This window comes from Opisthocomus hoazin, chromosome 25 (assembly GCF_030867145.1).
Source record: "Opisthocomus hoazin isolate bOpiHoa1 chromosome 25, bOpiHoa1.hap1, whole genome shotgun sequence".
NCBI classification, from domain to species: Eukaryota; Metazoa; Chordata; class Aves; order Opisthocomiformes; family Opisthocomidae; genus Opisthocomus; species Opisthocomus hoazin.
In genome coordinates this window covers 8,602,731-8,671,131 of record NC_134438.1, presented here as the reverse complement: position 1 = coordinate 8,671,131, position 68,401 = coordinate 8,602,731, and the positions used below count along the sequence as shown (strand labels likewise).

The 68,401-nt window shown below is 51.2% G+C and overlaps 4 protein-coding genes and 1 long non-coding RNA gene across 11 annotated transcripts in view; 3 read left to right on the top strand and 2 right to left on the bottom strand.

Moving 5' to 3' along the window:
* Window positions 1-21,579, bottom strand: part of TMCC2 (transmembrane and coiled-coil domain family 2) — a 29,044-nt gene extending 7,465 nt beyond the window's left edge. Inside the window, exons 1-2 of one of the 4 annotated variants that reach the window (XM_075443120.1) lie at window positions 21,370-21,579; window positions 11,608-12,114 (exon numbers count right to left, since the gene is read on the bottom strand). In XM_075443120.1, coding sequence (XP_075299235.1) covers window positions 11,608-12,114; window positions 21,370-21,531 — 669 coding nt within the window. In that variant the 5' untranslated portion in view covers window positions 21,532-21,579. Of the gene's footprint in view, window positions 1-4,313; window positions 4,534-6,652; window positions 6,815-8,063; window positions 8,213-11,607; window positions 12,115-21,369 lie in introns of those variants that run through there. The other 3 variants (XM_075443122.1, XM_075443124.1, XM_075443121.1) reach the window with 3 other exon arrangements.
* A 788-nt stretch (window positions 21,580-22,367) lies between these two features.
* DSTYK (dual serine/threonine and tyrosine protein kinase) lies at window positions 22,368-48,547 on the top strand. The gene is made up of 13 exons (XM_075443032.1): window positions 22,368-22,725; window positions 29,702-30,087; window positions 36,251-36,914; window positions 39,308-39,582; window positions 39,970-40,053; window positions 41,358-41,534; window positions 41,821-41,950; window positions 42,198-42,354; window positions 43,092-43,224; window positions 43,409-43,522; window positions 44,011-44,125; window positions 45,239-45,373; window positions 46,395-48,547. Exons 1-13 carry the CDS (start codon window positions 22,491-22,493, stop codon window positions 46,580-46,582), a joined length of 2,793 nt encoding a protein of 930 aa, XP_075299147.1. The 5' UTR covers window positions 22,368-22,490; the 3' UTR covers window positions 46,583-48,547.
* Window positions 47,773-50,042, bottom strand: LOC142364147 (uncharacterized). Its single transcript, XR_012766200.1, has 4 exons — window positions 49,934-50,042; window positions 49,031-49,197; window positions 48,216-48,504; window positions 47,773-47,860 (listed from the first exon to the last, which is right to left on the bottom strand). It is a non-coding gene; the product is annotated as an uncharacterized LOC142364147 (long non-coding RNA).
* A 240-nt stretch (window positions 50,043-50,282) lies between these two features.
* Window positions 50,283-60,912, top strand: RBBP5 (RB binding protein 5, histone lysine methyltransferase complex subunit). 4 transcript variants are annotated; one of them, XM_075442950.1, is made up of 14 exons: window positions 50,283-50,367; window positions 50,480-50,505; window positions 50,626-50,798; window positions 51,159-51,299; window positions 51,781-51,943; window positions 52,407-52,516; window positions 52,677-52,796; window positions 53,080-53,233; window positions 53,345-53,416; window positions 53,994-54,111; window positions 54,875-54,944; window positions 55,058-55,287; window positions 55,583-55,660; window positions 59,075-60,912. In XM_075442950.1, the coding sequence occupies exons 1-14, from the start codon at window positions 50,349-50,351 to the stop codon at window positions 59,098-59,100; spliced, it is 1,500 nt and encodes a 499-aa protein (XP_075299065.1). In that variant the 5' UTR covers window positions 50,283-50,348; the 3' UTR covers window positions 59,101-60,912. The 4 variants fall into 4 exon arrangements, with proteins under 4 accessions (XP_075299065.1, XP_075299064.1, XP_075299063.1 ...); XM_075442949.1 differs by having other exon boundaries at window positions 59,072-60,912; XM_075442948.1 differs by having other exon boundaries at window positions 55,583-55,777; window positions 59,075-60,911.
* A 1,617-nt stretch (window positions 60,913-62,529) lies between these two features.
* TMEM81 (transmembrane protein 81) lies at window positions 62,530-63,587 on the top strand. Its single transcript, XM_009945025.2, has one exon. It carries the CDS (start codon window positions 62,530-62,532, stop codon window positions 63,319-63,321), a length of 792 nt encoding a protein of 263 aa, XP_009943327.2. The 3' UTR covers window positions 63,322-63,587.
* Window positions 63,588-68,401: the final 4,814 nt, after the last annotated feature.

Here is a 68,401-nt window from a genome sequence, read left to right as displayed (position 1 = left end):
GACTGATGCACGGGAAAAATACGGTGCTCGAGCAAGGAGCTGGGCAGCCCAAGGGAGCTAAAAGCTGCTTATGTCGGGACCAGGTGGTGTCTTGGCCATGCAGTGGGATGGACCCGGGGCCGGCCGGCCGGCGGAGCGCTGCCAACCTGCTCACGCCACAGCGAGCGACGGGGAAGGTTGCACCGGCCCGATTCTGCCACGGGAGAACACGCAGTGCACGGAAAACACATCCAGCCAGCTGACCAGAAACAAGCCTTTGATATTCCACATGCAATTCAGAAGATATTAAATGGGGCATCCGGAAACCAAGCAGGGACGAGAGCAGGCTCTGGTTCTGCAGAAGCCGGTGGCAGCCTGGAGTCACCCCCCAGGAGCTGCATCGATGCCGGGGCCAGCGGAGCTGGTGGGGGGCAAAGCGAGAGTCCTGGGCGAGACAGGAGACCCAGAGCTTGTGCGTTTGGCTCAGCCCAAACCCGCGGGGTTGCACAGAGCAGGGTGGATGCGGCCAGCGCTGCAGGATCAGACCTGGATGAGAGCAATCGAGGGAAGCAGAACTCCAGCCCACAGCCTTCCGCTGTGCCAGCCCAAAGCCCTCAGCGTGCCCTGCTGATGCTGGGGCTGTTTGAAACCTCAAACCAGCTGTGGCCGCAGCCCAGAGCATCTGTGCAGCCACAGACAATGGGCTGAATGAGAAAGGTTCGTTTGCAGCTCTCTGGTTTAGCTATTTCTCAAAATAAAGCAACAAGACAACAACTTCGGGAGTGTTTTCAGCCACACATTGAATCGCACAGGCCGGACCGATGAGCTGCTCGTGACCCAGATGCATGTTTAATGGGGCAGACCGTGCTGCTCCCACAGCTGAGGCAGGGCAAGCACCACTCCCCATCGCCTCTCGGGCTGTCCCTACGTCCGTCTGTCCCCTGGAAGCGTAACCTGCCACGTTGGAGAAGCTCTGGCTGCAACGCTGCACCTCTGAGCTGCCCCGCGGAGCACAGCCAGCACGGCCCGTGATGGAGCTGGCCCTGCCCGGGTTCAGCAGCACAAAAATCAACCTGACCAGGCAGGGATGGATTTGAAAGGTTTTTGTTCGACGGCTCTGCAAAAGGACCATCGCCAGGTCTCAGTCCCTCCGCACCCTGCAAACGTGAGCTCCCCTAAACCTCGCCCTCGCAATGTCGGCGAAGCATCGCTGCAGGAGCATTTCCCTTCCAGGAGGCATCGGTGCTGAGCAGCTCTGGGGCAGGAGCTGCTGGGCTGCGGGAACATGTGTGGCTGCAGATAAGCTGGCCAGTGTGACAGGAGGAAACGGGCTCAGAAGCAGCAACCTCCGCTTGGGCTGCTCTGAGCCGGGAAGACGTTTCCTTGGACCACCCTCAGTCCTCAGCCTGCTGGACCCAACAGACCCTCCTGCACCCGTGCCGCTGCCTGCGCTGGCGGCTCTCCGGGCATCACTGGGTGCTGGGAGTCAGGAGGAGGCAGAGCCAGAGCAGCCCGGCAGGACCGATCCGCGACGCGAAGCTGCCACAGCACAGTTTGACACCAAGAACTACAACGCTTGGCTCCCTCCAACCCAGATTCTCGCTGCTGTGGCACTGGCACCGTGCATGGCACCTTGCCCCGGGGCATCCAGTTCTGGGCTCCCCAGTTCAAGAAAGATGAGGAGCTACTGGAGAGAGTCCAGCGGAGGGCTACGAGGATGAGGAGGGGACTGGAGCATCTCTCCTACGAGGAGAGGCTGAGGGAGCTGGGCTTGTTCAGCCTGGAGAAGAGAAGGCTGAGAGGGGACCTAATACTTACAAATATCTGCAGGGTGGGGGTCAGGAGGATGGGGCCAAGCTCTGTTCAGTGGTGCCCAGCGACAGGACAAGGGGCAACGGGCACAGACTGAAGCAGAGGAAGCTCCATCTGAATGTGAGGAAGAACTTCTTCCCTCTGAGGGTGACGGAGCCCTGGCCCAGGCTGCCCAGGGAGGCTGTGGAGTCTCCTTCTCTGGAGATATTCAAGACCCTCCTGGACAAGGTCCTCTACAGCCTGCTGTGGGTGACCCTGCTTGGGCAGGGGGTTGGGCTGGGTGACCCACAGAGGTCCCTTCCAACCCCTACCATTCTGTGATTCTGTGATCCCCAGCCGTGCCACCGTGCTGGCACCAGACGGTGCTTGGGAGCAAGGGACGGGCTGAATCAACCAGGCAGTAGCACAGCTCACCAGTGTTGTCTTCCAAACCTGGTCTTGGCTGCTGGCCCCGCGGTGGGGAAGCCATGCTGGAGGGACCCGACTGGTCCCTGCACCCCAGCCTGGGGATGGCACAGCCCTGTGCTGACCTGAGCATCCCCGCAGGCCATGTAACCCCTCAGGGAGCTGCTTCTACACACGGAGCTGTCGGCAGCCTCCGTGTTTCTGGGTCTGTCCTCTCGGAAGGACAGGATCTCACAGAAAAAAGCCTCCCCTCCACATCTGGCTGTGAGTTTGCATGAGCAATCTCTGTGCACGCCAGCGCTGAGCCCCTTCCCTGCACGCCCACCCACTGTTCGCAGGCACTGGCAGAGGGCTGTGGTGCCATCTGCAGCGAAGGGCACAAAGAAGAGCAGATTCCCCGGTAAGTGAAACCCCCCAGGAGCAGAAACCAGCTGTGCCTACCGTACTGTGCGCAGCCGCGCCGGGGAAGGGCGAGGAAGGAGCAGGTTCCTCCTGGTGCTGCCCCGATGCTCCAGAGACGCGGGGTAGGGCCAGACCGTGCGGGCAACGCCGCAATGCTGCCCGCGGGGCCGGTGCTGGCAGCACGCACGGCTCCTTGCCCGCGTGGGTAGGAGCAGCGTGGCTCCCGTGGGCAGATGCTGCTCCTCGTCCATCCCTCCAATCCCACCGAGCTGCCCTGGCGAGGGTGGATGCTGCAGCCTGGCCAAGCCCCGGGCTGTGGATGCCTCCGGGCATGACGCGGGGCGGATTACCGAGGTTTAACATCTCTCGTAGCATCGCTTCTCATTTTAGCTCGGCAGCCAGAGGTCACTTCCCACCACTCTTCCGTCGCCTCAGCGGGGCAGGAAAAGTCCCCAGCTCCACGTGGTCCCCTGGAAAGCACCCTCCCTGGTCCGAGCTCTGCTTTCCATTTCCCAGGTTTAAAGCTCTGGGGCCGGCCCCGAAGCCCATCTGCTCCCGGCCGTGCTGCAGGCAGCGGAGGGAAGCGCTTTTTGGGGCTGCCAGGCACAGCCCCGCTTCCGTGCTGCGACTCGGTCTTCCCAGCCTGTGGTTAACTGTAACGGCCCCCGCCGAGCCCCCCACACCTCCTGCCAGCTCACACCCCCGGCGCAAACCCTGCCAGGCTGTCCCTGCCCTCAGGGAAGGATGGAGGAGCACAGATTTCCCCAGAGGAGGCTCAAGAAGTGAAGACTTGATCAATGCCGGGATGCTCAGGGTAAGACTTTGCCAGCAGCCTGCCGCAAGGAGACTTGGAGAGCATTATTTTTATTTATTGGGGACCTCAGGCAGCTTGGTTCATGGGGAACCGCCTGTTCTCAGCTCTCCAGCACAAGGGGAAGGGTTAGCAAATAATTGCAGAAGCAAGAACATCACATATTAATACCCGAAAGGTTGGGTGGACTCCCCTTCATCCTTAGCACCAGCTCTGCTTTGGGAGACTGAGCCCGCTGCTTAGAAAGTGGCAGCTATGTTTTTCAGCCTGCCTGTAAGAGGCAAATTTAAAAATAAATAAACCCCAGCTGCAATGCAAAGGAAATCCCTGGATAGACACGAAATCACAGCGCATTCAGGGCGTGCTGGTGCTGAGTGGTGCAGAATCTGGCCCTGAACGCCTACAAAGTCCCAGTCCGAGCATCTCAGCCAAGAGACAGGTCAGCTACGACGCAGCACACACACACGGCAAATTCTGGACTCGGGCTCTGCTTTCACCGGCACCAGCTGGGGCTGGGCTGAGCGGGGACACACAGGGCCTGAGCTCAGCGTGGAGAACCTGGTACTAAAAAAAGGAGGAAGCCCAGTCAAGCTGCACTAGAGTGTCCTCGACTGGGCTGGGAAAGCTGCGCACGGATCATCGGGAGCCAGGATGCTGATACAGGTGAAGATCTGCAAAGCCCACCACTCCTTAGCCTCACGTCCCCCCATGCATTTGCATCCAAAGCAAGGGGCTTCTTGGCCAAGACCTCCACCCTCGCAAGCGGCAGCCGTACAGAGCCCAGCAGCAGCCTGACCTTTGCCTGCAGGTGCCACCTTGCCCCTCACCCCTTACGCCTGGACATCCCCAGTCCTTGCCTTGCCTTGCCTAGGAGCAGGAAGGGGAGCAGAGGGGGGGTACTTACAAAGACACCCAGCAGAGAATTTAAGAGCAATATCCTTTTCCCGGGACAGGCTTCGGGAGGATGCGGTTCCGGCATGAGGATGCCCAGGTCGCTCCTGCAAAGCGCCGGGCCGGTGCTCCGCGAGGCGGCCGGATCCTCTCCCTCTGTCATGGCTGCGGTTAAGGAGTGGAAGGGGCAGAGGATCCTGCGACGTGCTTTTGCAGAGGAGGGACTGCCAGGCTCTGAGGCAGCCAAGAACAAGCAGCACAGGCTGGCGAGCAGGGAGGGAGCCTGGGGGAGCGGGAACAGGCTGGGTGCCGCGGGGGCCAGTCCTGCTCCTCCAACTGTGCTGGGAGAACCAGCAGCACCAGCAAGCGCTGCCGGGCCAGGCTGCCTTCCGCACGACGCAGGGAACAAACAAATGAGCCGCCGAGGGTCCCCGGTCCCTGGTCTGAGCTGGGATGGTGCCACCATCCCACGGGGTTCTCAGCGGCAGCAGGTGGGGAATGTGCTCCTGCACAGAGCCCTGCGTGGAAGGCGGCTGCGTGGGTGCAGACGGGCACAACCCCGGGGTGCTGGGGATCCGTCCCCGCTGCCTGCCCTGGGCTTGCGACATCCCTGTGCCCATCCACACCATGCAGACCCCAGCGTTTCCTAATTCGACATCACACCCTCCGGCTCGGGGACTGTACCTCGTGCCCTGGGCTTGCAGGACACTGGCAGGGACACCTCCGTGGAGGTGATTCAGTGACCATCCCTCACAGGTAAAGCTATTCAGGGCCCTTCCTACGCTTGGAGAATCTTTGGAAAAATTCCTGCTGTTGTTTTTATTGGAGGGAATAACCCCGGGAGCTCCAGCGATGGTGCTGCTATTTCGCTTGCTGGGTGACACAGCATTAAAACCGCCAGCAGCAGCCCCCAGCCCAAGCTGCAGCTGGGTTTCAACGCCTCTGACAGGGTGCTTGTGCAGCTGGGGGGGACTTTTGGCAGCTTATGTGGGAAGGGTTTGAGGGGGAAGGCAGGGAGAGGCAGAGCCGCAGGGCAAAGAGCCCAGCACTCTCAGAGTCGCAAGGCAGGACCCCGCTTTGCTCATCCTGACTCAGGAGCCAAATCCTGCTCTCAGCTGCAACCCAGCCACATGCCCACGGCAGCAGGACGGACTCCTGCGGGACGGACAGGAATCCTCGCTCCCCCAGTCCTGCCCTCTCCACCCCGGGCATCCACCGAAATCGGCCGGGGCAGGCAGCAAGCCGGCGTCCGCAGCGCCCGCCTGCCGGGGAGCGGGAGCTGCTGGTGGGCTGGAAACAACAGCCATATGTCAGCGAGGGCTGAGGAACACGATGTGTTTTGCTAGGGGGTGAATCAGTACAAGAGTCTGATATTCTTCTTCTCCTGAATTAATTAAGCAGCAATCATCTCGGGTATCTTTGTCTTCGCAGCTATTATCTGCTTTTCCCAAAGCGCTCCTCAAAGCACCATCCCGATGGGAGTGAGGGAAGGAGTTCCCACCACCCCCCTGCACCCACAGGCTCCAGCTCCCCGTAACACGCAAGGAGATGGAGGCAGAGAGGCGGGAGCCGACCTGGACACGAGGACTTTTGCCCCTCCAGTTTTGTGATGCCCGGCGGGGGCTCCGTTTGCAGCCAAGGTCAGCAGCTCCCACCCAAAACCCTTGGTACTTGCAGGGTGTCAGCATGGCGATGCTCCCCGGCTCCCCCCCTCGGGACCCTGCCTGGATGCCCGGCCATGGGGCTGTGGGGCTGCAGGGAGGGCAGCTTTCTACCACCATTCCCTCTATTCGCTTTTGCAGTCATCCCTGGCTTATTCTAGCTCCTTCCTCTGGGATTTTAACACCAGAACTCACCTGGAGTCTGGGTGGGAGGGGAGAACGTGCTTTGACTCCATCAGCAAATCCTCTGAAAGAGATGCGAGAGCCTTCACCAAACGCACGGCAGTGCTGGCTCTGGTTCCCAGCTGGGGAAACTGAGGCAGGGAGCGAGGGCAAACCCCTGCCTGGGAATCTCCTGCCTGGGTTACATGCGGGAAGAGCAACCACAAACAGTGAGACTCAAAGGTCTCATGTCCCCTTAGCTCACACCAGCTCCTCCGGGACTCTTGGGTGCTCAGCACCTCCAGAAAGCAGGCTGCCTGCTCAGGAGCTCAGCCTCAGGATCAGGTCTCAGGATCACCTCTGGTCTCAGGACCACCGGCCCCAGCTCTGCAAGCACTCAAACCCCCACTGAAAATGAGTTTTAGCAAAGCGTCACCAGCGTCCCACCACCACCCAAGCCACCCCAGCGCTCCCGGCCGACCTCCCTTGCCCCTATCACATCCCCACCCGCCGCGGGGAGAAAGGATACTCAGGAAGTGAGTGGAGCAAACCCCTTTTCCTACCAGCAAGCCCCCGGCCCCGGGGCATCTCCCCTCCGAGCTGGAGCCGGGCTGGGGCTGCTCAGCGCCCTGACCAGCCACGCCGGCCCCGGGGGGCACGGCCGGGTTGTGCGGAGTCCCCTGTCCCTGTCCCTGTCCCAGCTGTCAACCGAGACCAGTTCTGGGTAACCGGAGCTGTAGGAGGTGAGAAGCCACGTCCCCACCCTGAAACCGAAGGCGGTCGGGTGCTGGCAGGGCTGGAGGGAGCCAGGGCTGAGCTGGACACGGCGCAGCCAGAAAGCCGATGCCTGAGCAGGGGAGATGAACTTTGCCTGATGGCCCCGAGCTGCTGGGACGAATCACAGAATCACAGAATGGTGGGGGTTGGAAGGGACCTCTGTGGGTCACCCAGTCCAACCCCCTGCCCAAGCAGGGTCACCCAGAGCAGGCTGTAGAGGACCTTGTCCAGGCGGGTCTGGAATATCTCCAGAGAAGGAGACTCCACAGCCTCCCTGGGCAGCCTGGGCCAGGGCTCCGTCACCCTCAGAGGGAAGAAGTTCTTCCTCATCTTCAGCTGGAGCTTCCTCTGCTTCAGTTTGTGCCCGTTGCCCCTTGTCCTGGAGCCATCCAGCAACCTCCTGGCCACTGCTCGCCCAAAGCCCTCCATGCCCGTGGGCCACAGCCGCCCCTGGGGTGGATGCTCAGAAGCCACCGGTTGCTCCCTGCGGACCGTAATCCACCTCACCCCGATATAGCCACTGACCCAGTGAGCATCTAAATTTAGCGGGATGAATCCTGCCCTGTGTTGGGAGGGCTGGTGCCCTCGTGGCAGCAGGACGGTGGGGCTGGGGCTGCCAGGACAGGTTGCCCCCCAAGGCAGAGCCCCCCGGACCGCAGACCACCTCCTGCAGAGACTGGGCAGGCAGCAGGGGAGCGGAGGGAGGAGACGGGAGTGGGGAAATGGCACACTCGGGCTACGAGCCCATAAATCAGCGCGGCCATCGCTGCTCAGCAGCTGGCCTGGCCCGCGAGCCCAAAGCTGAGCCGTGGCACGAAGCCCCCCTGCTCCCCCCATCCCTCCCCTGTGTCTCATGGGAGAAGCATCCGCGCCAGGGCCAAGGCGGCTGCGGGAGGGGCCCGGGGGCCGTGGTGGCAGCTGGTGCTGTCACTTGCCGAGGGACGCCGAGGGTAGCGGGGTAGGAGCCCTGAGCCCCGCTGAGCACTCACACTCGTGACACTTGTGAGCGGGTCCCTCCGCGGTGCCGGGGAGAAACCGGCTGCGGTGGGCATGGACAGACCTCTAATGGCCACCGGCCCCGCAGCCAGCCCGCTCGCCCCCCGCCGCTGCTCCGGGTGGGCTGCGGGGGCTCGGGAGGGCCCCGGCGCATCGAGGGGGCTCACCTGGACATGGACCATCCCGCAGTCCCCGCAGGCATCCACGCAGCTCCCCGGCAGCACCAGGCACAAAACCCCGCGGCCGCCCCGCTCCAGCTCCGGCCACCCCGACGGGGACGGGGGTCCCCCCGGGATGCTCTGCCCCGCCAGCACCGGCGCTCAGCTGAGCTCACTGCCGCGGGGGTTCGGGGTCTGTGGGGAGACCCCACAGCCACCGCTGCCGGTGTCGGGGCCTCAGTAATGCCATCTGCCCGCCTCTCCCAAGGGACGCTGGCGGGTCACCAGGAGGAGATTAGTGAGATAAGGAGAAGTCTGTCCAGCACGCTCCCATCGCCACGCGCAGTCCCAGCCCGCAGCTGCCCCCTGCCCTCACGGTGCCGCTGCCACCACCGCCGTCACACATGCCACCGCGTCCGCAAGCCGGCACGTCCTCGTGTGAAACGCCGACACCAGCCACGTGCTCCCTCGGACACACCGACACCGAGGTATGGATACACCGGAGACCCCACCTCGCTTTGGCCAAGCAAGCGAGCCACGCGCGAAGGGACGTGCAGGACAGCGGCTGCTTGAAACCCAGCGATGCTCCTGCCCACCGGTACCCGCAGCCCCGGAGGAGCGGCTGCCCCAGCCCACCCGACGGGCTCGCCGGCGAGCGGAGACCCACGTTGGGGCAAACCAGAGAGCCCACACTCCCTGGGCATGCACGGATCGGCTGCGATCCTCAGAGCAGAGTCAGTGGGAGGCAGGGGACGTCCGGGCCACCGCATCGTCATCCCACCCGCACCGGGAGCTGCTCTGCACGCACAAGGTGGGCAGAGCGTGGCGGGGAGGGCTGGGGCAGGGGGAGAAGCCACGAACACATGTGCTCCGGGTGGGCATCACCCCATAAAGCAAAGCCTTGTCCCCAGCTCGGTCCCCAACGTGCGGCGTGGGTGACAGACCCCCAGCCCTGGTTGGTGGTCACCGCTCGGTGATGCTCCCCACGATGGGAGCAGGGGCACACGAGATGTTTCTCCAATTACACCGTGAGCCCCAGCCAGAACCAGCGCCTGGCATCGAATGCCCAAACTCTGCCATAGTCCTGCTCGCCTCCTCCTGTCACCCCGTCTGCTCCCCACGGCCGCAGCACCCCAGCAGCTGCCTCTTGGGGGGACTTAGGGGGTGCAGGGGATGGAACCGTGTGTGCCTGGTCCCAGAAGGGCAGAGGGTGGCCCAGCACTGGTGGGGACTGCAGGCAAGGAACTGGTACAGGTGAAGGTAGGGAAGGGAAAACTGCAGGAACTGAATGAATGAAAAAAAAAGGAAAAAAAAGATCAATAGATGTTCAAAAAGCACTTGCTGAGGCTGAGCGATCCCACGAACTTCTTCCCTCTGAGGGTGACGGAGCCCTGGCCCAGGCTGCCCAGGGAGGCTGTGGAGTCTCCTTCTCTGGAGATATTCCAGACCCGCCTGGACAAGGTCCTCTACAGCCTGCTGTAGGTGACCCTGCTTGGGCAGGAGGGTTGGACTGGGTGACCCACAGAGGTCCCTGCCAACCCCGACCATTCTGTGATATTATCACCCTATCTTACAATATCTTACAACCCAGTGTGCGCCCAGGCCCTTACGCAACGGATGGAAAATTCAGCGTGAAATTTCTGGGGGTGAAAAGGCTCTTTCACGGGGGCCCCGGGCACCCCCCGGGCGGGGGCTCCCAAACTGAGGGAGAAACGGGGAGGAGGTGTCCGACCCCGGCAGGACAAGGCAGAGGGGATGCGAAGCGGCTGCTGGCCCAAGGCCCCGGTGCAAACCCGCCTGCCGGGCTCCGGCAAAGCCGTGCCGGGCGTGCTGGAGCCCGGGGCATGGCAGCACCAGCCGTCCCTGCGGGAGAGGAGCCGGTTTGCCATGGGCAGGAGGCCGGGTTTCCTGCAGGCTACGGAAAAATAATACGGCATGAGAATATCACATAGCTCTTGTTTCTCTAAATAGGTTATTTTTCCACTGCCTCACAAAGGCCCCAGTATCGCCTCTCTCCTTATTACTCTTTGTGTCATATGCAGTTAATTATTCATCCCCTTTCTGCGCTCTTCGTGCCGCCCGGGGAGCGGACACGGACCCGCTCCGCTCTCGCCTCCCTCCGCGTGCTCCTGCCCCGGCGCGAACCGCTTTGGGGCGAAGCTTCGGCCGTAGCCCCAGCGGGCTCAGCGGGACCGGGCTCCTGGCGAGGCCAATGCCACGGGACGGATGGAAGAAATTCTGGGTGCAGATGCTCGAAGTAACAACCTGACCGGCTCCCGGCCCCGCTCGGGCACTTGGTCTGGGTGCAGCGTGCCGGCGGGGAGGAGCGGGGACTGCCAGGGAAGGGTCGGGGTGCCCCGATTTCCACACTGTGAAGGGAGGAGAGGAGGACCTGGGCAGCGTTTCTGGCAAACACAACGACAGTGTCTATCCTCTGGGAGCAGATTCCCACGTCCCGGCGGTGGCCCTGTCCCCGCACGGCTGCGGCAGGGGAGCAGCGCTGGCACCCGCTGCACGCCGCGAGCTGAAACAGCCGAGCGAAAACAGAGAGAAAAAGTATCTGGCTGATCCTCTTTCCACGAGATCAGAGGGCAACAGGAGTCTCCAGGTCAGATTTCCCTCTCGGAGGCTGGGTGCCAAGCATGAAGGGATGCGTGGGGAGCATCGCCCCCAGCCCCTGCGCCCGCTGGGTCCCGCTGCTCGGGGGGAGCGCAGGGACCCGACACCCCCGCTGCTGTCCCACTCCGGCAGCTCTGCCCAGGCACTGCCACCCTGCTACACATCTGTTCCCGTAAAAGCCACCCACCCAGGAGCCCTCATGGGGTGCAGCAGCCTGCCTGGCCACTCCTCACCCCAAGCCCTACTGCTTTCCACTCACTGCTGGCATTTTCAGGTAAATTAAAAAACTAAAAAAAGGCAAAAAGAGGATGCTTCTAGCCCTCAGGGCTGCAGAGAGTAGTTTTAAATCATGACAACCCCCCAAGCTCCAAAGCCCAAGGACAGAAGCCGACACGGCGAATCCCACCAGCAGCCGGAGCACCTCTCACCGCCCGCCCCTTGTCCTCAGCGTGCCGTGCCGCTGCGCTAATCTCAGCTCTTTCATAATTAACAGGGCTAAACGCTAGATGGAAATACCATCCTCTCTGTTAGCTCTGCACAGAGCCGTTTAAAAATCGCTTTGGCCACAACCAGCTTGCAGCCGCCCGGCCGAGCCCTTGTAGATGCCCAGCGCTGGGCTGCCCGGGATCCCCTCCGACCCCGCGCTGGGGGTCCCACCCCACCGGCACAGAGCTCTTGCCAGGTCCCTTTCTCCCTCCCTCAAATCCCGCTCTGGCAATCGGACCGGGACATGTCCCTGCCTTCACCTCCCCGCGAGAGAAGCATCAACCCCGGCAGCCTCCGGACCCGATTTGCTCCCGGGCAGGGGCTGCCGTCTGCCATCCCGCACACCCAGTGCCACCAGAGACTGTCCCTCCTCCCAACAGCATCTTGGGGTGCTCTGCGCCCAGTCCTGCCCCGGCTCCCCAGGGATGTCCCCACGGCACAGCCCTACCTTATCGGCCAGGCACTCGGTGTCCTCGGTGAGCAGGTAGACGGCCCCGCTCTCGGCCAGGAGGATGGCAGTGTCGGTGGTGGAGGAGGACCTGGGGCGGCCCTGGTGCTGGTGGAGGATGGCGGTGAGGCTGCTGTCCTGGGGGGCCTTGCGGACAAGGTGGGGGCTCCCCTTCTGGGGCTCCAGCGAGCCGCTCTTGGCTCGCCGGCTGCCGCTGTGCAGGCTGGTGCCGCGCTTGATGGAGGGGCGAGAGCGGATCTGCTGCAGCACCCGGTTGAAGGCGGTGGGACGCGCCGGGAGGTCGTGCAGGGACATGGCGTAGGAGACGCGGTGCATCTCCGGGGACCGCTCCTTCTCGTCGGGGGAGTCGTGGTCGGACGCGCCGTAGTGCGGCGGCAGCGAGTCCTGCGAGTTCTGGTGCTCCCGCTCCCGCGACCGCCGGCGGCTGTGGAAAAGGTGCTTCAGGCCATGGCCGAACATGGACCCTTCGGACAGCTGCTGGATTTTCTGCAGGAGGGGAGAGAAAACAACCTCTGTCACTGCCAGAAAGGGTCGGCATCTCCCCACTTCGGCACACACAGCTATGGCGGATGGTGCCCACGTCAACACCGAACCAAAACGCAAAGCTCAAGGGATTAAAGAGCTTCTGGAGGGCTGTGGGGACACCACACCAGCCCAGAGGGATCGGTGGAAGGGAACAAGCCCTGTTGCCAGCACTGCACTTTACACCTTGAAAAGTATTAACACCAGCAGCCATCGGATGGCCCGCAGGGCTGAGCGTGGTGCTTGGGACGGCTCAGGTGTGCAGTTCCAACAGCGTTCCCCACGCCAGGGGAAGGTCTCCAACGAGCGCTGGCTACCCCTAGAAGTAGCAGGAGAAGCAGAAAGACCCTGCAGAGCAGCGGAGGGAGGAGGGTGCCTGCTGCAGCCACCACCACGCGCTGCGCGGAGACCCCGACCCTGCGGGCAGCAGGGATGGAGCAGCCCCTTCCTCAGCTAGAAAAGCCATGGGTACTCCCAGCCTTGGAGCCTCGGCCACCGGCGCTGCCAGGAGCCACCTGCTCTCCGAAGCGTGCTCCAGGAAGGATCGGGCAGGGCTTCTGCCCAGGGGATTTTCCACAACCTCCGAGCACAGCACTGGCAAGCTGGCCTCGCTTATGGGGGTGAAACCACAGCTGACGGCACAATGCCACCAAAGCCAGTTCCCACTGGGTGGCAACTGGTTTCCAGCAGAAGACGGGGGCACGTCACTCCCCTGGGTACCCCTAGGTCTTCCTCTCCCAGGGGTCTGAGGCTCAGTTCCCACAGAGCACACGGCTTTTCCTGTGCCAGCTCCTGGGAATCGGAGTGGACGCCGACCGCGGCCGCAGTGAAGTCATGCAATATGGATGGTGGAACAGATCGTGCTCCTGATTGCAGCCGGGTTAGCCCAGAGCAGTTTCCCCGCAGTCACTGGAACGCCCAGATTTGCATCCACGGGATATTTTGGCTGGGTGCCCTCCACAATCCCCTGAGTGCGGTCGAGCGGTGGGCAGCGGCGTGGGCAGCAATGTCCAGCATCTGCACAGGGGCTCGGCGGGTCCCAGATCCCTGGTCCATGGTGGCTGCCAGGCAGCACGATCCGGGGACATCGAAAGATCCTCTCAGCTCCCGAAGCAGCCTCAGCTGCCAGGAACCCAGCAGATCACAAGGCACGGGTCTGCCCTGCTGCTCCCTGTCTCCGGTTTGGAGTGGAGCCGAGCACCCTACCTTTGAGGACGCCAGTCCTGACCCTGCTGACGTCCAGGGGCATTTCAGCGCTGATTTACGGTGGCTGGGCCTCTCCCCAGGGATGCTGGTTCCCATAACTGCAGTGCTGCCATTTACTCATGCTTGAAAACCAGCGTGAGGCAGACACGGAACTGGGAGCTACTGATAGCTCCGGTGGACACTTGGCAAAAGCCCCGGCCTCTAGAAAAGCAGCGATGTTCGAGACACGACCTCCAGGAGCTGCAGACTGTGGAGGACTTGATGGCCATGCAGAAAGGGCTCCATCTCCTAAAAACCGCAGACATTAAAGCCGCAAGGTCCAAAGCCATAAGGGGCTAACTCTCATCACAGCTGTAATATCGACAAGGGATGAGCAATTAGCTCCTGTGTCACTGAACGTTACAGGCAAACCCTTCCGTTATCCATTCATAACGAAAATTTCTACCCTTTTGGTTTTTCCTGGGAAATATAGAACAAATCTATGGTGCTGAATTGCTACTTCAGGAAATTGTGATTTAAATTTTATTCTATTTATAGAGTTTCTATGGAAACAGAGACAGCATTAGATAGGTAATAACTATAACCCCACAGATTTCTAGCATCAAGGGTACGGCACCCCCATCAAGGGATGCACAGCTAGACCTTCAGAAGGTCCAGGCGACAAGAAACAACCAACTCCCTTCCGTGAGGGCAATGAAAACAAAATAAAAGCGAAGCCAGCAATAAAGGAGAGGACGTTTGTCCAGCACCGGCGTGGAGGTGAAGCCAGCTGCCCTCAGGGGCCTCTTGGCCCAACAGCTCGATCTGGCAGAAATTCACCTTTTAAAAGCAACTCTCCTCAGGCCCTTTCCAAGTTTTCCTGAAAGAACCTTTCCTGGGCTCTGCAGGTAAGGCTCCCGGCGGGACGGTAAGGGATCGGCGTGGGAAAAAGGGGGGGGGAAGCAGAAGGCGGAATCCCAGCCCTGCTGCGCTGGGCTCGAGCCCCCAGCGGAGCGATGGCTTCTCAAGCTGCAGGCGTCTCTGTGCCACAGGGTTGTTGGGAGCGGTCACCACGAACGAGCCGTTCTGCGACAGTTGCTGCAGAGAACCTGCTGCTGTAAAAACTCTGTTTTCTGATGTTACTCTGGGATATTATTGCACTTCCAAAGCAGAGGCACTTTGCTGGCACGAAACTGCTCGTGGCTCAGAACAGAGCGTCTGCACAGGCTATTTTGGAGCAGCCGCTGCTTTATAACTGAAGCAATGGATACAGAGATTAATTGCTCAGTGTAGACAGCTGTAAAACACTAAGATTAATCCAAAAATATCTTTACTTCTTTTGTCTTTTTCACCAATGCAGCCAGGCTCTCCCACTTGGCAGCCGGGACTTGCTTCTGTGGACTTCAAATGAGCGGCTCCTGCCTCTCGTCGCCCGCCGGCTGCGGTGGAGTCAAGCCCGAGGCACACGGTTCGGCTGAGCACAGCTCTGGGCTGACCACGGTCGCACTCTGTGCCTCCTGCTTCTGTCCTTACCCACTGATGGAGAGCAATCGCTAAAACGGGAGAAGCCAGGAGGGGGCTGTATGAACCCCCCTTGTACCCATCCCACCACCCTGCCTGCACCAAAGGCAGAGTCCTGGCCCCGTGGGGACACTGTGGGGACGAGCCATGCCTGGCCAAGAGCCAGAAAACCCCTTTTTAACCCAAACCATCTTGCAAGGAGACAGCAACTTGGATGACTGGTTTCTCTGGGATGCTGCTCTTTGGCAACGTCCCCTTGCCCACCATGGCAGGGATGCCCATCCCTCCCTGCCCCTCGGGCCGTGCCGGGCTCTCCAGGGCCGGTGTTCCTCCCGCTGCCAAGCGGCCATGCGGCCTGAAACCTCCCAGTTTCTCACTAAATGGCCTTTCAGCTCTGCCCCGACATCCAAACCTCTTACTCGGCTTTCAGGCACGCACGGAAGGGATCTTGTTGCCATGACCTTATAGCACAGCCACATGCTGTGAAGTCCTGCTCAATTATTATTACTATTAATTATTTATATCCCTGGTCCACCGGAAGGTCCCAGCCAAAGCTCTGCAGCCCTTTGGAGGCATTGCACAGACACAGTGGAAGATTATCTCGTCCCGTCCTGTCCCGCACCATCCCATCCCATCCCATCCCATCCCATCCCATCCCATCCCATCCCATCCCATCCCATCCCATCCCATCCTGTCCCGCACCATCCCATCCCATCCCATCCCATCCCATCCCATCCCATCTCATCTCATCTCATCTCATCCTATCTCTTCCCATCCCATCCCATCCCATCCCATCCCATCCCATCCCATCCCATCCCATCCCATCCCATCCCACTCCATATTTCAAGGCGTGGGGGGAGCCATTCCCCAGTGGGCAGAGACAGGGAAGGCCACGCCACTGAGCAGCTCACAGCCCTGCAAACAGCAGCAGGACCCCAGGAGGTCCTGCTTGCCCCTGCACGGAGTTTCTTGTCCTTCCTGCTGCTTTCTCTGGCTGATCCTCCTATGGGTCCCCAGCAAGGGGGTCCTACCACCATCCTGCACCCCACTGCTACCAGCCAGGCTGGAGGCTGGGGGCAGAGCTGTCCCCATGGGGTGCCAGCCAGCCCAGCTGCCCCTCACATCCCTATCTCACATCAGCATCCCGAGCCCCCGTCCTGCCGCTCCTCCCGCTGCCACAAACGCCAAGGAAAACGTATAGATGTTCTAAAATGGAAAATAAAGCACTCCCCCACGCACGCTTCTCCTCCCGGGCACAGGATGAGAGAACAAACATGTGACAAATGTTAGTCATGCTGTTTAAGGCACTACTAAAAGGCTGTAGTGACACACGGCTCCTCAAACGCTCTCCAGAACATCTGCGGGGCCGGCTCCACGGCCCAGGTGTGGCTCCGGCCGGGGGGGCTGCGGACCCCCGCGAGCTCCCGGCCTTGGCTGGCATTTGCAGGGCAAGATCTCTGCTGCCGGAGGCGAGAGGAGCCAGATGTGTTCCTGGGGGAATAACGCAGCGAGCGGCAGCCCACCACCGCTTCTCCCACGGCTGTCACCCCTGGGTCTCCTCAACTGACCGCGGCGATGCCAAGCGCTGAAATTCAGTGGGAAGCGAGGATGGGGACCCTGGGGGGCCAGGTCTGGGGGGGCTGGGACCAGGGCACGGGGCGCTTGGCCCCAGCCGAGTGGCCCACACCAACACGAGCATGTGTCTGCTGGGGTGGTCTCCCGGGAGGGCAGTGCACCCCGGCCTCGGCTCTCACAGAATCACAGAATCACAGAATGGTCGGGGTTGGCAGGGACCTCTGTGGGTCACCCAGCCCAACCCCCTGCCCAAGCAGGGTCACCCACAGCAGGCTGCACAGGACCTTGTCCAGGCGGGTCTTGAATATCTCCAGAGAAGGAGACTCCACAGCCTCCCTGGGCAGCCCGGGCCAGGGCTCCGTCACCCTCAGAGGGAAGAAGTTCTTCCTCATGTTCAGACAGAACTTCCTCTGCTTCAGTTTGTAAAACTCTCGCCCCTCTGCTGTGCCAGGCACAGATCCCGGGGAAAACACGCCATCCTCTTGGCTGCACCCTGCCTGGGAGGACTCGCTCCTCTCCCTGCGGGGCCGGGGGGTCCCGGCGTGCAGCTCCGCAGCCGTGACAGCGGGGACCCACTGGGGACCCTGCCAACAGCCTGGGAGCTCTTGATGAGCAACGCCCCGGGGAGATGATGGATGCGGCTGCTCCGGGGACCACGCTGCTCCTGCTCAAGCTGCTTGACAACAGCTCCATCCCACCAACCGCAGGGGAGCCGGCTCACCTTGGCGGTGTCCTTTCAAGACCAAAATATGCCTGGGAAATTGTTCGTGCGAGGGATTAAATATAAATGTACCTGAGGGTTTAGAACAGGGGCTGGTGACCTTTACGGAGAGGAGTAGTCCTCTGGATGCTCCCCGCAGTGAGCAGCCCGCACAGGCACCGCCATGGGGGGGGTCTCTGAACCACACCAGGGGGTCTCCACCCCCAAACCCATCCCCTCGTAGCAAGGGACCTTTGAAAAAATTAAACTAGCTCAGAGGGTTTGACCTGCTGTAAGTAAACAGGAGGTTAACGCTTCACCCCGTCCCCTCCAGCCACCCCTGTCCCAACCCCACTGCTCAGGGCAGGACCTGCACTGGGGACTGCACGTCCCATGGTGGGACCTCCCCTTGTCCTGCACTTCCCTCCTCCCCAGGAGATGTTCCCCAGCTCCAGGAGAGATTTCCCAGCTCCAGGAAAGGTTCCCCAGTGCCAGTAAGCCCAGGGGAAGTTTCTGTCGTTGGATGTGGGGTTTGGATCAGGCCCTGGGAAGAGAGAAGGGCTCAGGTCAGTGCTGTTCTTGGCTTTCAGGTTCAAAGGAGTGAAAGGCGGGGGCCATGAAGACCAAGATCACGAAACTGGAGATGGAAATGACGTCAGGCTTCAACCTTCAGCCCTTGGCCAGATCGGCCCACTTGGGAAAACAGAGAGAGAGAGAGACCCGGGGAAAACACTCGGCTCTGAGGTGCTCGGGGAAAGCGGGACGAAGCGGCGAGCACCTCGGTGGTGGGACGCCCCGGCTGCGAGAGGCCGGGTGTCTCCTTCCGCAGCGTTTTGTATGGATCCAGTAACTCTGCTGCAGAGCGCAGAAATCCCTGCCACCCAACACCTTTTTGAGCAGAACTATGTGTCACGCATCTGCTTTGCTCCTTGCCAGAACTTTTCTGGTTTTTTTTTTTTTGCCCTAATGGAGCCCTCCCTCTCGGCGAAGGAGCTGGAGTCGGGGCTGGGGAACGGAGCGCTGCGGTGGGGCTGCCGGCTTTAGGGGATGGAGATGGCACAAGGCAGCCTGCTGCTTCCAGGCTGCCAGTTCAGAATCACAGAATCACAGAATGGTCGGGGTTGGAAGGGACCTCTGTGGGTCACCCAGTCCAACCCCCTGCCCAAGCAGGGTCACCCAGAGCAGGCTGCACAGCACTGCGGCCAGGCGGGGCTGGAATATCTCCAGAGAAGGAGACTCCACAGCCTCCCTGGGCAGCCTGGGCCAGGGCTCCGTCACCCTCAGAGGGAAGAAGTTCTTCCTCATCTTCAGCTGGAGCTTCCTCTGCTTCAGTTTGTGCCCGTTGCCCCTTGTCCTGTTGCTGGGCACCACTGGAAAGAGCTTGGCCCCATAAATCCATCTTCGGCTGGCAGCAAACGAAAGTTTACATCTGGCACTTGTTCACCATCCCCGGGGAGATGGAGCTGTGGGTCTTGGTGTGTGGCACCACGCCAGCCTGGGGACCGCAGAGGGGCCAAGGACCAGCTCGTTTGAACCCAACGCACCGGGGCGCAGGCAGCGGTTTGGGGCAGGAAACCTTTCAGATTATATTAATGATGCCACTAATTGTAGGAACGGGAGGCGAAGTGGCTGAGTCGGTGGTGCCTGTGGCGGGGCCAGGAAGCGGTGGGCAGCGCCGAGACGCAATTTTTCATGCGTTCTGCCTGGCGAAGCAAGTTTGAGGATTTGCTCCACGCAGGCAATTAATTGCCGTGCTACAAATGCGTTAAAAGGGAGCATCGCGAAGCAGACTTGCATTAGGGTATGGTGCTCGCACCGATAAAATCAATGGGCGCCTGGCCACTGCTGCTGCTGCTGCTGGACCAGGGCGCAGAGCGGGCTGAGCTCCAGCCCGGAGCTGGACGCGCCGGCCGAGGACCGCGTGGCCTGGTGGCCGTCCCCATCGCGAGTCGTGGCTCCGTTTGCCCCACGCTCCCACCCCTTTCGGACTCACTGTGCAGGTGAGAAGGGCCCTGGGTGGGATGGAGAGCGGCTGGGGGATGATGTGGATGGGAAGCACCACCTTGGCCAGGCCAATGGAGCCTCCCCGAGGTAAGGGTGTCCCATCCCACCAAGCCTCGCGTGGCCTCGAGCACCACATCCCCACGGACGCGCCTTCCCCTGGCACGGGGCTCTCCCCTGCAGCTGCTTTTAGGGCAGCTGTGCATCCCATCAGCAAAGCCAAAACGGTCTCAGGAGCAGGAGCTGCTGCTTGGACATCGAGGAAAAGGCACCGCGCGTCGCAGCAAGCAGCGTCCTGCAGCCACAGGGCTTCTTCAGCTTAAAGCAGCCGAGTTCTCCTACGGGAACGGGGGCTTTTATTTCCTGGCTGCCCTTCGGGAAGGGATGCCTGCAGGCACAGCAGCAGCCTGGCGGCCCTGGCTGTGCTTCCCAGCGCCCGCGTGACCTTGACCGTGCCGGGAAGACCCCCCAGGCCAGGCGGCAGGCTGGGGTGCTCCACAGCAAGGGTCTCCGTCCTGGATGCCAGGCTGCCCCTGGGTGACCAGGGACATTTCTCACTTTTGTCCAGGTCTTTTTGAAACCACAGAGTGGAAGCAGCACCTCCGTACTGCACGTCGCCTTGGACAACGCTGCCACGAGCACGCTCTGCCCGCGGCCGCAACGTGCCGCAGCACCTGCAAACACCCAAGTTACAAGCAGGGGATTCATCTCCGCAACGTAAAACCCCACCGCGTCCACGCCGCTGGGACCCCGCTGAACGACCGGGGCTCAGAGCTGCTCCGCTCCCAACCCCACGGGAAATTTCTGCCCGGTTTCACCCGGGCCCGCCCCGTCCTGCCGCCCGCATCCCTGCCCGGGGACCGGCTCCCTTCCCTCCCGCAGCGCTGCAGTGCCGCACAACTTGTTTTCCTCACGCACCGGACACAGCGCGAAGGCACCGGAGGAGCAGCCTCGGGGCCAGCTCTGCACCGGCGCAGCGTGAAGCCCATCAGCGGTGGTCGCCCGAGCAGCTCCCCGGACCCGGGGTGACTCCGGAGGTTATTTACTGGGGTCTGCTCAGCCCCTCTGCAGGAGGACAGCACTGTTACCCCCCCAAAAAATCCTGCTGGGGTGACGGCAGCCTGCTCCGGAGCTGCCCCCCGGGGTGCGGCCCTCCCACCTGGAGCCCCCTCGCCAAGGGTGGGTGCTGTCACCAGGGTCCTCCCGCCTCTCCCACCGCTGCTCTTGGTGGCCAAGCTGCAGCAGGGCCATGGCCACGGCGGTGCCCAGACCCATGCGCACTTGTGCAAGCTTACCACGAGGCACCTCGACCCTGGGAGGTGGCCCACCGTGGGGACACCCACACCCCAGAGGTACACCCACCCCTCGGAGGGTCCCCAGTGCAGGAGCATCCCCAATCTGGGAGCATCCCAACCTGGGACCTCTTCATCCCAAGAGCATCCTCACTGCAGGAGCATCCTCACTGCAGGAGCATCCCCCTCCTGGGACCATCCCCATCCCAGGAGCATCCTCATCCTGGGACCATCCCCATCCCGGGAGCATCCTCATCCCAGGAGCAACCTCATCCTAGGACCATCCCCATCCCAGGAGCATCCTCATCCCAGGAACATCCTCATCCTGGGACCATCCCCATCCTGGGAGCATCCTCATCCTGGGACCATCCCCATCCCGGGAGCATCCTCATTCCGGGACCATTCCCTTCCCAGGACCATCCCCATCCCAGGATCATCCTCATCCTGTGACCATCTCCATCCTGGGAGCATCCTCATCCAGGAGCATCCTCATCCTGGGAGCAACCTCATCCTGAGGCCATCCTCATCCTGGGAGCATCTCCATCCTGGGAGCATCCTCATCCCAGGAGCATCCCCATCCCGGGGGCAACCGCATCCTGAGACCATCCTCATCCTGGGAGCATCTCCATCCTGGGAGCATCCTCATCCTGGGACCATTCTCTTCCTGGGACCACCACATCCCGGGACCATCCCCATCCAGGAGCGTCCCCACCCCACGTCCTCCAAGGTCACACCCATCGCAGAGTGGGGAGCAGGGTCTGGAGAAGGTGGTACCCCGCCAAGGTGTGCACCCCACCCGTAACCCCAACGGTAACGTCACAGGGTGCACGGTTGGTAGCCCCGCTGCTGACCCCAAGGGACCCTCGCCCCTCCGGTGACCCCACCGGGACGCTCGCCCCGTTGCCAACCCACCGGTACCCGCCGGCCGGTGCCACCGCCGCTCACCTTCAGGTCGGGGGGCTTGGTGCGCGGCGGCGGGACAGCGCCCGCCTCGGGGGCCGCCGCCTCCCCGGGCTTGGCCTCCATGGCGGCGGGGCCGGGCGGTTCCCCCGCGGCGCCGGGGTCCTCCTCGGGCTGCCGCAGCTCGTCCGACCGGCACCGCTTCATACCGGTGCGCCGTGCCCCCGGGAGGCGGGGGACCCTACGGCCCCGGCCGCGGCGGGGGGGGCCCGGGGGGCCGCTGCGGGGCCCGCGGGCTGCGCGCCCCCGCCCCTCCCGCGCCCGCCCCGCCGTGCCCGGGCCGGGCGGCGGCTCCGCGCCGCGGCGGCTCCGCGCCCGCCGGCATCGGCATCCCCGCCGCCGCCTTCGGCGGGGACCTGAGCGGCGGCGGCGCCGGCCAATGGCGGCGGGCGGAGGGCGGGGCCGGCGGCGGCGATTGGCGGAGGCGGCCGGCGCGGAGCTGTCGCGGAGAGCGGTGCTGCCGGGCCCGCCGCCGCCCCCGGCCGAGCCGCTCCGCGCAGCGCGGAGAACCAAGCGGCCCCGGCGCGCTGCTGCCCCGCCCGCCGGCCCTGCTCCGCCTTCGGTTTCCCCCTTTTAAATTTATAATTTTTATTCTGATTCATCTTTTTATTTTTTCCTCGCTGAAGCCCGCCGATCCCCGCCCCTCGCCTTCCTGCCGGCCCCCGAGGCTGACCGGAGGCCCAGGGGACGGGGCTGCAGCCGCGGGAGGGCGAACCGGAGCGCTGGGCCCTCCACCGGGAGCCCCGCCGGCCTTACGGGACTACAGTTCCCAGGAGGCCCTGCGGCGCAGCTGGACTACAGCTCCCGGCATGCCTCGCTTCCGGGGTCCTCGCGGCCTCCTCCCCCTTTGCCCCGCGGCGCGCCGATAAAGGTTCCGCGCCGCACACAGCGCGGCTTGCTGAGGCGCTGCCCCGGAGGAGGAAGGCGGCGGGGGTCGGGGAGGCGGGAGGCGGGAGGGGTGGGGGGGAGGGGGGGAGCCGAGGAAGGCCCGGCTGCCGGGGACGCGCCGTTCCCTCCGAGAGGGCGGAGAGCCCTGGAGCGGCATCCTGGCAGGGGCCGAGTGTCCCCCGCCGTGGGGAGGGGATAGCGGAACGGACCCGGAGGACATGGAGGGCGAAGGGGCCCCTTCGTGGCGGGGACCCGGCGGGCTGATCCGCGAACTCTGCCGCTCCTTCGGCCACTACAACCGGCACCTGGCCCGGCTGCAGCACAACCTACGCGAGACCAAGAAGTTCTTCCGCGACGTCAAGTTCTCCCAGGGGCAGCCCTTCGTTTCGGCGGCGGCTGGCGAGGGCCTCCCCCCTGGGGACGGGGCTCCCCGGGATGGCCCCGATCCCGGCGGTGAGAGAGGGACGGGAGGAGTCGGGCAGGGCCCTGCGTTGGTGGGGGGGGGGGGAGGCCTGCGTTGGGGGTTTGTGGGAGGGAAATGGAGGCGGGCTGTGAGGATAAAGGGGGGGTTCAGTGGGTGGGGTGGGGGTGAGGGGTTGGGGTGGGCGAGGGGGGAGCTGCTGGGGGGCTGTAGGGTCTGTAACGGGCTGTGGGGTGAGGGTGTATGTGGAGAGTTGGGGTGCTTTGGGGGTGTATGAGGCTTCGTGGGGTGAAGTGAGTGGGTGATGGAGGCTGCTGGGGAGATGGACCCCTCTGCCCGTCTTCCTAACCCCCCACCCCCGCAGCTCCCAGCCCCCCAAGGGGGTGGGGGGTTGGGAAGATGCGGGACCTGCAAGTGGGTGGCTCGTGGGGTTGGTGTGCCTCGGAGTATTTCTCACGGAACTCTTCGAGAATATCGCCAGGCTTCGCTCATCGGCTTTATCCTCAGCTGTCGCTGTTGACCAAGCGTTGCTGCTGGTGGGAGCCCTCCTGCCGTGTGCAGAACTTCGTCTTTCCTTAAGACCGTCTTGTGAGAAGAGTTTAGCATGACATTAAATATATATAAAGATCTTTATTCATTTCCAAATAGCTGATGAGTCATCTCTGTTGGCTACTTGTCCAATCTGCTTGCCCGTGCTTGTCTTATGCTTACAATTCTGATTTGAAAATTGGTGTTGAGCTCTTCCGTCAGTCTGAGTTGAATTGCTTCATAAAAATGTGGTCTCTCTGTTTGTTTACATCTTTTTGTGACTTCCAAGAAGTAGGAACTAGTTGGTTTCAGTCGTTTTCTGTGGGTCTGGATGCTGTTTGAATGGTAGCACTCCACTGGAGTTGCTCTTCTGTTTGGTTGCTTCTTGTAAAACATTGCTAGTCAAAGACAGTTGCATCTGTGAAAGTCTGCTTATAGGGCTTTGTAGATGTGGATGCATCATTAATTAAATATTCCTGACATAGGATACAGATTTCACCAAATAGCCTCCTGCTGTTTCTAACAGAGAGAGCTTAAAACCTGCTTTTTTTTTTTTACCAAAGACCTACCTTGACCCAGTTTGACTTTGCTGCTGAATGTGTTACCAACTGGCCCTTAAGTATCAGGGCTTCAAGGAAAGGTGGACTGCCTTAGAGCTTGTTCATGCAAACAGTGATAACAGTGTAGGCTCTTGGTTCAGGATTTCAGGCTGCAGAGGCTATATAACATTCACTATTCTTAAAACTAAAGCTGAAAGCAGTAGTTTTCAAGCTGATGAAGTGGTGACCTGTTCCAGGTGGGGCACAGAACAAGTTAATAAACCTCTTCTGTGTTAGAAGGTGGGAAGTCATGGTGGCAGTCTGGAGGGGAGTGTGGAAGGAGGATGGGAGAGGATGAAGAGCAGGACTTGGTAAAACAATGGAGGCTAGCAGTTTGCTTAAATGAGTCAACTGCAAAATAACTGTAAACCAATGGTTATTATTTTTTAGGATATAGGAAGACACAAGCCTTTGCCTAAAACCCAGAGCATTGGTATTGCTTATTACCTTGGTGCCTGAATAATCCCCTTTGGACAGAGCTGCTTGTTTCTGTAAAACTTGAGTTAAACTGTACATTTCCACTACTCTCTGTGGCTTTTTTTCCCCGTCTAACTTGGGGAGATTATTTTAAGTGTCAGAGGGTTCAAGGAGCACGATTCTCACTGACAGCAAAACCACTTTTTGCTAGAATCTGCCTTACAGGTGGTGTCACAGTGAGAGGAGTTTTGGCTGAACAGTTCTGCAGATTTTGCAGTGCTCTGCAGTGTGGTCAGACATAAATGCTAACGTTTTGTGAAACACAAAGGCCCTGGGAAGTGACATGGACAGGACACTTACTTACTGCCTACAAGTGAGGTGGAAAAATAAACTGTGAAAGTAAATTTAGATGTCTTGGAAACAAAACAAACAAACGTGAAGGAGTGTGCTTTGGAGACACCTGTGAGGTTGGTGTGACAACATAGAAGGGTAACTGCCCTGCGAAGTGACACAAGTCAAGCAACCGAAAGCACAGCCTGGGCTACTCTGTCCAAACCCAGGCCTAAGTATCTGCTAAGCTGAGTAGCTCGGTAGCCACTGAGCTTTCAGGTAAGCTGGGTCAGTCAGGGTTGGGTGCGTGAAGGAGCAAATGTGTACTTGCTGTTACATCCCACCCTTCTCTGGTTAGGAGGATGACAGGCAATATTTGTCGATAAAGGATCATCATTGACCAAAAGTTCCCTCTGTGGCCTTAGTACCAGGACTTACTCCTCATAGTAAGAGAAGCAGAACAACTTCAAGGGGAAAAAATAATTGCCTTCCAGCTACTGTTTATGAGGAGAGGGAGAAAGTCTTGTTTGCACTGTCTGCATTTCTGAAGCATCCAACAAAATGTTGTCTGTTCTCTAGGTCTGCTTTGTCCTGAATAGGCCTTTAAGAATGATCTGTTAAAATATGATGACAGTCCTGTAGCTTTAGACTGCACAGGTCTGACTGCTTTTTATTCTTGGTGCTGTTAGCTAGTCTGTTTTTTACTGACTTTCTGTAAAAAGAAAATCTTAATTAGAGACTCAGTAGCAGATTTTACTAAAATATGTAAAGAAACTAAGAAAAAAAAAGCCCAGCAACCCTACTTTCTACTAATTGTAGCTGTTTTCTTCCTTCTGTGCTTGAAATAATTTGAACTCTGACTTAGGAACCTGAAATTTTTTGATATTTCTTTTGCCATATTTTGGAAGTTCCTGTAAACTGAGCTGTACTGCTTGTGCAGATATCCACAGCATCTCCGGAGTTTTGGTCAGTGGCTGTGGTGTTATCTCAGTGAGCGTGTGCTGGGGGGAAAGCCCTAGGCTTGGTAGCCAGATGACTCGGTACAGAAATGTATTTCGCAGCGGGTGGCTGTATTAACCAGAGGGTTTGGAAGAGTTTTCATCCTGATGCTGTATTGACTGGGGTATATATCCTGGTTAAAATGTGACTGCTCTGCCTCTGTTGCTGTGATCCTCCAAAGGTTAGGACTCCTGTTGTGCTGTTAGGTGTGTCAACATACGAAGGTGGGTTTTAAGACTAGATAATGTGTGGGGAGATGGTCCTCACAAGAGGGTACTTGTGAAATAACCCCTCAGATGGGGGGAGGCACTTGCTACAAGCTTCAGGTTAAGCAGAAGACGAGGCTTGGTTCTGCAGATGGTGGGGGCTACTGATGTTGTGATGGCTGCTCCTGTAGGAACTGCTTGTGCTCATGTGTTGATGAGCTGCGTGTCTTCTCCTGGAATTAACACCACTGTACTGATAGATGTGTGGTGGGATGGGACTAGAGCTTGGTTCCTGTAACCGAGTGTGTTAATCGTAAGTTTTGCAGTGGTCAAAGCATGCCGCAAGTCATCGCCAGCGCCGCGGAGGTGTGAGGGTTTCTGAGAGGTATTGGTATCTGCAATGAGAATTATGAGGGTCTAGCCTTCTTTAGGCATTGTTGGCCACATGTATTACTGAGAATAGATTAAGATGACAAGTGAGACCAGCAGTGTAGTTGGCCTTCCTTGAAAAGGGGGTGAATAAATGCTTAGGGCTTCTATAGATTCCATAAATACGGGCTTCTAGAGATTCCATAAATACGAACTAAGGTTCTTCTGCCAAGTGTTTGACTGAATTTTGAAATAAGTCTTGGTGAGAGATGTCCTTGTTCTTGGACAGGCCTCCTTTCATCAAAAGGAGCTCAATAGGATGCACGCGCTTAAGGACTCCCCTGCAGCCATTTTTTTTGAAGTGTTTGTCACATGTCTCCAGATGATACAGTGGATGGATACAGGATGTAACACCAGCTAAAATCCGTGGCAAAAGTCCTGCCACAAACAGGAGCTGCTCACATAGAGATGGGAGTATCACTACATCTATTCAGTAAGCGAGTTCTAAATCTACTTTTTGTTGGGTACCGCAGGAGGTCATATTCCTCCCAACTCGAATTCTTCATGTTCAGAGCAGTGGCATCGCCTGCTAAGCACTGTGTGAGTGTTTTTACTCTGTGTATTATTCTGATGTGCAGGAACAGCCATATACTTTCTGCAGTGCAAAATCTGAGCAATAGCCCCATTGCTGTGCAACTCACTTCAGGTTTTTGAGACCTGGAGATCGCTGTAAGACGTCAAGTGACGGACTGAAACCACTGCCTTGACCTGGGTGTCTTGGTGGTGCACTGGGTTAGTCGTGATATGGCTGAATCTTGCTTTTGGCACTGGTTCCAGGTTTCTACTCTACATACTTGGAATATCGCAGGGTGACATCCATAATGTTAAATGGAATGGCTTCGTTACTGATGCTGCTTGTCGTAAACTTGTTGAATAAATACTGATCACAGGGAGGCTGTGTGCATGAAAAGATGAAAGGTGTAGTAAAGATGTAGGATTTATATATCCATTCCGTGCTTCAATAATTTCAGCTAAGCTGCTGTATTTCAATCGTTTGGTGCTGGCATTAAGTACCTGTAAATACAGAGGCTGCCTGGAATGAGGAGACAGCGCAATCTGTCTCGTCTTTGCTTTTCAAAAGCCTGCGCAGAGGAGGTTCTGTGGTCTGTACCGTGCCTGCTGAATTGCTTTTTTCATGGTTGGGAGCTGAAGAGCGAGCCTGAATTCCGGCTGAAGTTTCAGTAGCTGTAAGCAGATCAAAGAAATTCTTTATCTTGTAGATGAAGGCTTAAATGTGCTATTTGTGGAATTTTGCAGATTTTTATCTTTTGTGAGCTGCTAGCCAGATTCTGCCCTTCAGTCACTTGATGTGGCCGCTCTGCTGGGGTTGTGGGTCTTGAAAGGCTTATTTAAGAAACCGTTATGGAGAATCACACTTCACAAAGTGATGTCTGCCATAGCCTTTTCCAGGCTGTTGGTTTATGGGGGTCAGCGTCCTGGGCTGCGTGGGGCGGAGGTGCAGGAGCGGGGCTTGCGAAGGCACAGATGGGGCTTCCCCTTAGCGTTGTGTGGGGTGGAAGGACTCCTCTGATGGAGAGAACTCCTCCAGCAGTCCCACTTCCAGACTTTGGATTTGAAAGAAACGTAAATCTTGGGCAAGATGTTAAAGAAGCCTTAAACTGGGTCTAAGACAACGAACTACACATGGTGTTGCTTCCGATTTGAGTGATTTTAGTTAAAATAGAAGAATAGAATGCTATCAAATGAGGACTAGAATAGCTATTGTGTGTTATCTTTAATTTAGTTAGTAGTGTTGAGTAGTATCTTGGTGTATGAGAGTGTGTTGTTTTCTTGGGGCTTGAGATGCTGAAAGAATTTTGGATGCCAGAACATGACTCACTAAAAGAATTTTAATAGCCCTGGTGAAACAGGCCCTTCCCCTACAAAATCCCTGCTGGTGCTTCTCCTCTGTATTGTATCTGAATCTGTCTTCAGACTGTTGCTCTTGTCAGGTTGCCTGGTATCAGGGCAATCGTACTGGTTTATAGCGCTCAGGTTTGGCAGTTCTTTTTGGGGACTGGCATCTCCATTTGCCATTCCATTTTTGGGTGCCATCTGCCTTCAGATCTGGGAACATGGGCTAGCTCTCTGGCTGTGGTGGATCAGTAGCTGTTTTGTGCTTGCGGGGTTTGTTCTGAAGTGCAGCAGATGGAGAATTTGTTTGTATCCAGTTTTTTTCTACTACCAGAATTATTCTGTTGCTATGCATAAGGTAACTCAAAGCTTCTTAGTCTTCAGCTTAGATGACTGAGCGTGGGAAAAGCTGTATTTAGGACTTGTAAAAGAATACAGAAGCTAAATTCAGTACTGAGACTGAATTAAAGTGGTAAGGCAAATACAAAGAGTTGCAGCATCATGGACTGAGAATTCAAAGGGCCTGGTTAGTGGGATGGTACAACTGATGCCTCAGATGGAAGATGGATAGGGAGAGTGATTACAGGGAGTCCTGCTACTCTGAAGACGATACAGATGTTGAGTCATTTCCTTTTGCAGCTCAAATGTTCTTAAAATTAGTAAGAATATCTGGCAAACTGTGCCTATTTAGTTGGACTGTATAGATTAGGAAAGATATGTACTGTTAGTGCGATCGAAGGAGTGAAGCCTTTTCTTCCTGTGCTTCAGACTGCACCAGGACCCATCTGGCTGCAAGCAAAGGGTGTCTTCCCTTGGGCTCGTCTCTACCCAGGCTGGTGAAAGCGTGACAGTTCCTTTAGATGCTGTGATTGGCTTTCTGTCGTAGGGAGTTGCTGGCAGAGTCTGCCAGTTCTGCTACCATGTCTCAGCAAACTTGGTCTTGTCGTCTGCTTCATGTAGAGACGCAATTTTGCAAGAATGCCTTCCCTTGAGGCTAGAAAGGAGGTGTTGCTGCTTTAATGTCAATGATCCTAGACTTTGGTCAACAAGCGTGTGCAGTAATACTCTTGGGATTTGGTGGATGCAAAGTATTTGACATTTTTAAGTGTGTGGGTGGAACTGTCATGAATTTGTAGTGGATTGAGTTTATTTCTGGTGTGTGACAGGGACGTTCTGTACAGCCAAGCCATCAAAATTTGGGAAGAGTTAGCCTGAGTGACCCGTTGGGCCTCAGCTCTGGAGCAAGATGAAACACTGTTCCAACCTGAGGCAAAATTAGCCCTTTGGTTGTTTCAGCCTTGACAACTGTTTCCTCTTGACGTTTAGGGCCTACCATTAGTCTTCCACTAACCTGCTGAGGAGAGCTCTGTGTAAACACTTTCCAGGGAGATGGGTGGGGAGAACAGTAACAGATTGTCTTGATAGCTTTGTGAGAATCAACCTACTGTGGACCTCTGTGTTGGTGCAGCAGAAATGCTGACTTGCTGACACTAGTTTCAGGATACATAAGCAAATTCTTGGTGCTATGTGGGTTTCTTGGCGGGCTGTGGTGCAGCAATGTCTGAACTCATGCGTTCAGCTGACTTAGAGATACGAGACGTATTGTTCAGCCAACCTGTTCTAACGCCGTCTGTCCTCAATTTTAGGGCAGAATTTCATTTCCTTCCCTCGCCATGAGGAAGAGCATCTCCAGCGGACTGTGAGCTGGCACCCTTGCCTTCTGATTCTTGGCCAGAACTGTAATGCTAAATGCCAGTTACTCAACATACTGCTGGGTGAGAAGCTGCTCCCTACCACCAAAATCAGCAATGAGGAAAACTGTAAGAGGCGACGGATCCGTTTCACGCACGGTACACAGACGCGCGTTAGCTTAGCGCTGCCCGAGCAGTACGAACTGGTCCATATGATGGCAGCCCACCGAGGGCACTGGGACACAATACCGGAGGAGGACTTAGAAATCCATGGGGACAGCGAAGATCCTGCTCACCAGATAGCGGAGCTGGAGGTCATGCTGCCGTACTCACTACTAAAGGTAACTAGGTGTCCATGTACCATTGTTGTCGTGAACTTAAGGTGTAACACTTATAGTCCCTAAGAAAACAAATGGTGTAAACTCTCAAGCGTAGGATTTTTTTTAATTAAAGAGAAGCTGGTTAGGACTGTAGCTGGACATCGCTGTCCCTGCTTGTGTGCTTTTGTTTCAATGTTGACTCTTAGCATTGTCATTCCTCCACGATGTTTCCATCCGTCTCAGAAGCCAGGCTTACACAGATGTAGCTCCAAGTGTCTTCTAAAATTTTACTCCAGTTTCAAGGTCATTCAGAGTTAGCTTTGGTGTGTGGTAGTAGCTAGAAGCTGTCATGCAAGGATATGTGTGTTTTAATCTCTGTTCTGAAGAGCTAGTTGTCAGAAAAAAGCTTCTTAATTCCAACATCTGATAAAATGACCTGGCTTCATTTGAGAAGGGTGGTTTTTCACATCTCTGTGGTGTCAGTGGAAACTGAAGAATGAGGAGGTGGGAGTCTGTTCTCAGTGCTGTTCCTAATGTTGTTAGTGTCTTGCTTTGACTTTTGGTTTACTTGTCCATAAGACATGTTCCTGTCCTGGGGGTGTTGCAGTTTAGTGTTTAGCAAATACCTTTCAAGGTGAGAGTTGTATTTCAAAGCTTTTTATGGCTTCCATAAGCTTTTATTGCATTTCGTATCTTAACGTCGTGCCTTTGTTATTGCAGTATAATACTTCTGCATCCTTGTGTTTGGCAGTTGAATATCTGGAATATAATCAATTCCTAAATAGAAATTGCTTAAGTGCAAAGATTATGATCTGTTGTCACATGAGTAAGAGTATGAACTTCATAGTTGAACAATAAAGTAGCAAGGTAATTTTTTTCTGACGTATGAATCGAGACATGATTGTAAGTAGGCAGAAAATGAAGACCCAGTCTATCTTAATCAGTTTGGAATATGTTTTATAAGCCCAGTCTGTAGCTAAATTTAAGCCTATCCTAATGAGATCAGCAGAGTCAGTGCTGTGTTGTAGTGCCTTTGTGGCTTCCAGTATCTGCTGAAAGAGAACAGAAGCGCCACGTTTGTGTAAACTGTGTGTGAGGCATCCACCGCTTTCCCAGAGAGCACCAGAGCAGCTGCTGGTGCTGCAAAGTAAATGCCTGTTCTGGATCTTCTGCTCAGAAAATCCTGCCTTGCTATGCATAAAAGAGTATTTAGCTTTACATTTATTTTACTTGGTTACGTTTTTATATGGGCCAATTTAGACACACTGCAGTTTACAACCCTCTTTCAGATTTCTCATGTGAGTGACAAAGATCTCTCTGTCTGGCTTTGGTTATATTTAGGACACTGAGATGAAAACAGCTACTCAGATTAATTCGAAAAGGGTTGGTGAAATAAAAAGCTTTTCCAAGAGAAGAAGAGGGAGGGTGAATCACAGCTAGCTTCAGACTGAGTCAAAGAATTCCTTACATGAATTCAAGGGGCTAAAGGAAGGACAAAATTTCCTGAAGGCTGATAGGACAACATAATGCCTGTTAGCAGGTAATTGGGGCTAGGGGTGGGTTCCTCTGACCTTACAGAAGTCTGACCTCCTGTTGAGAGGCCTGCATGTTTTTCCACCCTTCTAGCTGAAGTGTGTTCTCCAGCTCTGCTCAGCATGCCCAAAGACAATAAAGTTTTAAGTCAATATCTGCTAGGCATGGGCACCGCTTCTGTAACTAGTGGAATATATATCTGGAGCAAAGAGGGATGATGTTTTTTGGACACTATCCAAAGTTGCCGGTCTGCAGAACTACTCTGAAGGAACTTCTGCTTTTAACTTGTGAAACAAATTGAGGAATCTGATAACAACTGCATGCTTGATGATAACATGATAGTCTAAAGGCTTTAGATTTGCCCAAGAACCAATTATTTTGGAGGAGCTCAGCACCTTTTCGGCAGAGGGGGAGGGAAATCGATCTGAATTTTACCCCACCTGTTAGGCAGAATCCCTGTATTCTCATCTGTTTGGTTTTTCTCCCAACAGCAGAGTGCTTACAATAGTACTGTGTTTCATTACAACCTTACATTCTAGATATTCAAACACTTACTAGTGTTTGAATAAATGTTTGCAGGTCCTTATTGTGGACTTTTAGAAGATGAGAATTTCATTTGTGCACTTCTGTGTTTGAAATTACCTTTGTTCCCCGTGGCGGGGCTGCCCATCTGCCAGGCGACTGCCGTCAGAGGAGCTGTCGGTGACTTCGGGACGCGGGGAATGCTGTGCAGCTTTTCAGGCCTAAGCATCTCTTACCGAGAGACTTAATTGCTCAGGCTGGCTTGGGCAGCGAGATGACAGGCTGCTGTTCAGTGCAGACGCTTAGTGCTGAATCACGCTTCTTGGTGCAGATGCTTGTTTGCTGAATCCAACCTCATTAGCCATTACTCCAGTAAAGAAAGGTGAAGTTATTTGTAAGGTAACAGTATCCAAATAGTAACTACACTACTTTTTTTTTCCTTGCAGATAAATTCAATACAAGTGTAGAACATGCCACTTTTTAATATTGAGCTGCCAGGGGAGCACCCTGAGATTTGTTCTGTAGTCTGATATCCAGGACGGGACCATGCTTGCTATTCTGTGTTACTAAAGGAGATCTTAATCAAAACTTGTTTCACAGAAAAGGGGGTGAAGAGGAGGGAGCTAAAAATTTCATTTGCATGGGTCGGCTGCTGTGAGAACACTACCTTGTGCTAATAGGTATGTGAACTTAGTTATTTTTAAACGTAAAATATCAGCAAAGGAAAAACTTTGGCAAATCTGCTCTATTCCTTGGGGATCACTATGCACAGGAATGCATCTAGGTCATGGGGAATAATCCATCTAGTCAGACAGATTATTAGATTTACAGTGGGAGTAAACAGTTGGCTCTTTCCCTAAATCTTATCAGTTGTGCCTGGAAGCCAAAACAGACTTCTCTGAAGTATTGGTTTTCATCTGGATGGTACAGCTGAATGGGAGGAGGGTAACAGGGCTGAAAGCTTCCTTTTTCATGCCTTTGTCTGGCTTTGCGCTCCATGTGACTTTGAGTCTCGGGCTGAAAAGTTTTAGCCAGGGCTTGTAGGGAAGGAAGAATTTTCACCTGCTCTGACAAAGCTGGGAAATGAATGAAGAAGTACAAGGTCGTTCTGTGAGCTCTAACAGAAGAATTGAATTAGTTTGAGTTTATTGTTGCATTTCTTCATTTACTATAGCAGTGATTCAGGTCATATGAATTAGTAGTTGTTACAAATAGCAAAGAATGTGGTTAAGTACCTATTGGGTGATTATTTTAATGTACATCCTGCTTAAAACTTAGAAGAATGTGCCCTGATCCTCTTCTTGAGAATATTTTTAATGTGTTTAGTTGTGGCATTAATACAGGAAACTGAAAAGCTTTCCCGTTGGCTGAGACGCTCTTCCTTCCACGCAGCATCAGTTTACTTCGGGCTGTGCTGAGGTGCTCCTGTCACTTACCAGCGTCAAATACATGAAATCTGCTTCCTCTGTCCCTTTACACTGGCATAACCGAGGGTAGAAGATACTGAAAATGCCAGCACCATGAAATTATTCTTCCACCCGTGTGAAACATGTTCTCTATTTCTCGTTTTGCTGGCTTAGTGGTATATCTTTTGCAGGGGAAGAGTTCATGATCAGAAAAAGAGCATTGCTTCTCAGGCTGTTTCGTGAGTGTGTACACCTCACAGGCTTTCTTGGGCTGGCCCTTCCAGGAAAGGTCAAACGAAATTCCCTGGTGAAGTGGGGTTCAGAGTCATTGCACAAAATGAGTGGGATTATGTTCTGTAAAGAACAGCAGTGCTTGCTGGAAACCAGAGGTGTACTTCAGTTTTCTTACTTGGGATTCTCTCTAGAGTTACTGAATTTCTGACTGAGATTCCCATGGAAACAGAATAAACTGGCAAGATTTCAGAAAAATTGGAGGGGAATGTGTGTAAAAGAAAAAAAAAATTGTAAGTAGAATCTAGGGGTATATATGTACCTTGGATTAATAGGGAGGCAATGAAATCGGCTCACATGTGTAATAGATGCAGTAACTGTCAGACTTCAGTGATTCACAGACTGTTCTTGGAAGGCAGAGTATTCAAATTGGTTTAGAGAAAGACTGAGCTGGGCCTTCAATCATAATGTGCTTGGTAGGAGTTTGGGTAAAAATCTGACTAAACTGGGTTAGCTTCTCAGCACCTCGGTTAACTAAACAAACAGCAATTAAACTGCCCAAAGCCTAGCAAAATAGGACAAGGTCCTCTTGAGATGTAGCAAATAAATGCTTTTTAACTGATTTGGAAATGAGGAATTATCTGTTGACTTGGTAAAATGGCACACTTCAATGGGCCCTGAATGCATTTAGTGGGACTCCACTTGTCTTATTGTAGGTCAAGACCTACTTGATCCTTGATTTTAATTTTTGTTCTGGGATATGGGATGCAGTGGTCACCCTGGCATTACGAGTCTGGATGCATAGATGTACGCATCGAGTATCTGCAGAGTGTTCTCTTTAAACCGGCTTTTGCTGTTGCTGTTGACAGCACCACTGCATCGTGTTTGAAGTGGAAAAGCTGTAACTCTGATATCTGCGTACCTGATGTTCCGACTGTGAAGTGGGAAGCTTTGATATTTTGAAAAGGGCTGTTTAGTTGAGGAAAACATGAATGAAGCTAGCTGACAGCAGTTTCATGCTTACAGCTCTGGCAGAAGTGTTCAAGTGTGTTTATAGCGGTGTGACCTTGCGAGAAGCAGCTTAAACATTTCAGGAATCCAGTGTGAGTCATAGGTATTCCCTGTACAGGAAGATTCAATCCCTAATAATGTGAAGCTGCATAGAGAGTGTTTAAACTTCTGTAGGATGTAAAAAACAAGGCAAGAAATGTTGCTAATGCTCTTTGGAAAAGCCTGAGAGGCCTCTATGGAAAGAGAGGGACCGGTTGCTCTTGCTGTGTTGGGTAGTCTGTGTTGGGTTTCTCCCTGTCTCCTAGAGACAGCGCTGGCTTCCTCCTTTGTTTACAGGCTCTGGCGTGAGTCATCCATGATGGGTGACTATTGCAGCGCTGCACATCCCATTCTGCTCAACCCCCTGTGCAGCAGGCAGGTTCGAGTCCGGCGCCGGGGAGTCCCTGGCAGTGAGGGCTGGCTCTTAGCTTCGAGAGCAGTTGGGAGACCTGGTCAAGTCTTCCATTTTTTCTGGTGGAGAAAAACAATTGAAGGGCTCTTAATCATTGACCCCTGTTATGAGTTGGGAAGATGGCACTTAAATTCCATCTTCAGTTTAAAGCCTTTGGCATTTTCTTTCCTTATTTTAGTAGAGCAATATCTGCAATTCTAACACTGTTCTCACATATCCAAAGGTGAATCTTCTCTGCTTCCTTGGAAGGGAAGGAAGCAGGTTGCAGAACCGGCCCATTTTAGTAGGGTTAGTGAGAGGTGATGTCAGCAGGAGCAGATGACCAAAGCAGTGAAACTCTGTGCATTAAGTAAATAAAATGCATCTCTTGGGTTTTGGTTGGATTTGAAGAAAGCCATAACTAAGCTTGTCATGACCATCTGTTCCTCCTCATCTGTCCTTTGGCTGAGAACTTCTTGGAATCGGTTATTGCACTGCCTTTGTTTTGACAGTAGTGGCTAACATAGTACTTTCTACTGCTGGAAGCTATGCTGAAAGCTGACAGCATGACTACCTCCTCAAAGAGCTGCGGATCTGGTAAACTTCAGTGGGAGAGGTTGTTGCAAAATGGGGCAGCTGTAAACTAAAGAATAACAGCTATTCTGCAATAGGACTTACCTGGGAAACTTGTTCTAAGCTGTAAGCTAAATAATAACAGCTATTCTGTGACAGCACTTACCTGGGAAGGAAACTTATTCTAAGTTTTGCTCTGAGCTAGGCTAAAACTCAAAAGCACTTGGTACGAAATAAGAGTTTTGGAGTCAGTGGGCATTAATCCGTGTCTGGCCGTGTCCCTGTGAGAGGACTGTCATCAGCCTTGCAGGTAGGCCAATATACTGAAGCATGATTCTGTGTGTGAGACTCCATAGCTGTCCTAAAGGCCTTGAATCTGCTGGTTTTGCACTTGGTGAATGAATTGCAGTGCATTTTTGCATGTATCAGTTTTTAAAAGGATCTGTACAAACACTTTTTTTACTTCGTCATTTGCTAGGAAGTGGATGTTGTGGTAGCACCATGTCGTGGATTCCAGTCTGCTGAAGCCACCTTGGGAGAGTACGTGAACCAAGTCTTGCCTGTTGTCATCTTTGCCATCAGCGAGGCTGAACTTTCTTCATCAGATGAGAACGAACTGCGTGAAATCAAAGAGAAATTCTCTTTGCCCATTTTCTTCTTCAAAGTGCCAGAGTCAGGGCTTGAGCTGATCTCTCCCAAAAAAACTGATCATGAAAAGTCCTCCCTTTACTGCCAGCTGATGGACTTGGAGTACCTGAGCAGCAACCACTGCAGCTGCGGGGCGCCCGGTCCTGATGCTGATGCCCAAAGCATGCTGGTGGAGCAGTTTGAGAAGCTCCGTCTCCTAAGCACTTTTTCCAGGCAGGTGCTTCAGAAGCATCTCGTGGAAGCAGCTACCAGTTTAAATGAGGTGCACTGCCGCTGCCTGAACATCTTCATCAACCAGGCTTTTGACATGCAGCGGGACCTGCAAATCACCCCCAAGAGGCTAGAGTATACCCGCAAGAAGGAGAATGAGCTGTACGAGTCTCTGATGAACATTGCCAACCGCAAACAAGAGGAGATGAAGGACATGATCATAGAGACTCTCAGCAATATGAAAGAGGAGCTCTTGGAGGATGCTGCTAATATGGAATTCAAAGGTAACGACTGGCAGGAGAGTGATGGGAACGAAAACATTAGGGGCTTTAAAGGAGAGTGGCAGAGTAATGTTTGCCATCTGCTCAGGGATGGTTGAATGGCAGTCTAGACAAGTGACTGCAAGAAAATTCAGAACTAATGCACAACTGATTTTTCTGTAGTGTCTCCTGGGTAAAAAGCGCTGTTCTTAAATGAGAAGCCTGAATAAATGAAGTCTTGATTTCTTACAAATCAGACTTTTTTCCCCCCAGAGCTTGCTGGACAGTTCTGGCTTAGGGTATTTTACTTCTCTGCTTGAATTCCATATTCTGCTGAAGAAGAAAATAACTGTCTCAACTTTGCCTCAGTGCTTGTGTTGAGACTTCAGAATGAATCTGTCCTAAGGAAAAAAAGCTGTTTGAGTTTTAGCGGTGAAGGCTGGATTTGTACTTCCTGCTTGATTTCTTTGTCTGAGAGGGGTTTGCATAAGACTTCTGGGTATAGAACCTCCTAAAATGGAATCCTTCTGGGTAGGTAAGGTTTTCCTTTTAAAAAAAAAAAATCAACATAGCATATTGTGCTCCTGAGGCCTACGCTTGGTGTTTAGTGTGTTTTGGGAAATGTGAGAATTCGCACTGTATCTTCTAGTACCAGCACTTCCAGGAACATGCATGCTGCAAGCATAGAGGATGATGTGTGAACTGCGAAGGGTGAGAGGCTATCCAGATTTTGTCTGCGGCAATATGTGGGCTGTCATAAACATCAAAGTGAAAATTTGTAGGTTGGTACTCCACAGCTCTTTTTTCCTTTGCTTGCTAAGCAGAGGTTTACTGTAACAATCATATCTGTTCTAAGGAAATGTGCTGCACTGGGCTGATGGGGAAAGATTTTTCTATTTCAAATAAAATTGGAAATAACTGTAGGCTATAGGTTTAGAAGAATTTTTTTTTAAAATTGAGTGCTCTTCTGAGACATGAGAGAGGCGAAAACTCTGGGTAATTTTGTTTGTCCTGACTGACTTCCTCCCAATTTCAAACTGGAGTGTTGTCTCCTGGAACGAAGAGAAGTGATGGATTATGTTTAATCCTGCAGGTTAGGATCTGGATCTTTTTGCTTCTGCAGGTGGAAAATGGATGAGATCTTCCCCATTTCTTGCAAATGTTTTTGTCGTGTCCATGTAAAACAGCATCCTCATAAAGAGCTTGTTTTAGTTGCGACATTAACCTATTCGCAGGCTGCCAAAACTCCCCACAAACTCGCATGTGCCGAGGCTCTAGTGAGTGTGTTAATTCTACCTGTTTAGGGCTGCTGTTGCTCCATTGTCAGGACAGGTAATAATTCTGTATTCTGTCAGTCCCTCTCTTTACAGAGTTGGAGCACCCTAGTGCCCGAGTTCAGGATTCTGGATGTGCAGGAGTATGTTTAGGGGCAGCACAAGCCAAAGCACCTCCAGTAAATCTGTGTGTGTGTTTATATGCACAACTGATACCGCTTAGAGTACCTAGAGTGTAGAATCTTGTTGGCTATCACTATTTGAAGTAATATCCTGAAAGGAGGAAGATGTTATTTTGAGGAGCTAATGCCATCTGCTGATCACTGGATTTGTTCTAAGTAGGCTGGATTGTTGTTGGCCAAAATCCAGAGACCAGGTCTTCAGCTCCTGGTAGTAACGTAGCGCTGCTCAGAGTGGTTACAGTGCATGAGCAGTGATCGCTCAGTGTTTGTTTAAAAATCCCAAGTGGAAGTCAATCTTTTCAAGGTGCCAGGGGAAAAAAATGTCATTGTAACTGGCGTGGCTGTTATATTGCTTCCTTCGTAACATTCAACATCCAGCAGCGCTTATGGATTGCAGCGTGGCCTGGAAGAATTTTGTGATCTGTACTTGCTTAGATAGACAGACAGCTTTGTGCCTCTGCCCTTTAATTTTTGAGATGGTGGTTGACTTGTCATCACTGTGTGACTGTAAACCTGTAGGAGCTACAGGATGCTTTTGTAGTGTCTATCAGGTGTTACAGTGAAGTATCCTGTGAATTCAAACACCAGTGAATGAAACCAAACGTCAGCATATTCTCCACCTTGGTCGGATGTGACTTTTGGCTTCCATGAAACTGTAGTACCAGTCTGCATTCCTGGAGCTCCTCTAATGCTTTAGTCACAGAGTACCAAATCACTCAAGACCTGTAGGATTGGGTTTGGGACCTCAGAAACACTGTTGGGGTCAGGTTTTATCATCTGGGTCTAAAGTAACGAACCTCTGAAAGAGCAAAATAGCGGGAGAGTGTTTGGAGCAGAAGCTGGCTGGACCGGGGCTGTGCTGTAGCTCCTTTGCAAAACACACAAAGCAGCTCTCAGTAGCCACTGCTGCGACAGTCATATGCTGACTACAGAAGATGCCTCTTTCTTTTCTTTTATGCAGATATCATCATTCCTGAGAATGGGGAACCTGTTAGTTCCAAGGACATAAAGTGTTGTATTAGGCAAATTCAGGAACTGATTATTTCTCGATTAAACCAAGCAGTTGCCAACAAGTTAATTAGTTCGGTGGACTATCTGCGAGAGAGCTTTGTAGGGACTCTGGAGAGATGTCTGAAGAGCCTGGAGGAGTCTTGGGAGGTTTCAGTACATCCTGCAAGGAGTTTGGAGAAGTCAAAGGATGTTTCTGTACACATCACAAGCAATTATCTCAAACAGGTATGGTGGCTTAAATGGCTGTCTAGAATATTCTTTTTAATTGTCTTAATCCTGATCCAGCAAGGGTGGTAGGAGACTGAGATGCGCAGTGAAATTAGAGGAACCTGGCTCTGGGGTATATGTGGGTCTGATGTCATTAAGGGAGGTGCTAAAACTGGGGAACAGTCACTTAAAGGCCTAGTACTTGCCTTTGCTAAATCTGTATATAGTAATGAGATTACAGCCTAGAAACGCCAGTGAGCTTAATACAACAAATGAATTGAACCAAGCAAATCGTGGAATATCCCATATAGTGTCCATTTGTTTCATTTTCAGAGGGTCTAGCAAATTTTGTGGTGACTATAGCTTGCAAAGTTCCCATACTTTCATCTTTCCCCTGCTTTCCAGATACTAAATGCAGCCTATCATGTTGAAGTCACTTTCCACTCTGGCTCAACAGTAACCAGGATGCTGTGGGAACAGATCAAACAGGTATGGGCATCTTTATCATTTATTTCTAGTACAGTGTCACTGTATAGCAAGATGTTTTTTTGGAGCAAAGAATAATGTGAATACTCACAGCTGCACTCTAGATTTTGACTCTGGGCACATACTTTGGAAAGCTGTTGCTTCCCCACTAAGGCTGTGTGTGTAGTTTATTTCTGGGGATGCTAATATTTAATTAAAAGCAAATACCTCTTTGGTGTTTTCTTTCTGTTCTGAAACAGCAAAGGAATGATGATCAGCACTTTGAAACTCTTGTTGTTTGTGTTTTGGGTAACTGGTTGGTTGTTTGGATTTGGGGGTTTCTTGTGGGTTGTTTGTTTGTTTGTTTTGCAATGTATCTTGATATGGGTCAATTCACTCTCTCCAGAGCAGACCAGATTTGCTCAGGTCTTTGTTTTAAATTTCTGTCTGTTCAAGCATTTGTTTTTCTGAAGTTCCTCCTCTGAGCTGTTGATGACCTTTACTGCCTTCTCCCTCTTGAGATTGCTGGTATGGATGGGTGAGAGGAATAGGAGTGTTTTCCCAGAAAGGTGCAGGTGCGGCCTGAGGGGTAACAGACCTTCAGACTCCTCCTGCCTGGGAGAAGGATCCAGACTGGGTGTGCAGCACCTGGATTTGTGGTTTCTAATAAAGGGTGGGGCAGGGAGTCTTAATCACCCAGCAATTTAAGGGAAGTGGTGCATACTGACACCTAGGACTTCCGCACCTTGGCAGCGTGTCTGTCTGCAAAAAGCTGCTTCACCGTACCTTCCACCGGTTTAGGAACGCCTCTCTTCGTGAGTCTCTGGGTTCCTGCTTATGCTGCCCGTTCTTTCAGGCTACAAGCTGAGAGCAGCCTGTTCTGTTGTGAGATTGATGCAGCTCAAAACTATCTTAAGATCTACTTGTGCAGGGGGCACTTGTTCCATTAGAGCTCCAGATGTTTTTGCAGCCTGACCAGGTAACAGCCCCTTACAGATGACCAAACCAGCACTCAGCTGGCACCACAGCTCTGTGGTTTTCCAAGTGGTGGCTGTCTGGCTACGTATGGGCTTGGTCAGATGTGAAAGGATGGTGGGCTTGTAGGAGTGAACTGAGCAGATATTCAGAAAAATCTAATCTCTTATGTAGTGTGCGTGTGTACAATATTGTGATTAATACCTCTAAATTGTTAGTAGTTACTGTAAGGTAATTATTTAATTCTCTGTGCAGCTGACTGTGCATTATTACAAGGTATCCAAGCAGTCTGAGTAGGTTGACTCTTTGCCTTTTTTGTGCTAGTGCCTTAATTCTGTTTCCTGTTTCACTAGATAATCCAGCGGATTACGTGGGTCAGCCCGCCTGCCATCACCAGTGACTGGAAGAGGAAAGTTGCTCAGGATGCTATCGAGAGCCTCAGTGCATCCAAGTTAGCCAAGAGCATTTGCAGCCAGTTCCGGACCAGGCTAAACAGTTCCCATGAGGCTTTTGCAGCTTCTCTGCGACAGGTGAGCCTGTGGAGCTGTGAAAGAAGTCGTGTTTTGTACATGGCCACTTATGGAAAGAGGATTTTTAATTGCAGAGATAGCTAAATGAGAGGCTCGTGCAGTCAGTGCTGCCATTCTGTAGGCAGAGGTGGCAGAGCTGATGTCAGTGCCCTAATACAAGATCCCATTTTTAAAGTAGGCATGCCTTAAGCAGGATGTCTATTCAGCTGTGTAAGGACCCTCAGCCTCATTACGCCAGGGCTTCAAAGCAGGCAGGATTACAGTGTATATGTGATATCTCTTTTAGTTAGAAGATGGCCATTCTGGCAGGCTGGAGAAAACAGAAGACCTGTGGCTGAAGGTGCGGAAAGATCATGCTCCTCGGCTAGCACGACTCTCGCTGGAGAGCAGGTCCCTCCAGGATGTGCTGTTATATGGTGAGCATTGTGCTTGATGTTCTATCTTCTGTTGCCTCCTTCTGAAGCAGTCCGTGGGTGTGAAGGAGTAGGAGGGGTGTTTTATTTTTCACTGAGCTACTTCAGTGAGCTTCCATCTGACACATACTGAGTACCTTGAATTGTGCAGCTGCTGGCCCGTAAAAAGCTCTGGGCTGCTAGCCTGATAGCGTACGGGAAGAAATAAACATGTTTTAATGTCTGACTAAATGGATGTTGTGCCTTACAGGCAAACCAAAGTTGGGCCGTGAGTTGGGCCGAGGACAGTATGGCGTGGTCTATCTGTGTGACAGCTGGGGAGGGCATTTCCCATGTGCACTGAAATCTGTTGTTCCTCCAGATGAGAAGCACTGGAATGACCTTGCACTTGAGTTTCACTATATGAGGTGTGTGTCGTAAGTGCTTTTCTCATTCCACGTGGATCTCCTTAACTTCACTGCTGCAAATAGATGCTGTTTGCATTTGCATAGGCAGAACCTTGCTTGCTGTAGTTCTCCTCTGCAGTCAGTGTCTTGACCTCACGAAATGCTAAGCTGCCATTTCTAGCAAAGGCAAGACAGCCTGCCAGTGCCACTGCAAAGATGTAACAGAAACAGAACAGTAGGCAGACATGCTCCTTCCTGTCTTAATCTGATTCTCTGGTGTCTGTGCTGTTCAAATGCTTACTATTTTGCAGAGTAAATTAGAATTAGAGTATGATAGCAAACAGTTCTCCCCTGATTTTTGGTATTGGGAAAGGAGGGATGGTTCAGTCTGTCTTTGTGCTGTCTGAATTCACAAAAGAAAGTGATGGGTCTGCACTGCAGAAAACGGTCATTTTCAGTCAACAGCTGCAGGCAGGTGCTGAAGTACAGACAGCTGAAATAATACAGCATTTCTTTGGTACTCTAACCTTTAATAGGCTTTCTTGAGATTAATTGGATCAGACAGCCATATATTGTTACGGTCCTAAGAACTGTGGGGTGCTGTGAGGCTTTTACTGTAAGGCACATGGCGTAGGTGTATCTTACTATTGTGCTAAAGCTGCAGCTGCTGGGTGCGTTTCCTTTACGAGATGAGGATCGGCCTGGGGTGGAGGGGAGGGTATAGAAATGACGAGCTTTCTGTGCTGAACCTTCTCTAGGTCTCTGCAGACACATGAGCGGCTCGTACATCTCCATGGTTCTGTGATAGACTATGGCTATGGAGGAGGCTCCAGCATTGCTGTCTTACTGATAATGGAACGGTTGCACAGAGACCTCTATACAGGACTAAAGGTAATAACAATCTGTATGTGTATATAGATGTTTTTATATATACATTAAAAAATTCACACCTAAATATCTATTAATCTGTAAGAGAAAGCTAGACTGGCTTAGTTTTCAGTGGTTTTGGCAAATGAGAATAAGCAAAAGTAACTTTCACTTGTAGGAATTAACTCTGTGTTTGTTTATTATTCAGGCTGGGCTAGAATTAGAAACACGATTACAGATTGCCTTGGATGTAGTTGAAGGAATCCGTTATCTTCACAGTCAGGGACTTGTGCACCGGGATATCAAACTTAAAAATGTCTTGGTAAGGAAAACCTTTGTGTCTGGCTAATCCTGAAGCCTTACGAGGCCCTGTGGTGGGAGGGAGGAGCATAATGCAAGTGAAGTAATAGCTTTCTTCTTACAGGGTCTTTTCACTTGTGGTATCGATAGCCACAAGAAGCCTTGCAGTGAGGTTTCCCTAACTCATTTTCAGGCAGAAAGCCCCAGGGGAAAGGGAGCTGTAGAGTGACTTCTCTTTAAGGTAGAGAGCTTGAGCTACAAGTATGACTTCCAGTTCCCAGTTCTGCTAAACCACAACCACGCCCTCTGCGTAGAAGGCAAGTGAAGGTGTGTCTTGTAACTGAGCTTAACTAGGTAAATGTGAGAGCAGCCAAGTAATCAGAGGAGCTTACTTAAGAACAAATGCCCAACCCTTCAAATGTAAACAGAGTTTAAAACCTTAATACTCAAATGCAATCCTAAATCTGGGAAGTATGGTTATCAGCTGCCTGTGTATGAATTCCTCTACAGCTTGACAAAAAGAATCGAGCCAAAATCACTGACTTGGGGTTCTGCAAACCAGAAGCCATGATGTCTGGCAGTATTGTAGGCACACCCATTCATATGGCTCCTGAGCTCTTTACAGGTATGCTTGTTGATTGAATCCACTACTGTCTCGCTCTGGCTTGAATTTTGAAGGCCATTACTTTGAATTAATATCTCAACTTGCTTATGAGGGAAAAATAATTAAAATAAATTAAAAGACTGCCTGCTTAAAATGCATACTGGGCATTTTTTTCTGTATTTTAAGTCTCGGTCTGAAATCTTTGGTTACTTCAAAGGGAACTGTGGTATTCATAAGCTTTGAAGTGATTACTACTCTTGCAGTTAGAAAGTTAAATTATTAGTTATTAGGAAGCTGGAAATATTTGGCTTCCATAGGCAAATACTTCAGAAAGGATCCCCTATTTTTTGTATAGATACCAAATAAGGAATTTCCAAGCTGTTACTAACATGTGGAGTGTGTTCAAATTCACTACGCAGTGTGTGTCTGGCAGGCGCTCTCTCTAAGCTTTTTTCCTGAGAAAGCATCTTAGAGTAGCACTTGGAGGTCATACCACGCTTAGCAGAATCCTTTTGGTCTCTCTGAGATGCTGTCCCTGCTTTGACGAGATGGCAATCAGATTGAAGCAACCCTATTTGTGTTTAATTTAGAAAATGCTGTTCAGGTGGTTCTCACCTCTAACAGTGAAATACTCATGACTAGCAGGCTAGACCTTGACCTTGCAGAGGTGAACGTTGGCTTAGCCCGTACTGTGCTCAGTCTTTTCTTATGCAGTGGATGAACTTGTTATAAATGAGTAATTGCCAAGCTTCTGGTCTGAGAGGCTGGTGTTAGCTCTGTCAGACTCCGGGGCAGCAGAGCCAAACAGAACCGATAGTCTGACAAATGTTGGTGTTCAAGTCTCTGAAATACATCTGAGCACTTGTAGCTGCAGTGGTCTGTGAACCTCAGCTTGGGAACTGCTGGTACAGGTTAAGTGTGTAAATCCTCTGAGAATGGAAGGCCTTAACTTTTATCACCTCACTTTTGACAATGATTCCTGATGTGTTACTAGGCTTCATGTAAGTCTTGCCTTCTGTCAGTGAAGTTGTGGTTTTAATTTGAGGAAGTGGAACACTGAAATTAGTTCTTGGACTGCTCAGTTTCCAGTGATGGAGATGTTTGCCCTGCTGATCAAATGTATTTTTGTCACAGGAAAGTACGATAACTCAGTGGATGTTTATGCATTTGGCATTCTGTTTTGGTACATTTGTTCGGGACATGTGAAGTTACCAGAAGCTTTTGAGAGATGTGCAAGCAAAGATCACCTTTGGAATAATGTTAGAAGAGGTATTAAATGGCTTATTTTAACTCTTTTGGTTGATATTTTATGCTTGAGTAAAATCTGAGGAGATAAGGAAATCCATTTTTGTCAATGAAGCAATACAACTTGTATTTTTACCTTTCAGTTACAAGAGGATAATCTCAAAAGTAGCATTTATCTAGTTAAACTTGGACATAGTCTACTGAAAATCTAACCAAAATTAGCAGGGATAAAAAAAGGCTTTCCGTTAACCACCTCCTTGCCGTAGTATCCCAGGAGCTGTGCTAGCACACCACTTAAACCATGAGAAGTAGTACAGCACTTGTGATGTAAACCAGACCCCAGAACCCGCCAGGCATGATCCCCTAAAGAATGCGTAATCCCTTGCAATTTCTGGAGGCTGTGGTGATCTGTACATTCAAGTGCTTAATGTGCAACACGCTGGGGAAGCTGGGTGTTGAGTAAAACACTGAGTTTTCCCCAAAATATAAATGTACTCTTATGCCTGTGTAGGTTTAGTGTAGCAGTGTGTTACACGGTAGCTGAATCCTTCATGCTGCGTCACGGTATCAGAATGCTCTACTACTTTGTGTCCTTAGTTCCTGTCCATATAATCTCTCCCCTTCTCATGTGAAAAAGATTAACTCAGAAGAGTAAGTCTTGTATTCAGTCAGAAGGCTGCACTCGCTGCTTGTTCTCACCTTGAACTTGCTCCCAAAGGCACCATTATGAGTGGGGGGGGGGATGGGACAACTTTTCTGGTAGGTGAGGGTGCTCATTTTTCTCCCAAATCGTTGCGAAGAGGAGGCTCCAGTGAAACTAAATGTGTTGGCCATCCTCTGGGAGTGTGTGTGATCTCCTGAGCGACTTCAGCAACGCTCCCACAGATGTCTCGGTGGCACTGCTGAGATGTAAGCCTCTATTGAGAGCATTAGAGCCCACACAGTCCGCTTTGGTCACTTCAGCCTGCACCAAAGGAATGAGCATCAAAGTTTCTCTCGGATTTGAGGTGTGTTGATGGTAGCCGGGTCCCTCTCTGTTTTCCAGGAGTTCGCCCGGAGCGTCTCCCGGTGTTCGATGAGGAATGCTGGCAGCTGATGGAAGCCTGCTGGGACGGGGACTCCTCCCAGCGCCCTCTCTTGGGGATCGTTCAGCCTATGCTGCAGGGGATCATGGACAGGCTCTGCAAGTCAAGCTCTGAGCACCCGAATAAAGGGTTGGATGACTCTACTTGAAAAGGAAACACAGAAGAATTTTAAATTGTGGGAGAACTCTGAACCCCCAGCTCTGCAGATGGCTGCTTCAGATGTAGCTCTTTGTGGCTAACATGAGTGGGACAGGTAATAGCAACCAGAAGATTGCTCACAGAGGTGAGACCTCGGGGATGTTCCATCTTGAACAGCAGCCAGAGAAATCTCCCCCGGTACACCCCACTGATGCTAGTTACCCCGCTGCAGCTTTTATTGTGGAGTTGTGCAAATGAGATAGAAAATCCACGCCCTTGAACTGAAAGGGACTTTTGCCAATCCCACACAAATACCAATCAAAGAAAAGCATCTTGTGTGTTCCAGGTAGCGTCTGTGTTGCTAGGAGTTGATCACAACAGTCTTTACTCAGTAAAGTAAAAACTCTTCCCAGTAACTGATGGTCCTAGGTGGCCTTTGGTCCACACGTAACTATCCCAATCACTTACTGATTGGCACCCACTACAGCGCGGTCAGAGAGGAAGGAGAAAGTGGAGGCTCTAGGCTAGAAAGTGTTTAGAAGCTCAGAGCATCCATCTGTATTAGCTTCTTGCAACACTCAAAATGTTTACATTGACAGGAGCAAAGCTTCCATGTTTTACCTAAGGGGGTTTATCTACTGTTCCACTGCAGTACCCCAAGTTATAAGCTATTTATCTCTTATGTACCCTTCACCTCTTACTCATGTAAACAAGCTCTTTTCTGGTAATTTTGCTTCCTAATAGTTATTTGAATGGCTGAAGAAACCTGACCTTTCTTTTACAGTCTTCTGGTAAAATGGAAGACTGCTGAAAGATTACATATTGTAATACAGAAACAAAGTCATTACAACTAATGACTGTCCATGGGGAAAATGCCAATTCATTTTAATTACATTTGGGTTTTGAATTAGTTGTAAAGGCAATGACAGTTTTAAATTGTGCTAACTATGACAGACATATTTTTAAAAATAAGGTTTCTCCAGCTTTTTTAAAGTCACATGCTTGGTGAGAGCATACTTGAGGGCAAACAGGTCATTCATTCTTCTTCAGTAGCTGTGTATTGTGGCTGTGTCTGTTCATCGGGTCGTTTCACTCTGGGATCTCCAATTTGGCTGTGTTGAAAAGAATCAAAAATGGGGGGGAGGGCAATCCTCTGCAAGGAAGGTACGGCCTGGGGTGGTCCTGCTGCCCTTCCCAGGAGGGCGGCTCCAGAAAATAACATCCTTGCCCCTTGCCTCTCTGGGGCAAGGCTGGTTGATCTTCATGTAAGATACCTATGGGGTGGAGGCTGAAATAAAAAAATGCACCTTGTTTACTATGTGAGGAAATACTGAGTTGGCAAGTTCTCCCTGGGTTTACTGTTCCTCCCAGCTGCAGGGGATGAGCACGCAGAGGCTTTGTTTCCCAGGAAGGCTAGCATGCTGCATCCAAAGTAGTGTAGGCATGTGGAATTACTGCACTTTGTTGCTGAAATTTATTGGCTACTACAGAGCAAAATTACAGCCGACAGTCTGCCTGTTAAACAGCTTGAACAAAGGAAAGGGATACATAGCCCTGCAGTATTAGTTTAGTTTAAATCTTCCTTTGTGCAATAAACAATTAATGCTTTTTTTATATATATAAAAAAAGACTTTTTTACTTACCTGCACGTGTGGGCATTTTTCTGGTCTGTGGTGGCATTAACAGTATGGTTCTATGCAGATACAGCCTCGCCAGCTGCTCCAGCTGAAAGTGCAGCAGCCAAGAACCACATGCGCAGAAGAACGAATACTTTTCCAAAGTAGAATCGTTGGGCGTTTCACTGCCTTGGTGCACACTCACGCCACCCATGACACTAACAGTATTAACTCTGTTCGACTGTGCGTGGTGGTTCGTAACCTTATTTAAAACGAGGAGAGTCAAGGTCAGTCTCTTGCTATTAATAGAGGTAGCCTGTGTAAATAAGAAATGTATGAATAAAATTTAAATCTCTGTAGATGCAATTCCAGAAATGTCTTGTATAGCTTTTCCTGTGTAGCTGTCTCCAGACACTTATCTGATGCCTTTTTGTTGTTGTGTGTAGCTGCCTTGAGGTCCTGTTCCCATTTGGTTTGTCGCCTCGCGTGTGCGGCATTGTAGAGCTGCAGGTTTTCCCAAACTCACTACAGCAGCTTCTCTGCATTTATTTTTTTTCCCCCTGTTGGGTATAAAGTCTGCCTGACTGAACTTGTTTTTGAAGTATTTCACACACCCTGTTTATCTTTACAACTGGTGTTCTTCCCCCCCCATTTGAGCAAGGAAAACAAGGTGAATAATTGCTTTATTAAAAGATTCCCCAGACTGTAACTTGAAAGCAATTCCAAACTCCAACAGCTCTGAGCCTGGTGCAGTGCGCTGCAGCTACTTTTATCACCTCAGTCTGCTGAAGATGTTTGTTATAAAAGGGTATTTACAACTTGTGCATTGTACAATAACGTACCCTGTGTAACCAGGGAGGGGACTTGCTTCTGTTGTACGCGGGCCCAAGGCAGCGCGTGCTGTTCCAGCAGTGTGATCCTCGCTGCGTAGAACAGGCTCCGTCCCTGAGGCTGCGGCTGACTTCTGGGGGCAGGGAGGGGGAAACCTCCCCTCTCCCATCCTGCAGCTCTCAATGTTGGAAAACAGCTTTATTTACAAATATGTGAGGTTTATACGCGGAGTTGTTAGGTTTGGGGAACTCTTTCTGCCTTTCGGAGCCCCCAGCCCCGTTTCAAGCCTTTCCTTCACCCCGTGCTCGCTGGAAACTGCGCTTCCACCCCCGGGGTGAGGAGGGGGCCGGAGGGCTGCGGCAGCCTGGCACAGCCGGCCGTCTCGCTGATCATGGTGCACCAGCTGGGGGGGGACGCAGGGTGAACACCCCCAAACCCACAGACCCCCCCCAAATCCTTCACCTCCCCCCCAAATCCCACAGACCCCCACCCAAAATCCCACACACACCCCCAAACCCCACAGACCCTCCCCAAAGGGCCCTGCCCTGTGGAACTCGGCCCTGGGGGAAGCACCAGGTCCTTCCTTACCTGCACCAAATGCCCCTAGTTTGGGGGCTGAAAGGCAGAGGTGGGGTTTGCCACCCTTGGGAGCCTGCACCGCCCTGGTGCTCTATGCGGGGAAGGGGAGAGCAGCCCCTGCCTCCCCTGGCCCCGCTAATTCTGCCTTCAATAAGTTATAAAACTAACTTTTATTTCTTTTCCCTGAAGCAGAGCCGCCCTTCTCAGGAGAAAGCGGCCCTTCATCCGCCTCCGCCTCCCTCGGGGCTTAAAAGACAAGAGCACGAGTTGTTCTTACAGCGGGTTCGCGTGCTTGGCCGGGGTCAGCCCGCCATAGGAAAACGTAACGAGCTTACCGGGCGCCTACGCCGAGGTGCGATGCCCGGAACGGCCGAGCTCGCCCGCTGTCTTTCGTTATTAATATCGTTATTGCCGGTGGTTTGTACCCGCCGCTCCTTCCCCGGAACGCCGGGCGCGCTGCCGCGGGGCCCGCCCGGAACCCTCAGCGCGCAGGCGCCGGGCTGCCCGCCGCGCTGCCTGAGCCCCGCCGCGCTCCCGACCGCCGCCGCCGCCGCGCGGGGAGGAGACGGCGCCGGGCCCCGCCGCCGCGGGTCGGCTCGAAGCGGGCCGGGAGGTGCCGGCGGGTCGCGGCGCCGGAGGAAAAGGAGGGGGGAGCGGGGATTCGTCAGGCGAACGCCGGGACGGCGCGGCGCAGGCCCTCAGCGGGGTCCTTCGGCGACGGGGGACGGAGGGAGCGGGACGGCGGCCGCGATGAACCTGGAGCTGCTCGGTGGGTGCGGGCCGGGGGCGGCCGGGGGGCGCGGGCCGCGGCTGCGGGCGGGCGGCCGGGGGCGGGCGGCGGGCGCGCCTCACTCAAGCGCCGTCTTTGCGTCTCGTTGCAGAGTCCTTCGGCCAGAACTACCCCGAGGTAACCGTTCCCCCCCCCCCCCCCCCCTCCGCGGGGCTGCCCCCCGGCTGCTGCCGGCGGCCGCGCCGGGGCGGCGGAGGCCTGACGGGCCCCCCCCACCCCGGTGCCCTCTCCCCGCAGGAGGCGGATGGGACGCTGGACTGCATCAGCATGGCCCTGACCTGCACCTTCAACCGCTGGGGCACGCTGCTGGCCGTGGGCTGCAACGACGGCCGCATCGTCATCTGGGACTTCCTGACCAGGGGCATCGCCAAGATCATCAGCGCCCACATCCACCCCGTCTGCTCGCTCTGGTGAGGGCAGCGCCGCTCGGAGCAGGGCCGGCAGCCTCCGCGCTGGGCGTGGGGGGCCGTTCTGCTGCTCCTTGGGCCGTGCCTGGGGTTGCTGAGCGTCGGGCGCTGCCGGACCCCAAAGGCTCCGAACGCCTGGGAGCCAGCCCCCTGTGGGGTGCTGGGTTACAGTTCAAGATAGCTTCCTTTAAGAGAGTCTGGAAATACATTATGCCTGTTACACTTTAGGACATTCGGTTCTTTTTCAGGCTAACAGGTTTATATGTGAGTCTGATGAGTTGCTCTGATAACTCTAAACTGCAGGGTGTAAGTTTTATGCCTTTAAGGAGTAACTTTTACTCGAACTGCCTCTCGTTACTGTAGCTGGAGTCGAGATGGTCACAAACTGGTGAGTGCTTCGACTGATAACATTGTGTCGCAGTGGGATGTGCTTTCTGGAGACTGCGACCAGAGGTTTCGATTTCCTTCGCCAATCTTGAAAGTTCAGTACCACCCTCGAGACCAGTAAGTCCTGTGAAAAAAAGGGTTGAATGCTCTCATTTTGGGTAGAACTAATGGTTATTAAACTGCTTTTATTGCAGTTTGCAAAGGGCTTGTTTCCAAATCTCGTAGGTGCTGTCAGTGTATCTTCTTTTTGTGATTAGAACCTGAACTGGATTTGTTGTGGCTCTCTTTGTTATGACCATATCAGGAAGGGAGGAGAGTAAACAAGAGAATAACTCTTAGAAATGTGTATAGAAACGTCTTGTTGAGTTTACAAGTTTCTGCATAAACTTGGAGAAGCTTCCAGAAAAAGAAAGGAAATGAAAGTAGACACCAGCTAAATGTCACGCTGTGATTAAAGTGACAAAGATGAAATAAGATAATAAAAACACAGAGCTATTCTGTATTTCTTGATATAGGTTGAGATTTTTTTTCCACTTCTAAATGTGGAAACTTCTTTTCCGGAGAAGAAACTACTGACTCTTCTCTTTCTGCTTTGCAGAAACAGAGTTTTGGTTTGTCCCATGAAGTCGGCGCCGGTGATGCTAACGCTGTCGGACTCCAAACACGTTGTCCTTCCTGTGGATGATGATTCTGATCTCAATGTGGTGGCCTCCTTTGACAGGCGAGGGGAATACATTTATACGGGCAATGCCAAGGGGAAGGTGAGACTTCAGCATCCGGGTACTGGATGCCGGGGCTGAGATTGCTTCCTGTCTTTACCGAGATCCTGACCGTTTCTGGGCTGCGTTCTTTGTTTTAATGTACTCATAGGGCTTCCTGAATGTCTCTTGAATGATTTGTATTGTGTTGATGTGATCTTCTGAGTAAAGCATCTCACTTTATCTGTGAAGACCTCTAGACTATCATCTTTGTCTGAGTTAGCTCTTTGTGTTGCTATTGTCTTTGACCATATTTGTTGGATCCTTTTCCAGTGTAAATAAACCACTTTATGTCGCAGAACTGTCGCAGAAACTGTAGTAGAAACTACAGTTGCAGGATCCCAAGTATTCCTGTGTAGATTGCTGAGGCTTCTGTTGTCAGGGTTAGTAGCTGATGTGAAAGGTAGCAAAAGGGGAGTGAGTTATAATGAAGACACTGATTGCCTTCTGTCTCCTTAATCTTCAGATCTTGGTCTTAAAAACAGACACTCAGGATCTTGTTGCTTCCTTCAGAGTGACAACTGGAACCAGCAACACCACAGCTATTAAATCAATTGAGTTTGCTCGGAAAGGAAGGTGAGTTACTTCATTTGCCAAGTGGTATCTTTAGAGAAGGATTGAAAGCTATAGGGTAGTCTCAGAAAAACCCCACAGTTCTTTCCTGGAGCGTATTCTGCTTCTTTTTATTTTCTTAGTCTTTTAATGCAATGCGTGTTCCGTGCCCTCCTTCCTGCAGCTGCTTTCTAATAAACACAGCGGACCGGATAATCCGGGTGTACGATGGCCGTGAAATTCTAACTTGCGGACGAGATGGGGAGCCTGAACCGATGCAGAAGCTGCAGGATTTGGTGAACAGGTAAGAGGCAGGGGAGTGGCTGATCAGCCTGACTGGAAAAGGTGAGGCTTGGGTGCTCGGGACTAATGGGAGTCACTGGATGAAGGGTGGCTCAGTATCTTCTGCAGTGCAATGGGCAGATGTTTTCATTTGAAACCTGTGTGTCGTGTTTTGATTTGAAGTTTAAATATTATTTGTGGATGGGAGCATGTAAGATCTCAGTCTGAAGAGCAAGCCCACCCCGCAGTCCTCCATCCTCCATGCTGTGCTGTTGTTTAACTTGTGACGCTGTCTTTGCGTGCAGGACACCGTGGAAGAAGTGCTGTTTCTCTGGTGACGGTGAATATATAGTGGCAGGTTCAGCACGGCAGCATGCCCTGTACATATGGGAAAAGAGTATTGGAAACCTGGTGAAAATCCTCCATGGGACCAGAGGAGAGCTGCTCTTGGATGTAGCAGTAAGAAAACTGTCTGCTGTTGCTATGGTTCTTGTTAATTTTGAAAACTAAGCTTTCTTAATTCTGTTTACCAATTAAGCTCCTCCTCTTTTCTCTTTCAAATAAATCCAGTGGCATCCTGTCCGACCGATCATAGCTTCGATTTCGAGTGGTGTTGTGTCAATATGGGCACAGAATCAAGTGGTAAGTGTTTTAGATCGTTTCCTTAAGAGGGTTCCCCAGTGGCTTCCAGCCTCGTAGAGTGAAGGTTACATGCTGAAATCCTTTTCAAATCCCAATTCAACGAGCTCTTTCAGTTCACCTGCCTAGCTTGACATATGTTTGCCATCTTGTTGAGTGTGAGGAGGGTACTCATGCTTCAGCTGCTGAGCTAGTTAAGCTTTGCTTGTGTTATGTCTTAAATATCATCACAGGGACATTTTGTGTGGGAATGGTGTCCCGAATGTGTCGTTTAAGCACGGGAAGTCTGAGTTAGCAAGCCAAAACTGAAGTGGCCAAACACTAACGTACAGCGTTGGTTTTAGGGGCAATTACGGCATACATGGCAGTCTTTAAGGAGGATTATAATCTTGTGTTTTCAGTAGGATTGTGCTGTTCCTAATTTGCCATGTGACTGTGGACCTGAATGAGGCTTGATTTTTGTGATCTTGCACGTGGCTTGGGGGATTTTAATGTAGAATGGGATTGTAATTGTGTGAGTCCTCACTACAGCTGCTGTTCCTTTGCATAAGGTCAAAACTGCTTTGAATTTGTGGTTTAGGAAAACTGGAGTGCCTTTGCGCCAGACTTCAAAGAGCTGGATGAAAATGTAGAATATGAAGAGAGAGAGTCAGAGTTTGACATTGAAGATGAAGATAAGAGCGAACCAGAACAGACAGGTACCTCATAAACTGCGTTTCTGTGTACCGAATAGTTTGTAGTCTGACTGCGTGGTCACAGTAGTATACATGGGTGGTAAATGACAAAACAGCAGTGGATAAATGAAGATGTATGAACTGAGAATCAATATCACTCCTGCCAAATGACATGCAGTAGTTTTTGAGAAATGCCTCCCCTCTCCGATGTATGTTTAAGCAGAAAGCGGCAGTGAATCGACATACGTGGTCGTAGAGGCTTGCTCTGAAGAGGAGCCGTGCTGTTTGAATCCATGGCAGCGCAGCCAGGCCACTTGGTGGTGCCAGAAAATTGTGTGCTGTGAAAGGCTGTGGTAAACCATGGGAAGAAACAAGGATTATTCCCAGCGTGCCACAGAGCTCTCCTCATTACCAGGCTTCGCAACACTTCTCCTGTTTGGTTAACTGCTTAGCAGTTTCTAATATTCAAGTGTAACATTGGCTTTTGGGAATTAAGCGTTAAAATAAATGTCGGATTTAGAGGTAGTTTAGTGAAAACAACAAAACATTTAGAAGATTTTAAATCTTTTGTCTAGCTTTATTACTGGTGTTCTGTAACAATAGGTCTATATTAGAACATAAAAAGTAAAAACCTGACGGATTTAAGAGGAAATACTTTAGGTTTGTTTTCTGCTTTGGTTCTCACTTCTGCATGCTTAGACATCTAAGCACAGTTGGTGCCATTCTTTCAGAGTAATTTGGTCTTTTCGTTAGTGTCCTTAATTTGTCTTTTTTCCCTGGTTCTCAGGTGCTGATGCTGCAGAAGATGAAGAAGTGGATGTAACCAGTGTGGATCCCATTGCTGCCTTCTGTAGCAGGTGAAAGAATGTTTTGTTTAAAGTATGAATACAAAATGTATCATGAATATTCCCAGTATAATAGGTTGTAATAACCCCTAGTTTTAAACGAAAGCAAATTTTTTCCTTCACAGCGATGAAGAACTGGAGGACTCGAAGGCTCTGCTTTACTTACCCATTGCTCCTGAAGTGGAAGATCCGGAAGAAAACCCCTATGGACCTCCACCAGATGCGGTTCAGAGTTCTTTAACTGATGAGGGCATAGGTTCTGAGAAGAAGAGGCAGTCCTCCTCTGATGGACCTCAGGCACCAAAGAAGAAGCCCAAAACCACCAACATTGAACTACAAGGAGTACCTAATGATGGTGCGTAGAAGCTACCATTGTTTTAGTGCCTATTCTGCATCTGAGATGGTCTGAAGACCAGATGTTCAGAAGGTCACTCCTTGATTTTCTCCTTCCTGTGAAGTCACTTCTTAGAACAGTTATTAATGGTCACCAACTCGGCATATTTTGCTGGCATTTCGCAGACTGGGAGTGAGGAAAGGCATCCTGAAATTGTAATTTTTAGTACTGTTTGTGTTTAACACCAAGGGCTGTGTATGCTGCTGTAAGCATCCTGAGGGATAATTCACTTTGGTAACACGTCGTCTCTCCACAGAAGTCCATCCGCTGCTGGGTGTGAAGGGAGATGGTAAATCCAAGAAGAAGCAAGCAGGCAGGCCTAAAGGATCAAAAGGTAAAGACAAAGATTCTCCATTTAAACCGAAACTCTACAAAGGGGACAGAGGTGCTTTACCTCTGGAAGGAGCAGCGAAGGGTAAAGTGCAGGCGGAGCTGGGACAGCCTTTGACAGGTAAGGAACCCAGCGGGAGCGTCGTTGGCTTGCTTGGTGGCCTTGCTTTGTGCAGACCCTGACTTGATAGAGTCATAGCGTTTCATCTTCCCAAATGGCACTTGCTCACGAAATGTTTAGCTGCTGTCAAGGATAGGCAAAATTTTACATTTTTTTAAGCAGAAGTGCCTTTAATATTTGTAATAAAACTGGTATCTGTGCCTATGATCTACATATAAAGAGCATATAGGGTTTTTGATAGAGATAGAGCACTATTTCAAAAGCAAAAAATCTTTTGATAACTAATCTTTTTGAGAACTTCTATCAACACTTACATAAACAGTAATAATATTTGGTTTTGAGGGGGGAAAAATGTAAATAGCACAGGATTCTGAAGCTGAAATTGACATTTTGTGCCATCGATATCAGGCAGAGTGATGAAGAACAGAGAAGTTCTGTAAGCAGAACTAGGAAACGGAGCATAGATAATGGTCTGTTTGATAAAAGAACCCTGAGATAAAAGTCAGGAGCTGAATTTTCAATTCCTAGCTATACAACAGCCTTAGTTAAATTCCACAAAGTACAGTTGCTGCAAATGAGGATGATTTTTGTGGACTTTTCTCCCCTTTTTTTTGGTCATATTTTGTTGGTTGTGTACGAAAACAGGACTGTTGCAGTCACCTTTGTCGGGGCCCAGACTTAGTCTCAGGGAGACCAAGTGTTTCCCATCCATCTCATTTGCTACTTCAGCTTCTTATTTGGGAAAAGTTCATTTGAGCACAGTGAAGAAAGCCCATGGTTGGATTACGTGATGCTGACTCCTGTTTTTTTTAGATTGTAATAAAGAACTTAGGGTTGATCTATAAACAGTTTCAAGGACACAACGTAATTGGTATACAAATTTTGCATTTCCTTGAGCTCAGCAGCTGCTGCTGTGGATTTTGGACTGTACAGAAGTGATTTTATTTCCCCCTCCTTCCCTCACTGCTGGTCCTACGCTGCCCACCTTGCTCATTGTCCTTCCTGCTCAGCTCCTGTTACGTTGCTTGCACTAGTACTGATAATTACTGTTTGCAGAAAAAGGGGATGGGATAAAAGAAATTTACTCTATACGTGGAAAAACGTGGTGGATGTTTTCTGGGCTTCCATTTAATCCTTTCACACTGCACCTTGCAAAATCCAGATATTGAACAGCCAAGAATATCCTCCGAGCTTGTTTGTAGCCTGGGAGGTACTGAGTAGTTTCTAGTGTCGGCTTTACCGGGCAGGGTGATTCTCTTTAGACTTCTCAAGTCATTAGGGACATCCAGTATGGTTTAAAGTGTGATGGTAAGGAGTTGTCTGGACTGTGGGGATCCTCAGGTGTCTTTGCTGGCATCTGTCTCACAGCCTGACCGCTCGGTTGTGCCATGCTGGATGGACGAGGCCGGTTTGAAGACCAAATGAGTATAACTGTTAGTTTCGTCAGCAGGCTTGTTGATTGCTTTGTTTTATCATGCTGCTAATTAACATGACCATATGCAAAAGGATGTAAATGAGAAAGGATTGTGCACTGGAAACCATGTGGCTTCCAAAATGAATTTCAGTCATCATTTGCTTCAAAAAAACAGTGCTGGGTACTTTGACTTTTCCGTGTTTAAGCAGTTTGTTTTCAGATAAGTAGTTTTAATAGCAAGTATTTTTGTTCAGCTTTTGTAAGGTATGTTTATGTAGCTTTGTTACCAACTTGTTTTGCTAATTTGCTTGATCTACATGTGTAGACGGATCACAGTGTACTTTCTTCTTGCAGCTTGTGATTGCTATTGCATCAGCCTGTTCTGAGAGCTGGAAAAATAATACTCCCATTTTCTCTCAAACATTTCAAATGAAGCAACATTCTAGACAGACTCCTGTCTTGTTTTTTTACACATACTTGCAAGGCCATATTTGGGAGGATGTTTGTGGTTTTGCTTGTGATGCTTCGAATGCAGTTGTTGTGATATAGTCTGACTTGCTATGAAAGACAACAGTGGAATTTTACTGGCTGCTGCTGCTGTTGAGCTTGGGATGTGCATACCTGTCCCACTACAGTTAGCTGTGGGTTTTGGACATTGTAAAATGGAAATTTTCTTTTCCTATGAACAACTGGGTTTAGACCCAAGTTCCCCACTTGCTTTACCCATCTGTTGGAGGTGATAGAGTTTTCTAAAATTTACTTTTCATCTTTTTCGCCTGTAAGCACTTGAAGGTACTTTTCCATGGTGGTGTTCTTTGGCTGGATTGAGCTATAGGCAAATAATTAACATTGCTGTGATGGCCTGCTGTCTCTTACTAGGACCTGTTACTGTGCTTCCTTCTATGGTACTGTTGGCTTAAGAGGATCCAACAGATCCGTGCAGTAGATCTCAGTAGTCGGTGTTGGAAGCGCCTATGTGGGTCGTGTTATGGGAAGAACAGATTGTCCACTGGAAGAAACTGTCGCTTGGCTCTTTCCAAACGCACAGGAGTCTGTTAGTCTGTGAAGTTCCTGTCTGTCTGCCTTTTGTTCTCTTTACGGCTTGTGCTTACAGTTCCTATTATGAGCAGCCGTTTTGTTTCTTGGGGTTGCTGGTGTTCCACCACGTGCAAATACACACTTCCAAATTCAAATGGCCACCTGCCTGGGAGCCTGGAGCCAGACTGCGCTTTCTGTCTCTCGTCCATGAAGCTGTTAATTCTGCTAGTTCCTTGTGGTGTTCCTTGCTGAAGTAACTAATCATCCACTGAAACAGTCACGCAACAAGCATTTCTCCTTTGGAAGATGTTTGTGACAAGCCGTAACACCGTGTCATTGTGCAGACTGCAGGGCTGGGACTCGGAGCCTGCTGCAAGTGCGTCTGTGTCAGTGTGCTGTGCAGGCTGGCAGGCAGTGCCTTATTCTTAAAGCTGCTGGGTCGAAATGGGGATTCAGTGTAAACAAACTGAGAAGCTTGAGCCATTCTGTAGTTTTAGCATGGAATCTGGTTTAACCCAAGCTTACATGGAGCTAAAGTTGTGCTTTTGCTCTGAGATGTTGGGAGTGGTGAATCAAAGATTTTTACACCAGGTAAGTTTGCTTGCAGCTTTGTGGAGTAAAAGCTCAAGAGTTCTTTAGCCACCTTGTCCGTGCCTGTGCACATGATCTCAAATACAAACACAGAAATTCTAAAGAACTCTAAAAAGAATGGCTTTATCCAGAAATTCTTGTTCTCTCTCAGTTTTTTTCTGGAAAGGCTACCGTATTTGGTGGTCTCTGGTTTCTGGTACCATCTATTTGAGTCTGGTTACTTATTTTTCACCTGTCTTTGATCTCTTTAGCAGGTGGTGCAATCTCAGAATTGTTATGAAGACACTCTTCTTTACCTTCCTGTATTCTTTCCTATATTGGCACCCTAATGTGGAAAATAGACGAAATGCTCGGTCAGAGTGGACTGACTAATACAGCAGACTGATTGTTCATGGATTCAGGGAGTGACTTTTGTAAGAAATGAATATGGAAGAGGAAACGGCCTGCCTTCCTCCTTAACTGCCTCTTCATCGAAGAGTGTAAGATGCTGACTCTCAGGTCACACGATTTGCAAAGAGACTGATGGGACTGCCTTTGTGTTGACATACATCACTGTTTGTAAAGTGAGCTGGTACCCAACACTCTGCCACTCCAGAGCTGATCAGCCATTGTCTTTTAAATATTTCTTTTGTTCCTGGATTGAAGAATACCCAAAGCGTGTATTTTTATTCCCGATGCCGTATGACTGTGTATCCTGCAAACTTCCCTTTCTTTGCTGTTAATTTTCATTTCAGTGAGTTGCGAGCCCTTCTATGCCGGCTGCGTTACCTTATCAGCTTTTTTGTTAGCTCAGTGGGATGTCTTCTGTGCTGACTGCTTAGTGAAACACTGCTGCTCATTATGTGCCAGGTTTGATTTCATCTCAAGTGGGTAGAGATCTGATGTGAAGAATCAAGACACCCTCTGAAGTCTGCAAAGAATGAGTCTTCGTATTGTGAATATTTTATACATGAAGGATGACTCTGCTTATGGGAAAAGGAACAAGAGAAAGTAGCTCTAGATGAAATACTTGCCTTATATGCTTTCTTCTAGCCTGTGGTATGAAAAGCTGTGTTGGCAGGTTTTTTCTGTCCTTGCAAGTGTTTTTATTTTGCCTCTTTCCTGTGAGGTGCCCTACCAGAAACAATCGGTTTCCTCCTTAGCTGGTAGGTACTGGCAGTTAGAGAAAAATCAGAACCAGTATTTTTCTGAACTGAAACAGAATTTTTTCAGAGTTTTTTCCCCACTTCTGGATCAAGAATGGAAGAAAGATGAATGCTAAGAGCTCATTCCCAGCCATGCTTTAACCTTTTATTCCTTAAAGACGGTTGTCATATTTTCCTTGTGGGAATGGGAAGAGACACTTTCTCTATCCAATACCTACAGCTCTGTACCAGACCAGCCGCCTGTTAAAAGGAAGTTTTCATTCCTAATGCCCCTTGTTTTATAGACTTTTTTAGTTCCTATGCAATTATGTTCAGTTTTTCCTCAGCTGTAATTATTGAGATTATCACTACGTGTTTAAATTTTCAAAGTATCCTGCGGACATTAAAAACGAAGAAGAGGAGTCATAAAGAGATTTATTAATTGGCAGTCAGAGGTATGCAGTAGTTACATGAGCTATAACCATGGGAAGAGAGGAGACATTTTACATCAGAAGGTATTTTGAAAACCGCTATTTTCATTTCCGGCTTTGGTACAGTGGCCTGCTTCATGTAATGAAATTCATTCTCCTGCGTGCAGTATTAGTTTTCTTTGTTCTTTCTGCTTGTAGGATGACTCGCATCTTTCCTGGAACACTGCTGTTTCAAATCCACCCATGTGTGGTGTGGCTGAGCCCACAAGCTTTAAAAGATGCACAGGCAGTGGTTCTCTAGATTATTTTAAAGCATATAAGTTGCCACAGACTCCAGCCTTCATTTCTGTTAAAACTTCTCTGTACAGTGTACATGTCCTTGGTTTATTTCCTTCCATCTTTTATTTTATTTTTTGGTATCTGTAGTTTTGTACAATATTTGTTGGATGCTGGCTTGGTGGTAGTATATAGCAGTGATGTTAGTTTTTGTGTTTGTAAATAAAGAGATATGTTTTATTTCCTAAAGTCAATGGGCAAGTCTTGGCTTTTCCATACTTCCATGACTGTTTGTATGCTGAAATGTTTAGGAATCCCACAATACATCTCTGCTGCAAACACAAACATACTGTGCCTTCACCACAGCTGGTGTGGTGGTGTTTGGGTTTTCTTAGTGTGGCATCTGGTTGATGATCGCTTTTCAAGAGAGGAGTAAATCTGGAGTCTGGTAAAAGCCCTGTGTACCTGAGCGCAGCCTAGGCGCTCCGAGACAGACGTGTGGAAGGGGAGCTGAACACAAAGTGTGCTGGGTGTAGAGAGCACCTCTGAGGAAACTGAATGTGGAAAATACAGATGTCAGATCTTCAGAAGTCTTCATTTTAATAAATTAGGGAGAGTTAGGAAGAGAAATATGGATATTCACTGGCAGAGCTGTTGAGGAACGTGACAATCCAAATCTTGCAGTTGCTGTAAGGAGACACTGATTATTGAACTGCTTTGACCGTAGTTCATTTACTCCATCAAAAATAAGTAACTGTGATATTTTATTTTTTATGAAAAACTCTATTTCAAGATGTTCAAGGTGTTTCAAATATTTCTTTCAAGATGCTCAGGCGCCAAGTGAATTACACTGGGATGTCTCCCCTTCAAGCATTTTGCTGCTTCAGTGGCAGCGTACGAGTGGTTTCTGTTTTGCAGATGCATCGGTTGAACGTGGAGATTATGGCTCAGATCTCTCTTCGGAGTCGGTGGCTGTACGTGACACAGCGCGGGGCTCAGGCTTGCAGCTCCTCTGAGTGATGCGGTGAGGCCGGTGCTGTTGAATCCCTTCGGAGTCTGGTGGTGGATGTCAAGAGCCTAATACGATGCTTTTATGCTGAGTCCTTGTCTCAGAGGTCTCGCTTTGGCTTCAGACTTAGGGGAGTTCTTTGTTCTCCCTTGGAAGGTTTGGGGCCGCATTCTGACCCAGGCAGCCGGACTGTGACATCAGCAGTGCTCCGCCGGGAACACGGGCTCGTGGAGATGTGAGGGACTTCACTGAGCCCTGCGTAGAGACGGATATCATCCGTGATGAAATACTGTTCAGATTGCCTTTGATTTCAGTGCCATCAGACGATCTGGAGAATGAAATGTTCCTTTCGTGATGTTGGTAATTTGGGGAGTGCTTTAGATTTTGGGATACGTGGATGTAAGACACCTGTGCTGCTTGAGGAATTGGGATCTCCTTATGCTCAGCAGCATTATTTTAAAGGTTTCAGTAGTGATGACTTCTATTGTTTGATAGTTTGGTGGGAAAATTAAACTGGAACAGTACTCTTTACGGTGGAAGTTCATCTAAAATAGTATGTAATATCTTACAGAGAAGGGAGGTTGGAGTGTAGCAGACTAAAACATTCTGCTGGCCTGTTACAAGAACTGGAATTCACGATTTGCGTTCTGACCAATATAGTAATGCGTTGCATCTCTTTTAGCAGTGTTGTACTTCAGGCCTGCCTTGTTGGAGGATTTTTCCTAATGGAAGGATTAGGTCTTGAAGATAATGCTGGTGAGATTTCAGAAATACTTAGTTTGAAGATCTACAAAGAATGATTTTGTGTTTTTTAAGCTACTGAATTTGCATGGCTGTAGAAAGCAGCGTGTCTGGTTGATCACCCTGGTATGAAGACCTTGCGGAACAGCCTCATCCTCAGGATATTGCCTTGTGCTTTCTGTCTGCCACTGGTAGTTTCCTTCGAAGCGGTTACCATCCCAGTAGAGCTGAAGTCAGCTGTGGTGAAAGTCATAGTCAACACCACGTCCTGCAGCGTCACGTGTGGGCCCGGCTTCAAGCTGGAGGAGTTGTGTGAGATCACTCCCGCCGGGGAGAGGAGGAATTGTACCTTGCGCAGGTCCGACTGCCTGGCCGACTGGCTTTGTGGCTTGCTCCACTTCACCGTCCCCGTCGGCTCATCCTTCCGGTTCAGCTGCCTGACCTCAGATGTCATCAACTTTGGTAGCAGAGCCTACAGCTGTACATGGAAACTTGCCCAAGGCCTGATCACCACTAATGACATGCTGTTCAGACCTTTCAAAAACCCCAGTTGTGTCATCAGATTTTCCCCTACCAGGGAGTCTGATGCAGGGACTTACCAATGCGACGTGCAGGTGTTGAAGACTTCGAGAATCATCAAGAGGGTCTACTTTGGGGTCAGAATGATCCGAAATGACTTAGTGGATCTGAACTTTCAAAAATTCTTGACCTGGGAACAGAAGTTAGCCGCCAATGAGGCAGAAGGAAACACAGCAAACAGCACCCGTGAAGAAATGCAAGAGCAGCAGCACTTTTGGCAAAGAAGACTGTTTTATGAATGCTTGGTGGGAGTTGGAAGTGGAGTGTTAGGGGTTGTCCTGGTGACCGTGGCGCTCTGCTGCTTGCGGAGGATTTTGGCAAGGAGAGCTGCAGAGAAGTGAACTGAGATTTAATGCAATTCCTTGTCTCTGTCTCTTTATTAGTATTGATGTAGTATTTCTTGGTGATGGTTGGAATTTTTTTTCTGTCTGGCACAGTTTACTACCAAATATTTTCTTAAAGTTTGGAGTCTGGTAAGTCGATACAGGACTGTAGCACCAGAGCTTGAGTCTTAATGGAGTGGCGCAGACAGCAGCTCCAGACAGGGCAAGGCAGTTTGCCTCCACATTGTGTGAAAGGATGGGCTGGAATGGTCCAGACAGGGGTTAGAGAACACTGAGCCACAGAAACTGCCCACTGCTTGCTCCCGACTACCTTGCCGTGCTCCTCTAACAGGCCTTTATTTTACCTCTAGGTGTTTGGGGTTTTTTTATTTAGCTAATAACTTGCAATCCTAATTCCTGTCTTATTTCCTCAAATTTCTTCTGCTTTGCCCAGAACTCCTTGGTGATGTGAGCTGACAGAGATCACTCTTTGATAAGTGGTGTTTCTCCAGCAAGAGGTGTAAAGAAGTAAGCAGACCTTCTAGCTGGGCTTACAAACCAGGTTTGCTGGCTGGCTGGTGTCCTTTCCGTCAGATCCAAGGGGTCTGGTCTCAGCAGCTGTGGGGACGAGAGGGGGCCCACCGCTGCTGGCTTCCTCTAGAGAGGTTTATCTCCCTCCACCACAGCCTGGAAAACCGTTGAAGTATCTTCAAGCGATGGCTTGGAGCTTGCCCTGTTTCCTTTGTAGTGTAGAATAGCGAAGCAGGGAGCATGGGGTAGCACAAGCGAACCTTCAATTTGAGCACTGCTGCTTAGGAACATAACTGGGTGATTTTAATCATGACTCAGAGCTGAGCTCATTCCTAAACTCTTTAAAGGCAGAGGAAGGGAGGAGTTCAGTGGGCTTGTGGAGCTTTCATTTTTCCTGGTGATTAGGAAGTATAAAACATGCAGCAACTCAGTAGGGAGTATTGTTTCCCTCTTGGTAGCAGAATCCACAGAGGGACCTATTAAGTGCCTTCTCTTTCTGCTTTCTGTCTCTTATTTTACAGTAAACAACTATATTTACTAAGTCTGTTTACTTTTCTGTTTCTGTGAACTAAAGTACAGGAATGCATAGCACACCCAATTCTGGGGAAAATAATGATACAACTCTAATATTAAGGATTGAAACATACTATTATTTTTTTCTTTTTACCAAAACAACAACAAAAAACCTTTAATATAGAAAGAGATGCATATAGAAGTAAATACCTTATTTGCAGAGAATCCTATATAAAAAAATTAGTCTGAAATGTAGTAAGCCAGATCTTCGTGTACAGTGAAGTTGGTAATAAGTATATCAGGACGATTTGTGGACCCTGGGGTCATCTAGCTGTATCTGCGTGGAGAAGCAAGCCCGTCATCAGGCTTGAATTCGCAGTTTATAGCTCTACCGAGTTCCCTGTTTCTATGGGGAGACTTTAATGGGCACAATAACCAGCAGAAGTTTGGAAACGCTGTGGGGAAACCATTCTGCGGTGACAGAAGATGCTTTGGGAAGATGCACCGTCCTTTGTGAGGCCTGGGGCAACCCTCTGGGAAGGGCCAGGAGCGTTGCTACACAGCTGTCACGGAGACCAAGGGACTGTATGTCCTCCTGCCGTCTGGCAACCTCGTCCCGTGGGTCAGGAGCTCCTGGATGGTCACCCAGTTGTCCAAGATTTTCTTGCTTCTGTTCCTCATCAGCTTCCTCGGACTCAGCTCCGCAATACTGAAGTTTCTCCTGTGCTCAGTGCTGGCGTTGTCTTCGCTCTGCTGTTCTCTCTGGCTCTGCAATGCTTTTCTCTGTTTCTCTTCCTTGGCTAGGAGCATGTGCTGCTTTCTCTGAGCCTTACTCCAGTATTTCCCAGTCTTTAGCTCGCTGAGGGTGTCCTCATCTGTGGTCAGTCTGCTTCGTTCTTCTGCGATTCTGAAAGCCCTGTCCTTTAGCAGCCAGTCCTTGTGTTGCTTCTTCAAGGACCACTTGCTCCTTTCGCATGGCAGCCTCCGTCTGTTCCCGTTTTCCCCTGCTCTGCCCTCTGGGCTTTCATTGCATCTCCTTGGTTTTGCTGACACGCTAGCCGGGTCGCTTAGACGCTCTGCAGCAGCCTTTTCCTGCAGCAACCTCATGTAGCTCCTGTAATGACGAGCGTGGTGAGGCATGGTGAGCTCTTCTGAGCTGGCAGCGATGTGTGGTGGTGGGCACACGTCTGTGGTCTGTGCTGATGGTTTGTCCTCGTTGGCTTTATTTCTGTCCCCGCTCACTGCACTCTGCAGGCAGGGTTCACCCATGTGCTGCAGCCCTTTCTGTCTTGGGATGCTGTTTTCATCAACCTGAAGGCACTTTGAGAGCCACTGGTCCTGTCTGCATGGCTTGCAGCCCCCCTCCTGGCCTCCTGACCTGTGAGGTGTTTCTTGTTCCCTGGGAACTGGTCTGTACTGGCTGCATCTGCTTTCCAGGAGTGCTTGAAATCTTCTGCACTCCTCTGCACTTATGCTGCAGAAACTGGAATCGCTGAACTTACCATAGGTGGAGAAGTCGTCTGTAAGTAGCCCTCTCCATGCAGGTGTACTGGGACAGGGATCGGTGCTGGGACCTTCCTGGCCGTGGGCTGGTTCTGCTCCTGCATCAGACCCGGAATTCTTGCCTGGCTGCGTGCCGGTGTCAGTGAAGCCCAGGCCACTGTCCCACTCGGGATGGAAAAACGGCTGCTTGTCGTCTTTGCCTCGACTGCTTTTGTCTTCTGGCTAAAAACACTCACGAGCTGTGAGGTACTTCGGGGCTGTCCTCCCTGGCTGAGCGAGAGTCACCTCTCCACGCATCCTCCAGCCAGACTCATGGCAGGATTTCTCTCTTGCCTTAAGCTCTCCCTGCTGCTGCTGTAAACATCCTGAAACGTGGCCTTACCGAGCTCCCAGAGACACTGGAGAGAGCAGCAGGGATGGAGTAACAGCTGCTGGCAACTCAGCTCATCTTGATGAGCAAGGGCTAATGCCTGAAAGAGAAGTATAATGAGAGCAGGGAACATTAAATGTGGTTTAGCAGACCTGATGATGTAAGGCTGAGGTGACAGAAAAAGATTCTCAGAAGGAGTGAAGGCAGAATGGGATGAGGTACCTTAGAGTTCAATTCTTCTGTGGCACAGGGTGCAGGAAGTGGGTAATTACATTCGTTATCGCTGTTGCAGCAAGTAGTCAAAGAAAGCCCTGCGGAGAAACCGAGCAGAAACACAGGTCCCTACCCAGCCCAGCGAGAGGGGCTGGCTCTGTGCTTTGGCATGCTGAGGGCCATGTTTTTGTTATTGTTTGAATGGCCAAACCAAAGAACCAGTGCTAGACAGGAGCTAGAGCAGCCTGTTTCGAGGGTAGTGGATGCAGCTGAATAGAAATCCAGCTGCTGGAGATGTTGGCTGGCCTTGTGCTTAGTGTGCTGTGCTCTGGCTGCTTTCTAGGACACGTTTCTTTACCTTGAGCACTGCTTTGTACATACCTCTCTAGGTGGAGATTTAAATCCGATTTGCTGCAGTTCTCATCCTTGCAGCATTGCTTGTTCCCTGCTCTGAAGTCCGTCTGTGTTGCAGCATCAGATGTGTGGGGAGGCTCGTGGGCAGACTTCTGCCTATGCACTTCCAGGGTAGTCTGTTCCCCTGGGCTCTGGAGTATTTCTAGGACCTGCTGGCAGCTGGCTCTGGAGATGTCTTTTCCATTGACCTGGTTAGAAGGGGAGTGGTTTGCAAAATAGTCCATTCATACTTACTAATCACATGTTTTCTTAATGCAGAGTTCCTTCGCCTTGCCAAAGAGCTCCCCTGTCCCCGAAGCCAGTAGTTCTACTACAGGATTAACTGCTCAGAGGCTGGGCAGTATCTCCCCAAGCTGGGGAAAGAGATCCGTGTAGGTAGGGCTCTTAATCACTTCCTCATTCTGCTGCAGGGATGGGAGATGAAATCATGTCTTTGTATCTCAAATGTGCTCATAAGATCAGTATGGAAGAAAGTTGCAGTAAACTCTGTGTTTTATATCGGTTTACTGTTAATCTGCCCTGTTGATAGCTGTCTTAGGTTATCTGGCTTCTTTTATCTTAAAACCTGTTTATAATCAACTTGACTAAACCCACAGTGAGCCTCTTTAGGCAGGGCGAGGCATGTTGACTCAGCCTTTTGCCCAGGCTGAACACCGCAGTGAGCAAACTCTGCACACAATGAGCCCTAGATTTCTGTCCCTCAAAACTCTTCTCACCCTCGAGAAATTCTCTTCCCGCAGCCTGTGAGATGCAGCAGCACCATGCAGTGTGCACCCACGCTTCAGCCTCCTCGGGAGCCTCCTGCTGCCTGCGTTCAGCTGCCCCAGATCTGTCCCGTCCGTGGGTGCCTTTGTGGCCGGTGCCTGTAGCGTACGCCCTGGCGCGTGCACAGAGCAGCCACCCTTTCCGATACCTACAAGCAAAAATACAAATAGCTAACGAAAACTGAAATAGGCACTTTCCACGCACCTGATTCACAGAGCTCTTTTTGCCTACTGAACGTAAAGGAATCACAGAACGAGAGGGTTGGGAAATTGAACTTTGTAAATGGGAGAGACGCAGCACAGGAGAGAGGATCCCCTGCTTGCTCTCCTGCCCATTTTGCTGGAGACCTCCTCCGGGCACGTTCGGGGCAGGCTGTGGGATCCCCCCTGTGCTGAGGAACTCTCTGAATACCGAGAACAGACATATGCTTGGTTTGGGAGCTAATGGTTAAAATCAGCAAAGAGAAGCTGTCCCAGCTGGAAGAGCCTCTCTGCTCTTTGTCATGTAAATGCGGGGGCTTGCGTCCTGTGGGCAGCTGGGTTTTAGAAATGCAGAAAGATTACATGAAAGGTGCAGGACAATCCATTTTCTCACTGCTTAGCTGAGGAGGTCAGAGTGGGAGCCAAAAGGGTCTTTTATCTTTTTATTGTGTCTCCCCCTATTTTTTTTTTCCCCAAGGGAAGATGGATGCCTGGAGCAGGAAAGATTAATTTTATTTTTTTTTTAATGCTTATTTGAAGATGGAGGGCTGTGATGGACAGTGTGACTCCAGCTATCAGAAAGGATGGG

What these genes read in the sequence shown, in the direction of transcription:
- TMEM81 (XM_009945025.2), top strand. Translation starts at nt 62,530, where the DNA reads ATGAAGACCTTGCGGAACAGCCTCATCCTCAGGATATTGCCTTGTGCT.
- DSTYK (XM_075443032.1), top strand. Translation starts at nt 22,491, where the DNA reads ATGGAGGGCGAAGGGGCCCCTTCGTGGCGGGGACCCGGCGGGCTGATC. An exon ending in CAAGCAATTATCTCAAACAG is followed by an intron (nt 39,583 to 39,969) that starts GTATGGTGGCTT and finishes CCTGCTTTCCAG; the next exon opens with ATACTAAATGCAGCCTATCA. An exon ending in TGTGGGAACAGATCAAACAG is followed by an intron (nt 40,054 to 41,357) that starts GTATGGGCATCT and finishes CTGTTTCACTAG; the next exon opens with ATAATCCAGCGGATTACGTG.
- RBBP5 (XM_075442946.1), top strand. An exon ending in CTGCAGGATTTGGTGAACAG is followed by an intron (nt 52,797 to 53,079) that starts GTAAGAGGCAGG and finishes CTTTGCGTGCAG; the next exon opens with GACACCGTGGAAGAAGTGCT. An exon ending in AGCTGCTCTTGGATGTAGCA is followed by an intron (nt 53,234 to 53,344) that starts GTAAGAAAACTG and finishes AAATAAATCCAG; the next exon opens with TGGCATCCTGTCCGACCGAT.